The sequence below is a fragment of the Onychomys torridus genome, chromosome 1 (assembly GCF_903995425.1).
Source record: "Onychomys torridus chromosome 1, mOncTor1.1, whole genome shotgun sequence".
NCBI classification, from domain to species: Eukaryota; Metazoa; Chordata; class Mammalia; order Rodentia; family Cricetidae; genus Onychomys; species Onychomys torridus.
This window is the reverse complement of record NC_050443.1, coordinates 83,063,398-83,135,486: the sequence shown is the minus strand read 5'-3', so window position 1 is coordinate 83,135,486 and position 72,089 is coordinate 83,063,398. Positions and strand designations below refer to the sequence as shown.

At 40.0% G+C, this 72,089-nt stretch overlaps 2 protein-coding genes and 2 pseudogenes across 2 annotated transcripts; 3 read left to right on the top strand and 1 right to left on the bottom strand.

Annotated features, from left to right (window-relative positions):
• The first annotated feature begins 10,550 nt into the window (after positions 1-10,550).
• Positions 10,551-11,498, top strand: LOC118575093 (olfactory receptor 51I2-like). The gene has a single exon (XM_036175777.1). The coding sequence runs from the start codon at positions 10,551-10,553 to the stop codon at positions 11,496-11,498; it is 948 nt and encodes a 315-aa protein (XP_036031670.1).
• A 12,060-nt stretch (positions 11,499-23,558) lies between these two features.
• LOC118576759 lies at positions 23,559-24,508 on the top strand (annotated as a pseudogene).
• Positions 24,509-37,510: 13,002 nt separating this feature from the next.
• LOC118593801 lies at positions 37,511-38,542 on the top strand (annotated as a pseudogene).
• A 1,360-nt stretch (positions 38,543-39,902) lies between these two features.
• On the bottom strand, positions 39,903-71,605 carry LOC118576751 (interferon-induced very large GTPase 1-like). The gene is given in 4 exon segments (XM_036176970.1): positions 39,903-39,906; positions 43,395-44,256; positions 44,259-49,489; positions 71,541-71,605. Coding segments are annotated over 3 exon segments (6,093 nt in total). The 5' UTR covers positions 49,486-49,489; positions 71,541-71,605.
• Positions 71,606-72,089: the final 484 nt, after the last annotated feature.

Sequence of the window (72,089 nt, the reverse complement as noted above, 5' to 3'; positions counted from 1 at the left end):
TCTGGCAAATGCTTATACTGACAGCTTGCCTAATCTGCTGTTTTTCTCTTAAGCTCAAATAAAATTATCCTCAAACCTAAAAAAAAAAATTGAATGGTAGAAGTAGCATCTTCCAGCTCCTTGCTCAGAACAGTGACCAGAGTGGTGGAGTTTAAGCATTAATCTTACCTTGATTTCAGCAGGTCCAAGCTCACAGACATGAAGTGTTGAGATGCAGAGCCCAGCACTGTCAGAATTGCAATCAGCTCTCTGGATTCAAATTTTAGCATTTCACTTCATTTAACTGTTGATGGTCAGCACTCAGATACCAATGTTCTTCTCACATGGTACTCTGTATAATATCTGTATCTATTTCTGAAATCACTCACTGTTTTAAAGAGACAGATAAAAGGGGAGAGAAAGAGAGAGAGAGAGAGAGAGAGAGAGAGAGAGAGAGAGAGAGAGAGAAAGCGAGCGAGCTTATTTGTCAGAAGATTTTCTCTGATAACCACAATTCCTAGGGGAAAAACACTTGGACAGTGGAAACCAGAGGCCTGGTCTTTTGGCAATGTTTTCCTTTTAGCTTATTGTTGTCCCAAGAGAATACTTCACATGGTAATTGGAAGGAGGATGCTCTTCCATGAGTGAAAATGGATGGAGACTCAGGAATGGTGGAGTACAGATAAATCTATATTCCAGGGGAAATTTGGAAACAGATACTGAGTTGCAGTAGCAGTGTACTCTGAATGGGGGCATGCTTCTGAAGTGGTTCGATGCAGCCTTGCTATGAGTCACTATGAGTTTTGTCCCTTGATTCTTTTTAGATCTTAGCAACTGAACCCTGACTTCTTTCTTTGAACAACCATTTTTAGAGATGCTAATACTAAGGGCATACCTATCATAGACTGGCATGTGTAGGCTTTAGCTGTGGTGGGTGGTCATGTGATTTTGAGTCTTGTGAGGTATGAGCAGCAGAACAGCCATGTGTATAGGCAATGTGTAGGTTCACATGATGGTGTGTTTTTGGACATGAAAGGTGACTGTGTAATCTGGATATAACTGTCTATCCATTCTAGGTTTTGTAAGCTCAGGGACTGTGTTTGGTAAAGCTCTGAATTCCTTCCTTTTTTGTTCAAAGCATGGAGTTTCACATAGACTGGGATGCGCTCAAGTTTAAAATGAGCCCAGGTTAGCTGGTTCTGTGGGATTTCTTGTGGTGCCCTTGACACCACTAGGTTCTACAATTTTTCCTCCCCATCTTCTGCAGGCTTCCCAATATGTATGCTTATTTTCTCAACTCTTTCCCTCTCTTCTCTCCTTTTCTCTATAATGGTGTTGGTGTCACTGAATTTCCTATGTACTATATGCTATGGTTTCTATGGACACAGGTCATCTCTAAGGCCATGTGTCAAGGAATGATCATGGACATGTGCATGCTCCCTGACCATTAGCACAAAATATACCTTAAAATTACTAATATTTTCAGAAACATGGCAGTAGAGTATTGAACCAAGTTCAAGGCTCTTTTCAGTGCAGGACCCTTTGTAGTTTCAGGCATAGGTGTGAGCCATGTTGGTACTCTGGCCAGATCTTCTCATATTTCTGATATTGTATCAATAAAGGCAACACCTAATGTCTCACAAATGATTCCACAGATTTTTAAGGAGGAAATAGATTCCTTAGTATAGTTTCCCCTTCAGTTCAAATATAATCAGTGGTAATGAATCATGAAAGGGTTAGATTTAGTTTTTTCACTTTCTTCTTCTTTTTTATTTATTCTTTGTGTCTTTCACATCAATCCTACTAGTCCTATCCATCTCCCCCTGTGGGTATTGTGTTCCCTGAAATATTGTGTGTTCCCCGAAATAAACATATCTGGGGTCAGAGAACAGACAGCCACTAGAACAGAGCCAGAAATGGTGGCTAGAAAATGGGAAGAGTAAGCCATAACAGAAGTTGGGCAGTGGTGGTACACACCTTTAATCCCAGCACTTGGGAGGCAGAGCTAGCTAGATCTCTGAGTTCAAGGCCACTTTAGAAACAGCTAAGCATGGTGACCCATGCCTTTAATCCCAGGGAGTGGGGGCAGAAAGAAAAAGGTATATAAGGCGTGAGGACCAGGAACTAGAGAGGAAAAAGCATGTAGTTAGTTAAGCTTTGGAGCAACACAGTTCAGCTGAGATTCATGTGGAGGAGGACTCAGAAGCTTCCATCCTGAGGAAACAGGATCACCTGAGGAACTAGCAAGGTGAGATAGCTGTGGCTTGTTCTGTGTCTCTGATCTTCCAGCATTCACCCCAATACCTGGCCTCGGGTTTGAGTTTTATTAACAAGACTCTTTAAGATTCCTACTACATCTGGCGCTCAACGTTCGTGGTATGAATTCATGAAAAAGCCTCTTGCCTGTGGCCTTGTGAACCCTAGCTCAGGCCCCAGCTACACTCAGCCAGCTGTGGTGGCAAATGCTGGTAGGATTTACTGAAGAAGGCAGAGGCAGGAGGATCCCGAATTGAGGCCGACCTAGGAGAAGCTTCGGCCGGGGCCTAGACACAAACAGTGTCGGTGGGACCATGGAGGCAGTGACTGCTGCTTCGAGTTGCCGGCTGCTTCTCATCGTGTTGGTGACTTTGGTGATGCTGCTACCTGGAACAAAGAATTTACTGCTGCTTGTTCAGAGAAGAATTGCCAGGACCAGCATGTTAGAAGAAAGCATCGGCAAAGGTCAGTTTGGAAAAGGTTGGCAAGAGAAATGCTGGGGAGAAATTGCTGTGAAGATTTTCTCTTCTAGGGAAGAATGTTCATGGTTCCGAAAGACAGACAGACATGAGATTGTGATTGCTCCAAACCACAGAGAAAGCACCAAAAAAAAAAAAAAAAAAATCTAAAGGGAACCATGATCATGCCTAACAGTGACTTTGAAATCTTCAAAAGGATGATGGGACTCCACAATTATGATGCCACATGGACTATGGTAAAGCCATTAACACCATGGGAAGATCGACTCTGGACTACAAACTGCTCAGGACAATTTCGAGATGACTGGCTGAGATGATCCAGCCTGACAGACTACCTGAACAAGGACTTGAAACAAGCCCTGCACTTTCTCACTATGCAGCAGCTGCACAAATGATACAGGACTTGACAATTAACCCAAAAAATTTCTTTTCAGGATCCTCTAAAGATGGAAGTAATTTTAAGAAGACGACGCCCACATCCCCAAAAGGTGGGATGGGAGGTTTTCGGTCGTTTAATGAGTTTTGGATATTGTCATTGTTTATGATGATTGGTTACAAGTTGTTAATTGTTAATGGTCAGGAAAAAAGCTGAACATGAAGATTAGATTCAGAGGTTTTGTTAAAAAAAAAAAGAAAAGGAAAAAGAGAAAATAGATATGAGGTAGATCACTGAATCTACCCTGAGAAAAAAGACAAAGAAATAATAGGATAAATGGGTAGATCACTGAATCTACTCTAAAAAGAAAAGGAGAAGATATAAAAATGACAAAAGGTAGACTACTAAATCTATTATGAAAAGAAAAGATAGGATAAGTAATGAAAAATTTTTGTCTGAGTTTTATCAAATGTTACTGGACTGGACATTATTATAGATAATGGAGTTTTTCACCTGAATCTGTCAAATGTTGACGGACCAGACATCATTAATGTAATCTTGACTGTGTATATTGTATATACTTATTGGATATGATTTTTCTTGTATTAGTTATAACCTTTTAAAATTTTAGACAAAAACGGGAAATGTGGGTATTGTGTTCCCTGAAATATTGTGTGTTCCCCGAAATAAACGTATCTGGGGTCAGAGAACAGACAGCCACTAGAACAGAGCCAGAAATGGTGGCTAGAAAATGGGAAGAGTAAGCCATAACAGAAGTTGGGCAGTGGTGGTACACACCTTTAATCCCAGCACTTGGGAGGCAGAGCTAGCTAGATCTCTGAGTTCAAGGCCACTTTAGAAACAGCTAAGCATGGTGACCCATGCCTTTAATCCCAGGGAGTGGGGGCAGAAAGAAAAAGGTATATAAGGCGTGAGGACCAGGAACTAGAGAGGAAAAAGCATGTAGTTAGTTAAGCTTTGGAACAACACAGTTCAGCTGAGATTCATGTGGAGGAGGACTCAGAAGCTTCCATCCTGAGGAAACAGGATCACCTGAGGAACTAGCAAGGTGAGATAGCTGTGGCTTGTTCTGTGTCTCTGATCTTCCAGCATTCACCCCAATACCTGGCCTCGGGTTTGAGTTTTATTAACAAGAATCTTTAAGATTCCTACTATATCCCCCTCCCCCAGAATAAAGCAAAATAAAATTTAAGAGAAAAAAAGGAAGAAAAGAAAAAGAAAATCTCATCATGGAAGCTGTGGTGTGACACAGTGAGTCATGCAGTTAGCCCTTTATCTATACGTTTTTACATGCAGGCATTCATAACAAAGAATCATTGGTTTGGTTTAAGGCCCTTGGTCTCTGCTATACCATCAACCGTTGGTTCTCACTGTCACTCTTACTGGATATCCTGTTACTGCCCTATGTCATGGAGATCCTGCAGCCCTGGATCTGAAGGATTGACTCCTCCACCTTCCCATGCTTCAGCAGATCACAGATGGGGTGGATGTTGGAGTGGGCCAACATATAACCCTGGTTCTGGGACTGGGTAGTTGCAGGCTTGGTCAGCCTGCCAGCTCTTCCCTGTCCTCACCACCAGGGTGAACTCTCCAGCACTGCCCTGGCTAGTTCACCCCTTGCGTCTATGGCAGGCCCAGTTCTCCTGCTTTTGGTGTCCTTAGGATTGGTTCTCACATACCTACACCTTCTGGGCCAGCTCTACTGTGTGACCCAGGTGAGGTGTAAGGCCTGCTCTCCCAAGAGCTGCAGTGGATGAGGGGTAGGGGCGGCTCTCCCACTCTTACGACCTCAGGATCAGCTCTTCTACTTGCCTCTTCCCCTGCCCATGCCACCACAGGACAGATGAGTAATGAGGGCAGCTCGCCCATACTGACAACATTGGGCCTGGCTCACCCACACCTCTGCCAACAGGGTCAGCTCCACTGTGCTGCCCAGGCGAGGTGCAGGACCCACTTTTCTGAGTGCTGCAGCTGGTAAGGGGGAGAGTTAGCTTGTTATTCTTAATTTTTCAACAGTTACACTCTAAGAACTGCCTTTTAAATATAAACAACTTAGAGGAGAGTGGAGAATGTTTGCAATGTTGTCAACAATGCTGTAAGCATAGGGGGTGATTTCTGAGATCAGCTTCTGCTCTTAGCAAGATTAACTTGTTTTCACATGACTGGACGCTTGTAGCCAAGTTTAATTCTAATTCTAATAATAATTCTAATGAAACATCCTAAAGGCCGTTTGTTTTTATACCAGGGATCGTTTATCTGGAAGTTTAGGCTTTGTTTCTCTATCGAATTACCTTCTTCCAATCTTGTCTGGATAAATCTTCCCATCCAGCCTCCATTCATTATGGAGTCAGTAAAAAACAAGAAAGAGACAATGATTTTTATGTCTATTTCCTATCAGCATGCAATTGCTTTGGCCTTCCAATCTCTTCGTGGCCACCCAGGGTTAAGAGAAAGGAGCCTAAGCTCTATAAAAGTGTATTTATAAACTACCACAGCCTATTTCTCATGAACATCAAACTTTTGTTCTGACAGTGTAGCTCAGGTCAAACTTCAAGTCAGAAGAGAAGTAGAAACCATGCTTTATTTAAACCCTAGAGAGCCTCCAAATGAAAAACTCTCATTAGAAATACAGTGATTTTGGCCGGGTGGTGGGGGCACATGCCTGTAATCCCAGCACTCGGGAGGCAGAGGCAGGTGGATCTCTGTGAGTTCGAGGCCAGCCTGGTCTACAGAGCTAGTCCAGGACAGGCTCCAAAGCTACAGAGAAACCCTGTCACGAAAAACCAAAAAAAAAAAAAAAAAAAAAAAAAAACCCAAAAAAAAAAAATAAATAAATACAGTGGTTTTCTACAAGTATTCACCTACCATTTAATATGGCCTATTAATGTCTGCAGTGTTTTGGGGTAGTTGGGGGTCTCAGAATTCTTGATTGAGATCCACCCCCAAATGCACATTTTGAATTTCAGCTCACTGTGTTTAGAGAAGAGAAAATGTTACCCAGTAACATGTGTGGACTTTGTTGGATAGACAAAATAGACTCTTGCAAAATGACTGTTACTTAAAAATGTTATTATATAGTTGCTCCAAAACAAGCACCTGATAGGGCTGGAGAGATGGCTCAGCAGTTAAGAGTGTGTGCTGTTCTTGCTAAAGAGCTGGATTCAGTTCCTAGGCTCCATGTGCAGCTGCTCCCAACCGCCTGTAATCCTTATTCCAGGAAATCATACACCTTCTTCCATCCTCTGCAGGCACCACCTGGTGAACATAAACTCACTCAGGCATGCATATATTATATAAAAACAAACAATCTGAATACCTACAACCAAGGGGGAAATTAGCCTGTTTAAAATTTATATGTGATATATGTTTCATAGTCAGTGACTTATGTCTGAATAGGGCAGAAATACTATAGTGTAATAAAAACTATAAACAGTTTTTGATATGTGCTTTTTATTTTGTTCTGTTTTATAAGAATGATAAGCTCCAGAAAATATCTCTGACTCTATCTCTCTCCCTATCCTCCCAGCCTCTCTTTTACACACACACACACACACACACACACACACACACACACACACACTTAGCATATGGTTTATCTGGCTGGCTATTTGACTGACTGTTGTCTGTTTGTGGAAGCAGGGCACCAGTGAAGAGTCCAACAGCTGTCATTTAAAAAGAAATTTCCCCATATTGCTCCCAATATTTTTGCTTAGTTACAGAAAATTAAACATCAAAGGAACACTTACAATAAGACTTATTATTAAAATTAATGTTAATTTCATTAACACTTAATTTTTTTTAGCATTGCTTATACCTGCCCAGCACCGTGGAAAGATAGGGGCCCCCTTCATCTCTTTTATAATGACAGTATTAAGAAGTGAGAATGAGATAGCATCTTTTACCCCAATTAGGGTGATTGATTTTTTTGTTTTGTTTTTGGTTTTTCGAGACAGTGTTTCCCTGTGTAGCTTTGCGCCTTTCCTGGAACTCACTTGGTAGCCCAGGCTGGCCTTGAACTCACAGAGATCCGCCTGCCTCTGCTTCCCAAGTGCTGGGATTAAAGGTGTGTGCCGCCGCCGCCGCCGCCGCCGCCGCCGCCGCCGCCGCCACCATCATCACCCGGCTGATTTTTGTTCTTTAACAAAATAAATCCCCTGGCCTGATAAGACAAGCCCACAGTGATTTCTTGTCACAAACATCTTGAGAGTAAACAAACACTTTCTGGTTAAATTTAAACCCCATTCCAAAAGATGAAACCCATATCTGGCACCGTTATCAGGCTAAGAACTTGTGACTAGACATGTTATATGTCCTACAGGAGAAACTATTACTATTTTCCTGCTTAAATAAACATAGTATTGAATGTAGTTTTAAAGACATCATTATGTCCATAGATCAGTGCATTGCTCAATTTTCATCAGAAAAGTAGATGGTGATTAATACAGAGATCCACAACTAGCCAGAGTGCAGAGAATAAGAGATAGCAGAATGTTCTGCCCTGAAGAGAACATACATATGTATCTATCTATCTCCCAAGGCTCAGAGATCTACTGTAGAAAAGGGTGTGGAAAGAGTGCTAGAGACAGAGGTGGGAGATGACTTTCTAGACACAGCAGGGCAGCTGCAAATATAAACTCACAAAAGTTGGAACAGCATATAAAAATCTGTATAAGCCCAGACTGGACCAAGTCTCAGTATTTTGGAAGTTGGGCACAAAATCCTATGCCTAGCCATGGAGCTACTGGCAATTGTTAGCTGCTGGGGAAGAGAGACAGTTTTCTCTATGAGGGTAGCCTTAAGCTTTGGTGAAGCTCAGAGGAGACTGAACACACAAGGCATCACTGATAAAAGTTTGTTTCTATTGCCTATAAGATTATCTAGACCTACAGTAGAGCTTCTGCTCCTCACTTGGGAAGGGGTTTGAGAGTTGGAACTAGGCTTGGGGGAAGGGCTCTGTCTAGCTGGAGGTGAGGAAGAATACATTATATTTGTATATCATCATTTACTAGTGTTGGGCTCCTTGGTACTCAGACTCTGATCGGACACATTGTTTTTAGGACCCAGAAGTTGTGAGGAAATATAACAGGTGCATGTAAGCTCTGTTTTACCTGGAGAAGAAAAACTTTGGTCATGGTCTCTGAACAGAGCTCTCAAATACCTAAGGGAATAGATGGCAGGTGGTAAACAGCAGAGTCCTGTGGTGAAGAACCTATTCCCAACAGTGTTTGGCTGAAGAATATTAGGTCTTGCTGTAGGCCCTCAATTGCTCAGAGCTTGAGAGGTGGCTCCTGAGAAATTTGGCATGAATATGGGTTCTTGCATATCTTTTATCAGGCCTGAGGTGAGTATAGCACATGATACCAGGAGCATAAGGCAGGCTGAGGTCTCGCCTTGCAGCTGTTTGTGATTTAGTTAGTCTTTCTCTTAATCTTTATTTTCAGTGTTGCTCTTGCTGTTTTCCTAATCTTGCTTCTCCATCTTGCATCCTGTATCTTGCATTTCCTCACTTGACCTTTTCCCTTTTCATATTGTTTCCTCTTTAAACAAAAGCAAAAACGTTTTTGCTGGGTGGTGGCACACACCTTTAATCTCAGCACTTGGGAGTCAGATGCTGGCAGATCTCAGCGAGTTTGAGGCCAGGCTGGTCTTCAGAATGAGTTCCAGGACAGCCAGGGCTACACCTGTCTTGAAACCCTGTCTCGAAAAACCAAACACCACTACCAAACAAATAAACAAACAACAAACAAACCAAACCATTTGATTTCAGTCTTTCCTCTTCTTTTCCATTATTGTCTTTCTAACTTTTTATCACTTCTTTCTTCCCCTGTCCCTTTTTGTTCCTTGGTGTAAATACCCGGAAAATTACAAAGAAACGAAAAGACACTAGTGTCAGCAGGGCCGTGGGGGCTGCTTCATCTTCTCTGGTTGCAACAGGAACAGATGTGAGTGCTACTCTTGTGCAGAAATAGCTTTTTCTTTCTTTTCTTTCTTTCTTCCTTCCCTCCTTCCTTCCTTTCTTTCTTTCTTTCTTTTTTTTTGTTTTTTGTTTTTGTTTTTTGAGACAGGGGTTCTCTGTGTAGCTTTGCACCTTTCCTGGAACTCACTTTGGAGACCAAGCTGGCCTCAAACTCACAGAGATCCACCTGCTTCTGCCTCTTGAGTGCTGGGATTAAAGGCGTGTGCCACCACCCCAGCTAGCTTTTTCTTAAGACAATTTTAGATTTCCTTGAAGTGGAATGTATTCCATGGTGGAATGAGACTAGGGTGTATAAGAAGTCTGTTCACCTTTGGACAGTCTCCCCTAAAATCAGTAGTGCTCTTTCTTTGCATGGTGCAGTCAGGGGTTCATTATACTCTAAAGATTTCTCCAAGTATTTCTGTTCTGTCATTCCTACCTCTTCAAAACTAATGCTGTTTCCCAGCAAACTCATCCTTCCTTGGGATTCTTTCTCAAACTCTTGTCCCCCAACAGGTAATTTCCTCCTGATATCTAGGATTAGTATTACCTGTTATAATGCTTAACTTCTGCCACAGAGAACTATATTTCCTGAGGGTTGTATAAAGTAGTAAATATGGAAACAGTATGCTATTCAATGATGGATATGTGTGTTAGTGATTATTTGTGAGACACAGAAATTGATCTGGCCTCCAAACTCTGAAGTCACTTTTTACTAGGCATTAAAAGTTTGTAGGCTTGCCATAGAAATGTTATAAAGATTGTTAAATGCAGTTTCTTTCTCAAATGGATGATATTTTCTCCTAAAACACATATGGGAGAGAAAAGAAGAAAGATTTAAAGTAATGTCTCTCTTTTTCCACATCTTCTCACTGGGCTGGTGTAAGGTAGCATTTCTTATCTCTTACACCTGGGAAAATTTGACATTCTAATAAAGGAACAGCAATGGTATGTTATGAATATGAAAGCATGCGACTTTAAAAAATCAATTTATAGGAAAAAACCTGGAGATTGAAGTTGGGTTAGAATGGAAGTTCTAGCCATGTAGCTTCTTTATCAAGAAACCAGGGTAGTTTACTTCCTTTACTTGGATACATGTTCCTTATTTTTCAGAATGGATGTTTAATTTCCTATAGATCATCTTAGGTCACGGTTATGAAGTCTGAGGCATATGGAAGTGGTTGCCTGAATGACCATAAAGACCATATCCAGGAAGCTACTAAGAAACTGAATGAGATGGTCAACTCCCTTGAAAAGATTTCCAATTCAGTCTTCTGAAAGAGCCTGAGAAAGAAGCTTCTTCCCATAGGTAGAGTTTCACAACTCTGTAGCTCCATGGACTTCAGAGATCAAGTACATGTGCAGTCATTATGAAAACACTTGTGTGCTGCCTTTCCCTCCACAGGGATAGTAGCAGTACTGGACACATGGTGGTGTTTTACAAAATACACATTTGAGTGGTGACAGACAACCTTATTCTCTCATGGGCAACTTCAGGGTCAATGCCTCTGAGACTCCCAGCTTTATTCTGACAGGCTTTCCAGGAATGGAAGCCATGGAGCTCTGGCTGTCCTTCCCTTTCCTTTTATTCTATGCCATCTCCATTGTAGGCAATTCCTTGATCCTCCTCATCGTCAAGGAGGAGCAGAGCCTGCACCAGCCCATGTACTACTTCCTGTCCCTACTGTCTGTGAATGACTTGGGTGTGTCTTTTTCCACCTTGCCAACTGTCCTGGCTGCCCTTTGTTTCCATGCCCGAGTGATCCCCTTTAATGCATGCTTGGCCCAGATGTTTTTTATACATCTCTTTTCTTGGACAGAGTCTGGCATTCTCCTAGCCATGAGCTTTGATCGCTATGTAGCCATATGCAATCCACTGCGCTACGCCACGGTGCTCACCAATGCCCGAATTGTGGTGATGGGCTTGGCAACTGTGCTCCGCAGCTTTGTTCTCATTGTAGTCTTCCCAATACTTTTGCGTAGACTTCCCTTCTGCCACCCTCAGAACATCCTCTCCCATGCTTACTGCCTACATGTGGACATGATTAAGTTGGCATGTACTGATGTTTCCCTCAATAGCCACTATGGGTTGTCCATTGTGTTACTCACCTTTGGCCTGGACTCGGCACTTATCCTCATCTCTTATGTGCTTATCCTGCGATCAGTGCTGGCCATTGCATCCCGGGAGGAGCGCCTCAAGACACTCAACACATGTGTTTCCCACATCTTGGCTGTGCTCATCTTCTATGTGCCCATGGTCAGTGTGTCCATTGTGCATCGTTTTGGGGCTGGCTTACCTCATGCAGTCCATATCCTCATGTCTATTCTCTATCTCTTTGTGCCTCCCATGTTAAATCCTGTCATTTACTCTATTAAGACAAAGGAGATACGGAGGAGACTTCTCAAGATGCTTTTCAGGGTCAAGTTATGACTATGGCAAAGATTGAAATGGTATATTGGCCTAGTGTTGGAAGTGTGGAGAGCCAGGCAACAGAATTGGGTGAGATTAACTAAGGGATGTGAGGTGTGTGCTTAAGGTTCCAGGATCACTGATAAGAGGTTTAATCTACATTATTAAGTTAGTACCTGCTGACAACATTTGGAGTTGTACCCAGAATTTAACTTTGTTAATTTTTCTTTGGAGACAGAAAGTAATCTTGTTTTCAAGATAACCAACAGCACTTTTGCCATCACAGCAAGGAAATGTTATTTTCTAAGCCAAAGACTAATATCATTAAGAGACTTGCATGAAAAAGATCAAGACACTGATAGGGGTTACTGTGAATTGGGCTGTGTCATCCATACCATGAAAGTTAAAGCAGTAGTGACTTGATACCTGGACTCTGAGCAGTTATAGAGCTCTGGTGTTTATTAAGTCATAATTTGATTTTAGGATTCATTGGACATTTTTCCCATGCATGGGAGACCAGAGGTACATCAGCATTTAGTTTCACCTCACGGAAGTTAACAACCTTTTGCTTATAACTCTGGTGATGGTTCTGTCACTCTTCAAAGAGTTGAAACCCTTTGTGGCAAGAATTTTGTGCTGTCTGTCCATCGACATTAGACTTGCCATGATCTTTCCATTGAGATAGGATCTGCGAGACTAATAATGAAGGAATAGGTGAAATGTGGTTGAATAAGGAATAACAAATGAGTAACTACAAGAAGAAAGCAAGGTTTGAACAAATCAACACACCTCTAAACTATTGCTGCCTTTTTACAAATCAGAGTTTTATATTGGAAAATGTTTCCTATCCCTCTGAGTCTCACACTGCCCCACTTTTATAGGAGAAAGCATAAATGAAATTTGAGATTTTAGACTCTTGATTTTCTTCCACATGTAAAATGAGGTATTACTCTTTCATCTCTCTACCTCATTGGCTTGTCTTGAAGTATAAACAAAATAATTTGCTTTATCACTTATATAATAACAAAATACCTTATTTATGTAGATTAATTTTTATTTAATAGTAACAAATACAAGACTCTGTGTTGAGTTTTAAAATATGACATGCAGGCCAGTAACTTGGCCTAGTGGGTAAAGGAACTGGTCACTAAGTTTGACTCCCCATATTTGATCCTGGGTCTGTGAAAGGAGAGCACTGACTCCTGCATGTTGTTGCTCTCTGACCTTTATATGCACACCGTGACATGTATGCACCTGTCCCCAGTAAAAAAAAAATTAAAGTGTTAAAAAATCCCTTAAAATAGGATATGTGTGAGTCAATGTCTAAAGAAATGTTTTGTGTGAACTTTCCTGAATCTTAACCCAAGTGGAACCAACTGCTCATTACCTGCTTTGGATTCACACTATCCTCAGGGAATATATTTCAACCACCTCAGTACAGTCAGTTTGTCCTTTCCTCCTATGCTTTGTTCATCGTTTTTCTCTTTAGCCTCCATCATGGGGCCTGCAATGCATCAGACAGAAACAAAGTGAGGAGTGAGTTAATAAATAACTGCATTCTCATCTCTTTGTCAGTTACCTTCTATAGGTTGAATTACCACATCCAAACACCTTATTCTAAAATTTACCATACTTTTACTAAAAATTAATTTTGTATTGAGATTTTGTTATTGATCATAGTGTAAATACTATATGCATTACAACTGGAGAAAAGTAAACTATTTTCAAATATTTTATAAATGTATCTTATATATTTATGTAGCATGTACCCTATGGGCTATGGTTTATAATGATAGCAATTAATAGAGTCAAATGTGCTTAAATAAATCCTTTTTAACTTTCTTTTTATTTATTCTATGTGTCTTTCACATCATGCATCTCCATCCCTTTCATTTCCCCATTATTTGTATCCACCCTCTGCCCCTGCAACTCCCCCTCAAAATAAAATAAAAAAAATTTAAGAGAAAAAAGAAAAAAAAGGAAAAAGGAAAAAAAAAAACAATTTTGTCATGGAAGCTGTAATGTGACACAGTGAGTCACAAAGTAAAACCCTTTCATCCATATATCTTTACTTGTAAGTGTTCATTGCAAAGAGTCACTGGTCTGGTTCAAGGCCTCCGGTTTCTGCTACACTATGGATGCTGGGCCCTCATTGGGACTCTTCTTGAATATCTTGTTATTACCCTGTGTTGTGGAGACTCTGCAGCTCTGGGCCTGCAGGACAGGCCCCTTCATGTGCTCCAGAAGATCACAGAGGGGGTGGATGTTGGAGAGGGCAAAGTCATAACCTTGGTTCTGGGCCTGGGTAGTTGCAGGGTTGGTCACCCTGCTAACTCTCCCTTGTCCTCACCACCAGGGTGAGCTCTCCAGCATTGCCCTGGTTAGTTTACCCCTTGCAGCAATGAACAAGGGATGTGGCTAGTTCTCCTGCTTTCATGTTCTCAGGGTCAGTTCTCCCACACCTACACCAACTGGGTCAGCTCTACTATGTTGCCCAGGTAAGGTGCAGGGGCCACCCTCCCCAGAGGAGAGGAGAGGAGAGGAGAGGAGAGGAGAGGAGAGGAGAGGAGAGGAGAGAAGAAGAGCAGCTGATGAGGGGCAGGGACAGCTCTCTCATTCTTATGACCTCAGGGCCAGCTCTCCCAAGTGCCACAGGTGGTGAGGGTTTGCAATCTCTCCCCTGCCCACACTACCACATGGTAGATAAAGGATGGGGCCAGATCTCCCATGCTAACCTTCTGGGGCAGTTCACCTGTACCCCTATCAGTAGGGTCAGCTCTACAGTGCTGCCCAGGCAAGGTGAAGGCCCATTTTCAGGAGTGCTACAGTTGGTAAGGGGGAGGGTCAGTTCTCCCCCGCCCCACACCTCCACATGACAGACAAACAATGGGGAGAGCTCTCTCACTCTCACAACTTCAGGGCTGGCTCACCCTCACCACAGCCATCAGGGTTGGCTCTATTGTACTGCCTGGGCAAGGTGCAAGGCCTGTTCCCCAAGTACTGCAGTTGGTGAGGGGCAGGGGCAGTTCTCCTGCTCTTATGACCTCAGGGCCAGCTCTCCCACCCACCTCAGGCATAGAGGGGAGGGGGCATCTCTCCCCTACCCATGAGGCCATATGGTAGATGAGGGGTGGGACCAGATCTCCCATGCTCATGTTCTCAGGCAGGCTCCCCCCTGCCCCTTCAACAAGGTCAGCTCTGTTGTGGTGCCCAGATAAAGTGCAGGGCCCACTTCCCCAAGTGTTGTAACTAATGAAGAGGAGGGTCAGCTCCCTCACCAGCTGGAGATGGTAGGTAGGGGTGATGGGGGAGGGTTAAATAAATCGTTTTTAATGGATTTGACTGTTAAGTGATTTTTGACTCTATCATAAGTATAACGTAACTAATTAGTGCTGTTATAATGCAATCACATTGACTTGTTGCCACAATTCTAAAAGACTCTGATGCAAAGCATTGGGTCTTCAATGTGCTTGTGAAAAGCTTACAGAAACACTAAGAAAAGGCTACTTTTTCCACTGCATATTTGATAAGGACACTAAGAATTCAATTCTTAGTTTTCAAAGTCATTGTGAAAAGTCCCAGTTCCATATCACTCAAACTTATCAGATCACAAACTACAAGAAAGTCTAGAAAGCTGTTATAGCACAGAAGAGGGTGAGGAAGCACAGTAAAGAAGAGAAATGGGGGTCTCTTTTACTGACCACACCACCATTCTTATAGTCTGATATGTGTTAAGTCAGGTAAAGATTTGTAGCTCATTGTTTTAATATGATGTAAGACCTGCAAGCATGCAAGAAAGGAGCTGAGGGTTGGAGTGAACTGAAAAAAGGAAGGGGTTAGCAGGGGAAGGAGGGGACCAGAGAGGGCAACAGGGTAAATGAAAATGAAGTGAATGAAAACATCATGTATGTGTGACATCGTCAGAATAAGTAAAAACATTTTTATTTTTCCAAAATTCAATTGTTGATTAAAATGACTTTTGATTATTAAAAAAATAAAAGGAAAACTGAAGATTGTATTGGAATGAAACTCATGATATTTAATTTAAAAAGCCTGGAAGATATTATGATGCTCAAAAGAAGCCAGCTACAGAAAGACAACTTTATTTCATTCATGTGTGAAATTTCAGACTGAACACAGAGGAGAAAGAAGGATGGAGAATGTTTGGCCAGTGGGTACAATGTTATGGTTAGATAAAGGAAATATTCTAGTGTAACACAGTAAAAAGACCACAATTAACAATAGTTTATTGTGCATTTCAAAGTAGTTTAAAAAAGTTTCAATGTTCTCACCACAAGAAAATAATAATAATTAAAGGTGAATATATGCTAATTACTTAGATTTGATAATTGTACTATAGATCTATATATTTGCATAAACACATTGGATTTTATTTCACTTATTTTCAATAATACATGAAAAAGAAATGCCTTCAGCAACTAAGTATGAACACACATGAAAGGAACACATATAACCCAGGAAATAGGACTTCAGTGTTGGAAAGCCGTAAGGCAATCCCTTTGATGATAATTGTATATAGGCATGGGAGAGAAAGGGGGCTGCAGAGGGTGGTTGCTATGGAATATTTGTACACTGTGTGAAAATGTGTTGCTGTGATTGGTGTAATAAAAATCTGAATGGCCAATAGCTAGGCAGGAGGTATAGGTGGGACTTCAGGGCAGAGAGAGAGCTCTGGGAAGAAGAAGGAGGAGGAGGAGGAGGAGGAGGAGGAGGAGGAGGAGGAGGAGGAGGAGGAGGAGGAGGAGGAGGAAAAGGAGGAGGAGGAGGAAGAGGAGGACGACGACGAGGAGGAGGAGGAGGAGAGGATAAAGAAGACAGAGTCTCCAGTCAGATGTGGAGGAAGCAGCAAGAGCAGCACTGAGATGAGGTAATGAGCCACTTGACATAACATAGATTAAAATAATAGATTAAGTTATAAGAGGTAGTGGGACAAGCCTAAGCTTTATAAGAGGTAGTGGGACAAGCCTAAGCTAAGTCTGAACATTCATAATTTATAGTAAGTCTCTGTGTTGTCATTTGGGAGCTGACTGTTCAAAGAAAAACCTGACTATATGTGGTTGTCAAGAAATTAAACAAGGCTTTAAAGAGCAGCCTGATGAAGTGTGGAGACAGATTTAAGGAAGTGATAAACTTAATATTATAATGAGCCCAGATTTGGACATTTCCATACTTCCTCTTTTATAGCTTCTGGAGTGATTAATCAGGGACCTTCTCCAAGCTAGGCAAGTTTTCTGCCCCTTAGTTTTATCCCAGAACCTATTTCATTATGGGTTTGCCTTTTAAACCACCAAAACTGCTAATCTCAAACCCAGTTTTAGCTTATGGTTTTACATTTGTGTTAGAAGAATATTGTTGATAGAGAGATACTCTCAATTTCCTGATGTTGAGTTTGCATGTATCTTCCTTTCTCCACTTATAGCAGTGGTGGAAGTGTCCCCAGTCTCTAAATTGCTTGGCTCCACTTTTGCCACCATTCGTAGCCCTTATAAACGAATGTTGAATGAATTCCTTGCTCTTTAACCCTCATCCTCCCTTGTATCACCCTTTCCCCATGTCATTATTCTCTCTACTATGTTTATATTGTCAGGTCTTCTAGAAATGATCCTTCTTTATTCTTGGTCTGTCCTCTTCCTTTTGGCTAAAGTTCACTGTGTCAGTTTTCTGTTGCAGTCAGAAGAAATGTGTCTACACTCAGTAGCTTACAACAAGACTCTCTTACTAGTTTTATAGGTCACAACTCTGGGGAATAACCTACTTTACAGGTGGCTGGTATGTTTTATTTCTTTATGGCTTTGAGACTGAGGTGTCGATTCTCTGATTACTTGTTTAGGCGTCAGCCCTTCCCCCTTGAAGCTGCCTTCAGCAATGCCCATGCTTTTTCATTTGTATCCTGCAAGTAATGATGGACTGAGTGCCTCCCATCCTCAAGCCTCTACTTATCTACTATATCTCTTCTTCTTTATTCCAAAAATGTTTGATGAGTTTAAGAACTCATATACTCAGTTTTGTATCACTTGAACCATTAAAAAAAAAAACAGAAGGAAAATGTTATCTTAATATCCATAATCTCAACCACACACACAAAATTCTTTTTTGACATAAAACATCATACTCATGGGTTAAAAATCTTTTGAGAGACATTTTGCCTATCATATTGACATCAATAGTATGTTTTTTTTAATTCTTTGAGAGTCAAGTACACTACATATGTAACTAATTATCAGTCTTCTCTGTAGTTAGAGTTTTCCTGCCTGGCCCACAGTCAGGACAGATCTCTCTCACCCGCCAGGCCCATAGATGCTCAGAACCAACCAAGTAAACACACAGAAACTTACATTGTTTAGAAACTGTATGGCATGGCAGGCTTCTTGTTATCTACTTCTTCTATCTTAAATTAACCCATTTCTATTAATCTATACTTTGCCATGTGGCTCGTGGCTTACATCCTCTTAGTCATGGCCGTGGCTGGCAGCATCTCTCTCCTCTCAGCATTCCACTTCCCAGAATTCTCTTCTCTGCTTGTCCTGCATGTACTTCCTGCCTGGCTACTGGCCAATCAGCATTTTATTTACACAGAGCGATATCCACAGCACTTCTCAGGAATGGATTATGTGGATCTTGAAAGAAGTGTTAATACTGTATCAAAATTTACACAAGTAATACAATGTGAACCTTTTGTGATTCAACATTATTCCTTCAATATGTCCTGCAAGTGTGTTTGCAAAGGGGAGCTTTAAGCCATCCTGTACTCTTTAGTCAGAGTCTATTTCCTATTAGGGCTTAATGTTAGGAACAGATACACAATGACTGACCTCATTGAGTGCTACGTGGCAGCCAATAGGTTCAGTTCTTTCTCATATTCTTCTTTATCACCCCAGTAATCCTATGACATATGTCTATATCTATTTATAGGTGAAAAAATGTAGCTATGCAGGGCTAGGTTAGATATTTTCTTGAGCAAAGGGTAGAATAGAGACTAAAATTCAAGGCCATCTAATGTCTTCATCTTTATCTTCATCTATGAATGAATCCCTATTACCCTAATATTTGCCTAACAAGTATTCCAAAGTTATTTGTGAAGAGAACACCACAGTGAAATGTCTGAACACCTTACTAAGAGAACATTTTCTATGACGTAATCTGCATTCACATTCTGTACTTGACCAGCTATGTGAACTAGTGCTTCTCAGCACGGTTCAGAACAGCTTCCTTGATGATCAGGTGTGGTTTTCATGTGTCCTCATCAAGTTAAATGCTGAGGCTTATTTGGGATTTGAGTTCTGTTTATAGGATTCAGCATTTTTGGTAGATACTGACTACAAGTGTGCTTGTGTAATCGCGTACACATGCACACACACACACACACACACACACACACACACACACACACACACACACGAAAGGCCGTAAACTTAATTGGAATATTTAGATTAAAGCAATACATTGTTGTCAAGCTATAAAAAAATTGGGGAGTCTTTTTCACTCACGTGTGTGAATGAGGGGTAAGATACAGTCTTCTTCTTTATTTATTTATTGATTGATTGATTTAAGAAATTTCTATTCATTTTACATATCAATCACAGATCCTTATCTCTTCCTTACTCCTGCCCCCAACTCTCCTCCCCACCCTACCCCCATTCCTTCCTCCCAAAAGGTAAGACCTCCCATGGGGAGTCAGCAGAGCCTGGTACATTCAGTTGAGGCGGGTCCAAGCCCCTCTCCCTGCAATCAAGGCTGTGGGGGTCTCTTCTAGTTCTGATCGATTCTACTCTGGCATAACCCCATGAGAGATGAGATGCTGAGTCCTGGAAGCACGGATGCTGCTGATGTTTTATATTCTCAGAAGTCCATGAGCACCTGAGCTGATAATAACCCAAGGGACTTTCTGGATACAATCATATAGTTCTCAGTGCAGAGCTCAAAGAAACAACAGGGGACTGTGGAGAGGGGATGCAGGTCCCAGAACTGCTCTTTCTTTCTTTATACAGCCCATGCATGTGACTTTCAGATAGGAGAGCTGAAGTGCTTGAAGCTCCGAATTCAAGTCCGAAGACTCAGCCGGCAGCTTAGAAATCCCAACACTATAACATTACCTTCTAAAGAAGGAAATCTCTCCATACCCAAATCGTGTCTTTGCCTTTCCTACAACTCTCTCCTTCTCACCTTCCTGTTTCTACATTTTCTGTCTGTGGCTTTTGGCTGGAGACATGCCACCTGCTTTCTGCATACAATACTACATTCTTGGAAAGAATACTCCATCAGAATGTACTTTGAATATAAAAGCTTTGTGACTACTCCTCCTTCAATACTTTCTCAGAAAAATCTAGTATTTGGCATATTCATCAAAGACCTTGGCTCTTTTAGACCCATTCATTTGAATCCTACTTTATTTATTTATTTAATATATAAGTAGACATACACTTTATAAATTTTGTTTTAGTGGTTTGAGGGTCTGATGCAGATAAATATTTGCTATATTAAACATACATTCTCCATCTACTCAAAGAATTTGAGTTAATATTTGATACAAATACTGAGTTTATTACTTACTTGCCCTTTGTTTCTGACTAAAGAAAACATGAACCCCAAATAAAAGGTCCTCTGACCTCTATATGTATACTATAGCACACAGACAAAATAAATATATAATAAAATGCAATATATTTATCCATAAACACCAGAAGTAAATTTAGTAGGTACATGGTTTTCAAAAGCATAGCTAGGATGTAGTTATGTTTAATACTGCATTGGCTCCCGTCAGTATGTGTCCCCCAACCGTACCTCTAGTGGACCGAGCTGTTCATAAGAAAAGTCGCTTCATAGGACACAGAATTGAACAATGGATGCTGTGTCACTTGGCAGTTCTTACGTAGACTCAGAATCTGATGGATTCTGCAACTATAAAGTGTTTCATACTGAATCTTGTTACCGGCAGATTTTTAAAGCAGATGTTGGCCTCCCTTGTTTGCAGTAGGGGCTAGTGAATGAATCACTCCATATTGGGTCCCTGTGTGATAGCTGACACCAGTCCTCCGAGCCTTGGCACTGTATTCCCTTCTCCCTAATAATAGCCAGAGTACTTTATTCCTCTGCCAGGTAGCCATGCCTGCTAAGCTTTCTTTCCTCTCTATAAAGCCCTCTTTTCTCACAGCTTCACATATGCATCTCATTTGGTGTCTGCTCGATGTGACTGCTAGTGTGTAAAACCTGTTTGATCTTGATGGAACGATAGAAGTAGAGATGGGAGTTTAGCAGCGTCTCCCAGGCATTGCCCTTTTTCTCCTTCAATTGTATTGAGTGTCTTAGAGATAAAAATAAAGTGGCATTATTTTCAGAATGATTCCCATAGAAACCCTCTTGTTCTTCCTTATTCTTTAGTAATTCCCTGTCTTGGCCTCAGTACACTATGGGAACCATTTTTATATTTTGTTTATGCCTCATTTCATGATAAACACAGGCCACTGAAAATATCAGGAAATCTGGAATTGTAAAACTAAAATTCAGTAAAATATAGAACTTTTGTTTAATGGGAATGTTAATATATTTTCTCCATGGAACTTTTCATATTGCTGAGAATAGGTAGGTGGCATGTTATAAGGGTTACTTGATCAGGTAATATATTCTCTATGGCTGCCAGCAACTGTTTCTCTGGATACATTTGATTCATAGCATTTGTTAACCACATACATATAGTTCAAAGGCTTTGTGGTTCATTTTGAGTCTTTTATTAGTTGTGAATCCTACTTTAAAAGATTAAAAGATTACAGTTTATGGGTGACTCTTTTTAGTATGAAGGACGAAAAAATGAATATGAAAAGCTTGCATATAAGAAAAACAAAGGGGAGATTGCTAAAAGACACATGACTAAAAGCATCCTGAGGTGAAAGGAGAGGATTCCTGTGCCTAGACAGAGGAGTGAGGGTAGATGAGAGGGAGAGGGTGGGATATAGAGCAAGCTTTAGAATTCAGACCCACAAAACCTTGGGTATAAAAGAATTTACACAACTGTTCACTTTTGGCTTTCCACTACCCTATTAGATTAGTTTATTAACATTTCTATATTACAATGTGTGCCTTAATGAGTGCCTCTCTTGGTCAAGCCTTTGTGCTAAGAACAATGTAGCAGGAACTTAACTGTGAAGGAGTCAAGTTTGGGTTCTCGGTGCTGGCCAGAGAGCTCCATTCGGTAAGACTCACAATGCTGTAAGAAGGGCATGTAGAGAAGTGCTCACAAAAGGAGGTGCTAGCTCAGCATAATAAAGGTAAGAGGGGAATAACTACTGCTTACATTAATTATATGCCAGGGATGCATGGAGAAAAAGGCACCATGGGTTACAGCTCTGAAAAATGAGGTTTTTCTTAAGTTTCACTTTCATTAATTAATGTTGATTTATAGATTGGTGGTTTATCTATGTTGTTTCTTGACATACATGTATGATGTTTTCAGTCCACTTTTATTAAATCACCCCTTCCTCCTCCTTTTGCTCTCTTTTAGTTTTCTTAATAGTCTATACTACTTTCAGCTAGTTCTTGGTTTTTAAAAACCTACATTCCATGTACAGACACAACATGTAATCATTTCATGTTTAGTTCACTCTAAACCATGATTTGAGTGACTGTGGTTATAGTCATGGAAACCAATGGAAACTGGAAAGTTGCAAGCAAATATTGGGATGAAAACAAAGAGAGCATGTACCTGGAGGCCTGGGAAAGAAAGTTGTTTTTGAGGATTGATGCTAAAAGACTTAAAGACTGATCAGAGAGGCCTTTAGTTCAAGGCTAAGGAGTTGAATATTGTCACTTGATAAGGGATTATTTAAGTTATTTAGTGAGGAAAGTGCCTTTTTATACATGTCTTTTTAAAATATCTTGTTAGATTATTGATGAATCAGAGAGAGGTAAGTGATGGTTAGAAGGCTATTACAATGAATTACTGATGTGGTGTCTTGGGTCTGAAGCAAGGGCTACAGGTTGAATGAGGCAGAGAGAGGTGCTTGCAGAAGCGCTTTGGGTCAGTAGCTTCATCTAGAAGGTGACAGGAGAGAATGAACAGGGAAGCTGATGAGTGTCTGGAAGTCTATAGAATTTTGGGTCAGTAGCTTCATCTAGTGGCAGGAGAGAATGAGTAGGGAAGCTGATGAGTGTCTGGAAGTCTATTGCTATAGGATTTTTGCTTTTTAATTGAGACAGGTTCTGGTTTTCTATCCAAAGCTGACTGGAAGTCACAATCCTCCTGCCTCAGGCTCTCACAGGTATGATTCAGGCTTGGATGGCTATCTCTCTGGTTATTTACCAGCCAATTTCATTTTTAAACTAAAAAAATTTAAAAGATTAAAAAAACACTTTTTCTTTTAGTTTTTATTTTTTGAGATTATCATATAATTATACCATATTTCCATTACATTTTTACCTCCAAACTCTCCCATATACCCTTCTTTGTGCTCTTTCGAATTCATGGCCTCTCTTTTCATTAATCGTTACATGTGTATGTATGTACATATAAATATCCCTAACTACATAAATACAGCTTGCTAAGTCTGTATAGTGTTACTTGTGTGTATATTGAATTCAGGAAAGAACCAGTAGACTGTGTAGTGGTATGGAACTGGAAATCGTAACTGGACATTGGAGGATCAGTAGCATGGAAGTGTAGAGAGAAGGAAAAAAATGATTGTGATCTAATAAGTGTGTCTTGACTCAGATGAAAGCACAACTGAAGAATCAGAGAGCAATTGAGTTTTATCTCTGTTCTTGAAAAAAACCAATACTCATATATTGAAAGAGGAAAGAGTTTATCCCGTAGAGGAAAAAGTGATAGGCACAGGTAAAGAGGAGGGCAGAAACCCGTTGCTTCAGATGACTTCATGAAGGCAATTCAGAGATTTCAGAAATGTTGTTTCAGTGAGTGATAAGAATGAGCATGAAAGTGGATTAATGATCTAAAATGTGGGATTTGATGGAGTATGGGGGACAAAATTATATTTGCCATAGGCAAAGCATAATATTATGGTTTTTATTGTCTTTACAGGACAGAGGACCAAACATCTAAATAGTCTTAGGATGGGAGGTGAAGGCCACAACAGCTCTGGGTTGCGTCCCTTCATCTTGACAGGACTGCCAGGGATGGAGACCTCCCAGCATTGGTTGTTTCTGCTCCTTGGTGTCCTTTACACTGTCTCCATAGTGGGCAACACCCTGATACTTTTCATCATCAAGGAAGAACAGAGTCTGCACCAGCCCATGTACTACTTCCTGTCTCTGCTGTCAGGCAATGACCTGGGCGTGTCTTTCTCCACACTGCCCACAGTCCTGGCTGTGTTTTGCTTCCACTTAAGAGAAATCAGTTTTAATTCTTGCATGTCCCAAATGTTCTTTATCCACCTTTTCTCTTTCATGGAGTCTGGTATCCTGCTGGTCATGAGCTTTGATCGCTATGTAGCCATCTGTAACCCACTGCGCTATTCCACAGTGCTCACTGATGCCCGGGTGGTGTGGATGGGTGTGTGTGTGTTCCTTTGAAGTTTCTGTATGGTTTTCCCATTACCTTTCCTCCTGAAGAGGTTGCCCTTCTGCAAGGCTAATGTGCTCTCCCATGCCTACTGCCTTCATCTAGATCTGATTTGCCTGCCCTGTGGTGACACTTCTATTAATAACATATTTGGTCTATCCATTGTTATCTCTACCCTTGGACTTGATTCTGCACTCATTCTCCTCTCTTATGTGCTCATCCTTCACTCTGTACTGGCTATTGCTTCCCGGGAAGAAAGGCTGAAAACTCTGAACACATGTGTTTCACACCTGTGTGCTGTGCTAATCTTCTATGGGCCTAAGGTAGGCGTGTCCATGTTTGCCCTCAATGGGAGGCATGCTCCACATTACACACACTCCTGTCACTTATCTATCTCTTTGTTCCTCCAATGCTTAACCCTGTTATCTATTCCATCAAAACCAAGGAGATTCGTAGAAGGCTTTCCAAAATCCTGCTGGGAACCAAGAGTAGAATGTTGTAATGTCAATGTTCAGAGGATGTTTATTATGACTCCACCATCTTGTGTTTTGAAGACCTACATAGACAATGAATTTTAATACCACTTCATCCTAACTCACTACTGTGATTTCTGTTATCAGATGTTGGATGACAAAGTGATAGTACTTAGGATTTAAATCACATTTTTTCTGGTAAGATAGGTCATTCATTATTTAGCAAAAATAGAGGTGTTCCATTTCTTTCTTCTAAATTAAAAAACACATATTCCTGCGGGGTGTTTACCCACCAACCCCACCGTTCCCCAGAGTTTTCTTGAGTGCAAGCAGCAGGAAATATTAGATAGAAAAATTTATATTGTGGAGATAAACAGATAGAAAATAAAGGATAGCCTCAAGAGGACCTGGAAACTTTTCCAATGGGCCCTGACTGTCTCTGCCCCTGGGTATTTATAGAGATGCCAAGGGGGAACAAAAGACTTCCTCCCAGCACAGCCAAGTACAGACCATCTCAGACACCTGCACTCAGGCCCATGGTCCTAATCATCATATCTATGTGGACCTGCTGGGTAAAGTCACGAGGAACCTGAAAACGGGCTCCCACATATTCCCATAATCAGTTTGTCATTATGTCACAATATATCCTCATTTTCTTTTTTAGAAGTCATGTATCACCCTTGATTTATCACTAATATGGAAACATTATTATAATGGCAATTAGATTTTTCTCCCAAAGATTATAGCCAAGTGACGTTAGTTAAAAATCTCTCTATTTCACATACCCATCCACCTGCACAATAACTATGCACATAAATATTTCTTTTACATAGATAAATGAATTTGTATGTAAATTTTATTTAAAGATATTTTGGAAGTGTTGAAATTTATCTAAATTTCATGTTATAATTTAAGTTGAACATACATATACATAGTATCAATAATAATAAGATGTAGCAAAACACATGGAGTGTGTAAAATAAATTGTGCTTAAATTCATGCAATTGCAAGATTTTGGAGTAAGTTTGATGACAGAAAAAAGAAAGTTCACAATTTAAGGATTAAATTTATGATTTTATAGATAATAAGTTATTTTATATTGTTGTTTAAATAACAAAAAGATTTAGAGTGTGTGGAAAGACATCGAGTAGTGTAACATTGCCCCTTTAATAAGCTTGTAGATAAGACCATCCTCTAGAAAATCCAATCAAATGGCAAATAAAATTTAGACATTTGATACACTACCTAGGTGGAGATGCTTTCGAGGTTACAGTAGAATATTTCTCTCCCTCCCTCCTTTTCCTCACCTGTGTGTGTGTGTGTGTGTGTGTGTGTGTGTGTGTGTGTGTGCAGTGTTGTTCATATATGGGTGTATTTGCTTGTTTTCATGTGGAGTGACCAGAAGAGTATCCCTGCCTGGGGTCAGGCTCCAGCAGTGCAGGGCTCAATGGGAATCCACAGAGTAGGTACATACTGTGACTATTTCTATCTGAGGGGTAAGGGAAAAAACACTCACACTCTCTTGATGGTTTCCTTCAGACTTTTTCCTTATTTTTCTTTTGTATTCTGATTCTGTATTCTTATCTCTATCTACAAATGTCCTGTCTCTCTTAAAGTTTTCCTTCTAATTCTCTCATTCTTAATGTTTTCCTTCTAATTCCTTCTAACTCTATCTTTATTCTTCCTTATTTTCTCATTCTTGATGTTTTCCTTCTCCTCCTTCTAATTCCATCTTTATTATTTTCCTTACAGCTTATATGCTCCAGCAAAAACTTTCAAGCAATATAAAAATTACAATGTAGTTACATTCTATTTTTTAAGTGGATGATTACAATGAATACAAGTAAAAAACAGCATGTTTAACATATCCATTTTAAGATTAAGCATTTTACATATTACAGGTGAAAGACAAATTATCCCAAGATCCACACATATTCATACCCAAGCAACTCATCATAGATTAACAGTGTAAGCAAGCAAGGTATTCTTTTACTGGCAGGCTGCATTTTGCAGTTACAAAGAAAGGACCCATCACTTTATTACTTATCTTGAAAGGTAATCTTACAAGGAATCACAAATCTGAACTTTTGTATATGAAAAAGAATCAGTCAGCTCAACTTTAAATCTTCAGAGTGTATACCCACTCATCAATAGATTTTTGTGATTTATGTCTTTTTAAAATAAATATTTTCATTTTATAATTAATTTAATTTTATATATCAGCCATGGATTCCCCTGTCCTCCCTCCTCCCACCCCCAGCCCTACCCCCTAGTACACTCCCCATTCCCACCTCCTCCAAGGCAAGGTCTCCCTTGGGGATTCAACCCAGCCTTGTAGATTCAGTTGAGGCAGGTCCACTCCCCTCCTCCCTGTACCAAGGCTGAACAAAGTGTCTCAGCATAGGCCCTAGGTTCCAAAAAGTCAGCTCAATGGGGCAGGTCCCGGCCCCATTGCCTGGGGGCCTCCTAAACAGTTCAAGCTCATCAACTGTCTCACTTATCCAGAGGGCCTGATCTAGTTCCATGGGGGCTATCCAGCTATTGGTCCACAGTTCACATGTTTCCCCTAGTTTGGCTATTTGTCCCTGTCCTTATTCCAATCATGGTCTCGATGTCTGTTGCTCATATAATCCCTCCTCACTCTAGCAGGTTGGACTCCTGGAGCTCCACCTGGGGTTTGCCCGAGGATGTCTGCATCTACTTCCACCAGTCACTGGATGAGAGTTCTATCATGACAGTTAGGGTGTTTGGCCATCCTGATCACCAAAGTAGGTCAGTTCAGGCACCCTCTTGACCATTGCCAGCAGTCTATAGTGGAGGTATCTTTGTGGATTTCTGGGGACCTCTCTAGCATTCTGCTTCTTCCTATTCCCATGGGGTCTTCATTTATCATGGTGTCTCTTTCCTTGTTCTCCCACTCTGTTCCTGATCCAGCTGGGACCTCCCACTCCCCTAAGCTCTCTTTCTCCTGACCCTTGCCCTCCATTAACCCCCTACCCCCCCCCCCACCTCCAGTTTGCTCATGTAGATCTCATTCATTTCTCTGTCACTGGATGATCCCTGTGTCTTTCTTAGGGTTCTCTTTACTAGGTTGTGAGTTGCAGTCTGGTTATCCTTTGCTTTACATCTAGTATCCACTTATGAGTGAGTACATACCATGTTTGTCCTTCTGAGTCTGGGTTACCTCACTCAGGATGATTTTTTCTAGTTCCATCCATTTGCCTGCAAACCTCATGATGTCATTGTTTTTCTCCACTGAGTAGTACTCCATTGTGTATATGTACCACATTTTATTTATCTATTCTTCAGTTGAAGGGCATCTAGGTTGTTTCCAGGTTCTGGCTATTATAAATAATGCTGTTATGAATATAGCTGAGCATGTGTCATTGTGGTATGATTGAGCTTTCCTTGAGTATATGCCCAAGAGTGGTATAGCTGGGTCTTGAGTGAGGTTGATCCCCAATTTTCTAAGGAAGTGCCATATTGATTTTCGAAGTGGCTGTACAAGCTTGCATTCCCACCAACAGTGGAGGAGTGTCCCCCTTGCTCCACATCCTCTCCAACATAAACTGACTTCAGTGTTTTTGACCTTAGCCATTCTGATGGGTGTAAGATAGTATCTCAGAGTTGTTTTGATTTGCATTTCCTTGATGATTAAAAACGTTGAGCAATTCCTTAAATGTCTTTCAGCCATTTGAACTTCTTGTGTTGAGAATTCTCTGTTTAGCTCTATAGCCCATTTCTTAATTGGACCGTTGGGTATTTTGATGTCTAATTTCTTGAGTTCTTTATATATTCTGGATATCAGCCCTCTGCCAAATGTGGGGTTGGTGAAGATCTTTACCCATTCTGTAGGCTGTCATTTTGTCTAATTGACTGTGTCCTTTGCCATACACAAGCTTCTCAGTTTCAAGAGGTCCCAATTAATAATTGTTTCTCTCAGTGTCTGTGCTATTTAGGAAGTGGTCTCCAGTGCCAATGTGTTCAAGACTACTTCCTACTTTCTCTTCTATCAGGTTCAGAGTAACTAGATCTATGTTGAGGTCTTAGATCCACTTGGACTTAAGTTATGTGCACGGTGACAGATATGGATCTATTTGTAATCATTTACATGTTGACATCCAGTTATGCAAGCACAATTTGTTGAAGATACTTTCTTTTTTCCACTGTACAGTTTTGGCTTCTTTGTCAAAAATCATACGTTCATAGGTGTGCGGATTAATGTCAGGGTCTTCAGTTCTGTTCCATTGGTCCACATGTCGGTTTTTATGCCAGTACCAAGCTGTTTTTATTACTGTAGCTCTATAGTAGAGAGTTTGTTGTCAGGGATTGTGATGCCTCCAGAGGTTGTTTTATTGTACAGGATTCTTTTGGCTATCCTGGGTTTTTTGTTTTTCCTTATGAAATTGAGTATTGTTCTTTTCAGGTCTGTGAAGAATTGTGTTGGGATTTTGATGGGGAATGCATTGAATCTGTAGATTGCTTTTTGGCAAGATTGCCATTTTTACTATTTTTTTTTTTTGAGCTGAGGATGGAATCCAGGGCCTTGCACTTGCTAGGCAAGCGCTCTACCACTGAGCTAAATCCTCAACCCCACCATTTTTACTATATTAATCCTACCTATCCATGAGCATGGGAGATCTTTCCATTTTCTGACATCTTCTTCAATTTCTTTCTTCAGGGACTTAAAGTTCTTGTCCTATAGGTCCTTCGCTTGTTTAGTTAGAGTTACCCCAAGATATTTTATATCATTGGTGGCTATTATAAAGGGTGATGTATCTCTGATTTCATTCTCAGCCCATTTGTCATTTGGTATATAGGAGGGCTACTGATTTTTTTTTTTTTTGGTTTTTTGAGACAGGATTTATCTGTGTAGCTTTGGAACATGTCCTGGAACTCACTCTGTAGCCCAGGCTAGCCTCGAACTCACAGAGATCCACCTGCTTCTGCCTCCCGAGCGCTGGGATTAAGCAGCACCACCACTGCCTGGCCACTGCCAATTTTTTTGAGTTAATCTTGTATCCTGCTACATTGCTGAAGGTGTTTATAAGCTGTGTGAGCTCCTTGGTCAAATTTTTGGGGTCACTTATGTATACTATCATGTCATCTGCAAATAGTGAGAGCTTGACTTCTTCCTTTCCAATTTGTATCTCCTTGATCTCCTTATGTTGTCTTATTGCTCTGGCTAGAACTGCAAGTACTATATTGAGTAAGTATGGGGAGAGCGGACAGCCTTGTCTTGTTCCTGATTTTAGTGGAATTGCTTTGAGTTTCTCTCCATTTGCTTTGATGTTGGCTCTTGGCTTGTTGTAAATTGCCTTTATTGTGTTTAGGTATGTTCCCTATATTCCTGATCTCTCCAAGATCTTTATCATGAGGAATGTTGGATTTTGTCAAAGGCCTTTTCAGCATCTAGTGAAATGATCATGTGTTTTTTTCTTTCAGTTTGTTTATATGGTGTATTACATTGACTGACTTTTGTATGTTGAACCACCCTTGTATCCCTTGGATGAAGCCTACTTGATCATGGTGGGTAATTGTTTTGATGTGTTCTTGGAGTCTGTTTGCCAGTATTTTATCAAATATTTTTGCATCAGTGTTCATGAGGGAAATTGGTCTGTAGTTCTCTTTCTTTGTTGCATGTTTGTTTGGTTTGGGAATCAGGGTAATTGTAGCCTCATAGAAGGAGTTTGGCATGTTCCTTCTGTTTCTATTGTGTGGAACAATTTAAAGAGTATTGGTATTATCTCTTCTTTGAAGATCTGGTAGAATTCCGCATTGAAACCATCTAGTCCTGGGCTTTTTTTTGGTTGGGAGACTTTTAATGACTGATCTATTTCCTTAGAGGTTATTGGTCTATTTAAATAGTTTATCTGCTCTTGATTTAACTTAGCCATGTGGTACCTATCCAGAAAATTATCCATTTCTTTTAGATTTTCCACTTTTGTGGAGTACAAGTTTTTGAAGTATGACCTGATGGTTCTCTGGATTTGTTCAATGTTAGTTGTTATGTTTCCCTTTTCACTTCCAATTTTGTTGATTTGGATGCTCTCTCTGTCTGCCTTTTGGTTAGTTTGTATAAGGGCTTGTCTATCTTGTTGATTTTCTCAAAGAACCAACTCTTTGTTTCATTGATTCTTTGTATTGTTCTCTTTGTTTCTATTTTATTGATTTCAGCTCTCAATTTGATTATTTCCTGGGTGACTTTGCTTCTTCTTGTCCTAGGGCTTTCAGGTGTGCTGTTAAGTCACTAATGTGAGATTTCTCCAACTTTTTTATGTGGGCATTTAGTGCTATGAATTTTCCTCTTAGCACTGCTTTCATAGTGTCCCATAAGTTTGGGTATGTGGTATATTCATTTTCATTGATCTCTAGGAAGTCTTTAATTTCTTTCTTTATTTCTTCCTTGACCCATTGGTGATTCATTTGAGCATTATCCAGTTTCCATGAGATTGTAGACTTTCTGTAATTTTTATTGTTGTTGAAATATAACTTTAAATCATGGTGGTCTGATAGAATGCAGGAGGTTATTTCAATTGTTTTTGTATCTGTTGAGATTTGCTTTGTGGCCAAGTATGTGGTCTATTTTAGAGAAGGTTCCATGGGGTGCTGAGAAGAAGGTATATTCTTTTTTGTTAGGATGGAATGTTCTATAGCTACCAATTAAGTCCATTTGAGTCGTAACATAAGTTAAATCCCTTATTTCTGTTAAGTTTCAATTTTGCAGATCTGTCCATTGGTGAGAGTGGGATGTTGAAGTCTCCCACTGTTAATGTGTGGCATGTTATGTGTGATTTAAGCTGTAGTAATGTTTCTTTTACATATGTGGGTGCCCTTGTGTTTGGGGCATAAATGTTCAGACTTGAAACTTCATCTTGGTGGATCTTTCCTGTGATGAGTATGTAATGTCCTTCTCCATCTCTTTTGATTGATTTTAGTTTGAAGTCTATTTTGTTGGATATTAGGATGGCTACACCAGCTTGCTTCTTACGACCATTTGATTGGAAAGACTTTTCCCAGCCTTTTATTCTGAGGTAGTGTCTATCTATCTTTGAAACTGAGGTGTGTTTCTTGTATGCAGCAGAAAAATGGGTCCTGCTTTTGTATCTATTGTGTTAGCCTGTGTCTTTTTATAGGTGAGTTAAGTCCATTGATATTGAGGAATATTAATGACCAGTGATTGTTAGTTCCTGTTATCCTTTGGTGTTAGTGTGTGTATGTACTTTTCTTCTTTGGGGTTTACTGCTGTGGAGTTATTTATTGCCTGTGTTTTTGTAGGTATATCTGTCTGCTTTAGGTTGGAATTTTCCTTCAAGTGCTTTCTGTAGGGCTGGATTTGTAGATAGGCATTGTTGAAGTCTGGTTTTGTCTTGGAATGTCTTGTTCACTCCATCTATGATGATTGAAAGTTTTGCTGGATATATTAATCTAGGCTGGCATCCATGTTCTCTTAGTGTGTGCATTACATCTGTCCAGGTCCTTCTGGATTTCAAAGTCTCCATTGAGAAATTGGGTGTTATTCTGATGGGTTTGCCTTTATAAGTCACTTGGCCTTTTTCCTTTGCTGCTCTTAATATTCTTTCTTTATTCTGTAGTTTTAGTTGTTTAATTATTATGTGGTGAGGGAACTTTTTTGGGGGGTTCTAGTCTGTTTGGTGTTCTATAGGCTTCTTGTATCTTCATAGGCATTTCCTTCTTTAAGTTGGGAAACTTTTCTTCTATGAAATTGTTGAATATATTTCCTGTGCATTTGAGTTGGTATTCTTCTCCTTCCTCTATCCCTATTATTCTTATATTTGGTCTTTTCATGGTGTCCCAGATTTCTTGGACATTTTGTATTATGACTTTTTTGGCTTTGTCATTTTCTTTGACTGATGAATCCATTTCCTCTATTGTATCCTCTATACCAGAGATCCTCTCTTCCACCTCTTGTATTCTGTTGGTTTACTGTTTCCTGTTTGTTTACTCAGATTTTCTCTTTCTAGTGTTCCCTCTGTTTGCATCTTGTTCATTGTTCCTATTTCCCTTTTCAGGTCTTGAGCTGTTTCCCTCACTTGTTTAATTGCTTTTTCATGGTTTTCTTTAAGGGATTTATTGCTTTCTTCCAATTTATTTGTCTTTTCCTATATTTCTTCCAATTTTTTGTTTGTTTCTCTTTTTTTTCAATTTCTTCGTTGATTTCTTCTACTTTTTTTGTTTTTCTTTTCCTTCATTTAATTTTTTAATTTTTCTTGAAAGGCCTCTAGCATCTTCATGATGCTATTCTTAAGGTTGCTTCCTTCCGCTTCTACTACCGTATGATGTTCAGGCCTTGCTTTTGGAGGAGGGCTAGGTTCTCGTGATGCTGTATTGCTCTTTATGTTGTTGTATGTATTTCTGCCTTAACGTCTGTCCATTTCCTCTTCCTCCTCCTCCTCCTCCTCCTCCTCCTCCTTCTTCTTCTTCTTCTTCTCTCTCTCTCTCTCTCTCTCTCTCTCTCTCTCTCTCTCTCTCTGTTTGGATAGAGCTGGGGGTTGGTTTCCAAGCCTTATGAAGTGGCTGGGTTCTAGGACCAATGGGAATGGGGGCAGGGCATGCAGATTTCAGGGTCTGCTGCTTAGGGGTCTTTGTGAACAGGGAGCCTTTCTGCAGGAGCCCTGAAACTGGGGCCAAGTTGGGTAGGTGTTCCCAGGCAAGGGATGGGGCTCGGGAATGAGTCCTAGGGGTGAGCCTCACTGGGTATGAAAACAGTTACTCACCTCTAGGTCCAGATAGAGCTGGGGTTCCGTTTCCAAGCCTCAGGAAGTGGCTGGGGTCTTGGGTGGATCAGAATGGGAGCAGGGCATTCCAGCCTCCTTTTTTCAAAGGGGATGAATGAAGGAGTAGATCTGGTGGAGAGGGGATGTAGGGTGAGGGATTGGGAGGGGTGAGGGGATGGGAAACAGTGGTCAAGATGTATTGGGGAAGAATAAAAAAAGACTTATAGTGACTTTTCCTGGGAAGTTTTGTTTCCTCTCTTTGTCATGGAGTCAGATGAGCTTCTGACCTAGGACAAAGGAGGAAATTTTTACTTAAGCATGCTAGATTTGGGAGAGAGAGGCCATAACCCAAATCCATACCAGTTTTTTAATAAAGTAGAACAGCATAAAACAATACTATTTATACCCCAAATACACCTGAATCCCTGCTAAACCAAATCCAGTGATCAGAGGGATAGACCAGAGCAAGCAGAGAACAAAGAAGGCTTGGAAATAAGAAATTCTGGGTGTTGCTCAGCTTCAGCAGCACAGTGAGCAGCAGGAAGAGAAAGAGGGGGTTTATGGTACCCAAAAGGGTCATGCACAGGGCTCTTGCATCATCCCAGCCTGGTGGCAAGGCAGGGTTGGAGAGGTGGCAGCCAGAGCTCCATGGCCAGAGACAGGAGCCAGCTGGAAGATAGGGCAAGCAGGAAAACAGACTTTCTTGAGAAGCAGAGGGAGAGAAAAGAATTGGAAACAGAAGGGTGTACATAGAAAAGTGCCTGATGTGGAGTCAGTCAGGAGAAGTCTGACTCTCAGAAATCCTGAAAATGTAGCCTGCAGCTTAGGGGCAATGTAGCTGTGCTTAGTCTGACTTCTATCTCTGCAACAAACTTGAAAATTCAAACAGACAAAAACCAATGCAAGTGTTACAACTCTTGAGGGAAAGATATCCTGACTGTCAGGAAGTCAGGTTATACCTACAGCTGTGAAGGGAAGGTATTCTGGAAAGCTACAGCTGTGAAGAGAAAAGTATCTGGGCTGTGGGGAAGTCAGGCTATACCTATAGCTGTATTCCAGTGGAGGATGGTCTCTCTGCAGGAGTGGAAGTCCTGCTCCTCTCCTAGAGAGCCACTGTAGCTCAGCTCTGGTCAACTTTGGTAAGAGAGTTTCCCAGCATAGATGTCCATTGCTCTTCTCTGGCTAAAGCTGTTACTTCTCTGTTCCACTCCACTAAGGGAGTTTCCAAGCAGAGATGCCCATTCCTTCTCTGCTCTGCTCTGGCAAAAGAATGTTTTCACCAAAAACTCATTCAAGAGATTTATTGGGAGGGAGGAATACAGGAGAGTGGCTGCCTCTGCCAGGGTAGAAAAGGGAAGCCCTTAACTAAACAGGAATAGGGCTTATGTAGGGCTTCTAGGAGTAAAGCTTTTCCAGGGTGAAGATTTTCAGGGTGGAAATTGGTTGAATTTTTAATCCCTGAGCTTGGACAAGCTCAGAGATTGGCTGGATTTTGTGCTTAGGTATTGGTTCGTTTTTTTGTGTGGGGGGATTGGTTGGTTTCATGCTTAGTTGGTCAGGGACAGAGTGTGTCTTCTTAGGCTCTGGTTTCAGGGCTAAAGTGTGTTTCTTTCACTGGCTCTGGTTTCAGGCTCAAGGTGTGTTTCTTTCAGTTGCTTTGGTTTCAGGGTCAGAGTGTGTTTTTTGGGCTGGTTCTGGTTTCAGGGACAGGGTATATTTCTGACTGACCCCTTTCTCCTACAATAACAATGTAGAAAGCCAATACAAGAACACAATCAGGGAAGACCAGATGAACTCAAACATATAGTGGCCACCTTCATTCATACATCAAAACCACAAGGGCAGTAGGGCATTTACTCTGACCTGGAGAATGGGTCTATGATCTCCTCTGATCTCCCTTTATCTCTTTAAATGTCTAGACTCCAAAACAGAAGTGAACAAGTCACTGATCAGCCTGAACTTCAGCATGTTTGTTGGCAATTCTTAATTTTGTTTTTGCTTTCCATTTTCAAAATTGGGCAAGTTGCAATATGGGCTCCCTGGGGCCTAACAAGGTAGACTTGATCCCTCTGGGGTCTATCACCTACTAGCAACCTTAATTTGTGGAGCCATGGTCTTGGGTTCCCTGGACTTCAAAGTATATGGGGCTCATCCCAGATCCCTGGAGCTTAGTCTAGGGACTCCCAGGGATTTTGCAGGGGCATCCAAATGTTATTTGTGAGAGACAGTAGACTTACAAAAGGCCATAGACTCAATCCAGTTATAATTGTTTTGTTGATTAGCTGATATCAGGACAACAATCTCTGAGCCAAACTTGAGACTGTCATGAGAAGAGGGGTGAGGAAAGGATTCTTACGATGAAGACCTTCAGTATCTAGTCAAGCAAGCAAAAACTGGTCTATTATGCTAAGTTAAATTGTGAAGGTGATCCAAAATAATCCATAGCTATGTGTATAAGCAAATTACAGAAGCCAACTAAAGTCATTAGTCATATAACAAGTAGATGGTCACTGCTACACATTTTTGGGTGTGTGTGCATGGGTCACTGAGTTGGAGATTACTGAGAATTTATAATCCAGAGACTGGAGTCTGAGACAAATGGCTAACGGAGTTTCAAGATGGGTGACCAGCATTAAATGGAGTTTTTAGAGCAATCACACTGCCTTCTCTTCTATATAGCTCCTTGAGTCTCCCTGAGAAGAAGAATTTGTGATGAAGCACTCCAAAGTCTCTCACTTTCTGTACATTGTCTAGTTGTGGGTTTCTGTGTTAATTCTCATCTATGTTAAGGAAATGCCTCTTTGATTGAGCAAGGCACTGATCATTTTATTATCATGTTATTTAGCCAAATAATGGTGGTAGGCTCTCCCCTAAGCCTGAGACCTATTTTACCTTAGATTTTTGGCCATATTAGCAGTGTCAGTATGCATTCTATATTATGGAGTGGGTCTTAAATCCTATCAGAAACTGTTTGGTTAATCTGCCAAAATTTGTGCCATTTTTGCACTAATATATCTTGCAGACAGGTCACTGTTGTATGTTTCAGGGTTTGTAGCTGGGTAACACTATGTTTTGAATACCAATCTTGGTGATTTGTTATTTCTTTTTTATAATGATGGAAAAATGCCAAGATAAAGGAGGTGAAAAGAGTAGTAATAAAGTCAGGAAAGTAGATTTTAATTTATCTTTCCTTTTTTTACTTGATGATGTTTCTTGAAGTCATGGCTTTGCCCTGATCAAATCTGGTTTATTCTTTTCCAGAACAAAGGCTTTTTACATTGCTCTGGTTTGGGATCCTTATTCTCCATGAAGGTTGTTACATTGAGATCAGCCATTATCTTAGGAATTCTTTTGCTGTAGCATGAATTTTAAATGTTCTTATTAATAAAAAAATCCAGAGCCAGATATTGGGGTGAATGCTGAATGATAAGAGAAAGAGAATAAGCCACAGCTACCTCACCTTGCCAATTTCTCAGCTGATTCTGTTTCCTCAGACTGGAAGTTTCTGAGTCCTCATCTAGAATGAATTTCAGCTGAACTCTGTTGCTCAAAGCCTAAAAGCTTAACCAGCTCTAGTTCCTGGTCCTCATGCCTTATATACCTTTCTGCTTTCTGCCATCACTTCCTGGGATTAAAGGCTCATGTTGCCATGCCTGGCTGTTTTCAGTATGGCTTTAAACTCAGAGATACAGGTGGATCTCTGCCTCTGGAATGCTAGGATTAAAGGCATGTGTGCCACCATTTTCTGGCCTCTATGTCTAGTGGCTGTTCTGTTCTCTGACCCCAGATAAGTTTATTAGGGTGCACAATATTTTGAGGAACATAATATCACCACAATGACCACTGCAACTCTTATAAGAAAACATTTAATTTGGGTGACTCACTTATATATAAGAGGTTTAGTCCATTATCATCATGACAGGGAGCATGGAAGCATGCAGGCAAATGTGGTTCTAGAGTAGCAGACATTGCTACATCTTGCAGTGGGATGTTCTGTATGCTGTGAATGTGTTGGTATGATTGGTTAATAAATAAAGTGCTAATTGGACAGTAGCCAGGTGGGAATTATAGGGGGGACAAAGAGAGAGGATAATTCTGGGACCAGGAAGGCTGAGTGAGGAGATGCTGCCAGCCACCATAATGAGAAGCATGATGTGAAGTACTGGTAAGCTACAAGCCAGGTGGCAAAATATAGATTTATAGAAATGGGTTAATTTAAGATATAAGAACTAGCTTTCTGCCTGTTGACGCGCCCTAGGAAGCATCGCTGAAGGCTCTCATTTCCCTGCCATCATGTCTAAGTCAGGGTCTCCCAAAGAGCCAGAACAGCTGCGGAAGCTCTTCATTGGAGGGCTGAGCTTCGAAACAACCAACGAGAGCCTGAGGAGCCATTTTGAGCAATGGGGAACACTCACGGACTGCGTGATAATGAGGGATCCAAACACCAAGCGATCCAGGGGCCTTGGGTTTGTCACATACGCCACTGTGGAGGAAGTGGATGCTGCTATGAATGCAAGGCCACACAAGGTGGATGGAAGAGTTGTGGAACCTAAGAGAGCCGTGTCGCGAGAAGATTCTCAGAGACCGGGTGCACACTTAATTGTGAAAAAGATCTTTGTTGGCAGAATTAAAGAAGACACTGAAGAACATCACCTGCGAGATTATTTTGAGCAGTATGGAAAAACTGAGTGATTGAAATCATGACTGACAGAGGCAGTGGGAAAAAGAGAGGGTTTGCTTTTGTCACTTTTGATGACCACGATTCTGTGGACAAGATTGTTATTCAGAAATACCATACTGTGAATGGCCACAACTGTGAAGTCAGAAAAGCCCTGTCAAAGCAGGAGATGGCTAGTGCTTCCTCCAGCCAAAGAGGTTGAAGTGGTTCCGGAAACTTTGGTGGTGGTCATGGAGGCAGTTTTGGTGGCAATGACAATTTTGGTCGAGGGGGGAACTTCAGTGGTCATGGTGGCTTTGGTGGCAGCCGCGGTGGTGGTGGATATGGTGGCAGTGGGGATGGCTATAATGGATTTGGTAATGATGGAAGCAATTTTGGAGGTGGTGGAAGCTACAATGATTTTGGCAATTATAACAATCAGTCTTCAAATTTTGGACCAATGAAGGGAGGAAACTTTGGAGGCAGAAGATCTGGCCCTTATGGTGGTGGTGGACAGTACTTTGCTAAACCACAAAACCAAGGTGGCTACGGTGGTTCCAGCAGCAGCAGCAGCAGCGATGGCAGTGGCAGGAGGTTCTAATTACAGCCAGGAAACAAAGCTTAGCAGGAGAGGAGAGCCAGAGAAGTGACAGAGAAGCTACAGGTTACAACAGATTTGTGAACTCAGCCAAGCACAGTGGTGGCAGGGCCTAGCTGCTCAAAGAAGACATGTTTTAGACAATACTCATGTGTATGGGCAAACAAACTCCAGGACTGTATTTGTGACTAATTGTATAACAGGTTATTTTAGTTTCTGTTCTGAGGAAAGCGTAAAGCATTCCAACAAAGGGTTTTACTATAGACCTTTTTTTCACCCATGCTGTTGATTGCTAAATGTAATAGTCTGATCATGACGCTGAATGAATGTGTCTTTTTTTTCTTTTTCTTTTCTTTTTTTCTTTCTTTTTTTAAAAATGTGCTGTGTAAAGTTAGTCTACTCTGAAGCCATCTTGGTAAACTTCCCCAGCAGTGTGAAGTTAGAATTCCTTCAGGGTGGTACCAAGTTCCATTTGGAATTTATTTATAATTGCTTGGGTGGAGAAGCCATTGTCTTCAAAAACCTTTGTGTAGTTAAACTGCCAGTTACTGTTGTGACTTTAATGAGTTTTATCATTAAAAGGGTCATCCAAGCAAAGTCACAGTTTGGTTACAATAAAATGGTTGTTGGCACACCCTATGCAATATCAAAATTGAATAATGGTATCAGATAAAATAACAGATGGGAATGAAGTTTGTGTATCATCCATTATCATATGTAATCAATAAATGATTTAATTCTCTTGAAAAAAAAAGATATAAGAACTAGATAGCAAGAAGCCTGCCATGGCCATACAGTTTATGAGTAATATAAGTCTTGGCGCACACCTTTAATCCCAGCACTCGGGAGGCAGAGGCAGGTGGATCTTTGTGAGTTTGAGGCCAGCCTGGTCTACATACAGCGTGAGATCCAGGAAAGGCACAAAGCTACACAGAGAAACCCTGTTTTGAAAAACCAAAAAAAAAAAAAAAAAAGTAATATAAGTCTCTGTGTGTTTACTTGGGTGCAAGTGGCTGTGGGACTGGTGGTTGAGAGAGATTAGTCCTGACTGTGGGCCAGGCAGGACCAAGAAAACTTCAGCTACAACATCTTGCAGATAACAGAAAGTCTACTGAAACACTGGGTGGTATCCTGAGCACAGGAAAATTAAAAGCCAGCCCCCACAGTGACACAATTCCTTTAACAAGGCTATACTACTCCAACAGAGCCACACCACCTAATAGTGCCACTCCCTATGAGGTCATGGGGGACAATTACATTCAAACTACCATATTCCATTCCCTGGTCTCCATAAGCTACTAAAAATATCCATAACGCAAAATGCATTTGTCCAACTTCAAAAGTCCCCATAGTCTATCACAGTCTCAATAACGTTTTGAAGTCCAGAGTTTAAAGTCTCTTCTCAGATTTATGCAATCTCTTAACTGTAACTACCTGTAAATTCAAAATCTAAAAGCAGATGTCACACTTCCAATATATAGTGGCACAGAATATACATTATCATTCCAAATCACAGGGAAGGGAGCACAGTGAGGAAATAATGGACCAAAGCAAGACCAGAAACAGCTGGGAAAACTCCAAATTCTGTATCTTCATGTCTAATGTCAAAATGCTCTCCAGAACTCCAATGCCATTCAACTTTGTTGATTGCAACATATGTCTTTCTCTTCTTCTGGCTCCACTCCTGTTAGCAGCTCTCTTTGGCAAGTATCCCACAACTCTGGCATCTCTATCATCTTGGGTCTTCAAGGCAATCCAGGCTACAATTTCACAGCTTTATAAAATGGCCTCTCTACTAGGCCTCCATTCAGGGACACCCTGACACATGCCTGGACTCAGAAGCTTTCCTTAATCTTGAGGCCAAATTCCATAACCTATTTCTTTTAGCCTTAATTCTAAAATCAGGACCAGATGGTTGAATCTGCCAAGTTCTGCTGCTTACTGGGACTGGAATATGCCTCCCGTTGTTCAAATTACATTTTAACCGGCTTTCTTTACTGCCTAAGCTTGGCTGTCCTGAAACTGGATCTCTAGACTAGGCTGGTCTCAAACTCAGAGACCTTCCAGGCTTTGCCTTCCCAGTGCTGGGGTTAAAGGTATACTCAATCACTCAGGGCTTTAAACTTTTCTTTAGGTTTTTTTTTTTTTTTTTTTCCAGAAGTTGGAAACCTAGCTGGGTGGGATCTTGCCCTGACATCACCACTCCCTTTATTTCATTTCTTAATCCATTTATCTTTTTAAATACAGGATTTAGCTCCATTCCACTTCCTGGTGCTCATTTTCTCCTTAAAATTTTTATTTTGTAACTTACCCTGCTTAACTGGCCCCTTTTCAATATAAATCTTTATAAACATGAACACAAGTAACCACATGACAGAGTCTATACTAGGCTGCCTTATGATTTCTTCTGCCAAAGGAGTTTATCCAAATCCACTTAAATCATGCCACTGCTTTCATAACACAAACACCCAAAGTCCATATTATGACAAACAAAAACATGGTCAGGGCTATCACAGCAATATCCCAGTCCCTGGCACAGAGGTTCATTCAGTCCATTATCATCATGGTGGGGAGCATGGCAGCATTCAGGCAGATGTGGTGCTGGAGCTGAAAGCTCTATATATCTTGCAGGCAACAGGAAGTTGACTGAAACTTTGGGCACAGGAAACCTCAAACATAACTCCCACAGTGACACACTACCTCCAACAAGGCCATATCCTCTCCAACAAAGCCACAGCTCCTAATAGTGCCACTTCCTATGAGATTATGGAGGCCAATTGCACTCAAAATACAACAGCCATGTTTTCTCATGACTTGAGAAGGTAAAAATATCCACTTAAAGAACTTTGAGGCAAAGTATATATCTTCCCCAGACATATATGTTGGTTGAATTTGCCACTTAGTTGTTCTAACTGGATATGTGGCAGCTGAAATGCTAGCATTCTCTTCTGATAAGACAACTTCTTATGAGCCACTATACATCTAAACAATGATTCAGAATAATAAAGTATAAAATAGGCTTTTGAATGGATATTAATTTTTATCATATATTTTCATATTTAGTACATTACATTCAAAGCAGGAGAAATCAAAACAGAAAAATATGTCTTCAGTAGAAAATCTTCAGGTCTTGAAATAGTGATTTGTCTTTATGCATTGCATTTATCAGCTACTATCATGAAGGCTCCTCCAAAATTGACTGTAGAAACCTTGTATAATGTGTGGCAGTGCCAGTGTTCTATTTTGACAATTATTTTTCAAGTCATCAATTACTATTTTCTTTGTGATTAAGCACCAAACAAATGGAATAGTACATAACTTTGTAAATTTTTTTCCACGTCTTGCTTCGAGCTCTGATCTGAAGTGACAGATAAACCATTTCTAATATGGCTGGGTAGATGAATCTGGGGTGATACTCCATGTGGCAAAATCACCTCCTGCTTCTCTACATTTCTTGTATGGGAATTTCTTGTCACCACCTAAAATAAATGAACAACCCTTGCTACTGAACTAGTACAGCAGTCAATAACAAAGTGGTCTGTTTTATACCAATACCATCCACTGACAGCCTGAGGATGGTGGAACAGCACACTGTGGTCTCTTTCATGTTGGGGAATGGTGTTGGTACAAATTGCTTTATACAAAGGACACTGTTTCCAGCAGCCACAGAGATGTTCAGAGAGAATTTTCTCAATGTCAGGAACCATTTCATCTATGTTTTTACTTGTGCAGTCTTCTTCTACTTTCTTCATTGCAGAATCCAAAGCTGCACTCATGGCTTCTTTGAGAAAGGTTGCTCCCTAGGTGATCACAGAACAAATCCAACCAAGCAGAAGCAGTGCTGCCTTTATTTTTAGCTTTTTTTTTTTTTTGTGTGGGTTCATGAATGGCAGTGAGGATGGAATTCTTGATGTCACCTAAACTTATTTTTTAAAAAGTCTTTTTTTTTTAAATCTTCCTTTTCAAAACAGTATCTTCTAATGTGGTCACTAATGTAATCCCTGAAGAAGGATTCTGGATGATGAATGTATTGCCAATACTTATCAAAGTTTTCTTCTTCTGCCAGAGAAATGAGAATATGTTTCTCTAGGTTAGCCCCATTTCCATTGAATACAGGGCATTTGGCTCTAGTGGCTCCAACAATTATAATGACCATTTCCCCCCTTATGGTGGCAGAGATAGCAGTGCTGAGCTTGTGCCAAAAAAAAAAATCAACAAAGGATGTGATGGAGGTGGTGCTTCAGCCAGCAAGATCTTCAACAGGGACCTGAAGGGAGGGCCAGCGAATGAGAGGGACAAGAGACAGAAAGAATGAGAGCAAGACAAGATGTCTGATCAAGCTCCAAAATTTTATTTTCCTCTTAAGGTATATATAGGCAGGGGCAGTGCAAACAGGGAGGGGACTTTCTTAATAATGGGTTGTTCAGCCAACAGGGTATGTTGCTATGGGGATTATCTATTCTTGCCTAACTGCCTAACTGCAATGTGGTCACCTGATTTCTGAGAAGAGGTTCTGGTGCTATGGAGACTTAAGCAAGGCCTAAATCTAGAAAAAAAGGAGAGGAGCCCAAATATGGTGGCATGTGTGTCAAGGGTCACTTAGGCTTATGGCTCCCATCAAGGTGGTACCTTGGCAGGAGATCTTAAAACTCATGAGGAAATCATCTTTCTTGCTCTGCAGATAATTCACAGGATCATTTGCTCTCTTGAATGCCTTGTTTATTTCTTTGAAACTCTTAGATGCTCTTTCAAATAAGAACAAGGATAAGTCAATGGTGTAGTCTCTGGTAAATATGTAGTTTTCTTCATAAGATACACATTTCAGTTCTTTTTTTTTTTTTTTTTTCCGAGACAGGGTTTCTCTGTGTAGCTTTGCACCTTTCCTGGATCTCACTCTGTAGACCAGGCTGGCCTCTGCCTCCTGAGTGCTGGGATTAAAGGCGTGCTCCACCACCGCCCGGCTCAGTTCTTTTTCTATTATCTGCAGGATGTTATAAAAATCATTTGGACTGTAATCATGCTTATCCTTCCAAATATTTTCAATTGTTTCACTAAATCTTAAGTAAATGTTATTAGTAGTTTTATTAATGGACTCTCTATGACAGGATTCTAAATTTCTTGAAAATCCAACAATTTTTTTTCTCATTTGGACATACTTGTCATAATCGATGTCAAACATTTCTCCATTCTGTTTTTTAAGCCTCTCAGCAATATTTTTGGTCTTTTTGAAATACCCTAGAAAAATGCTTTTAGAATCTAAATCAACGTCAGGCTCTGTGATATGAGGTATAGTAGAAGACACATTGTAGATCCAATTTGTCCAAACTTGATTGACTTTCTCACATAACTCTTCATCACTTAAATCTTTACCCTTCACACTTAAAGCCAACTTTTGGTTCCTCTCTAACAATTCATTTTCATATTGTGACTTTTGGTTATCTAGTCTTTCTTGGCTCTTTTTAAGACTCATAAGGTGATTGGCCTTCTTTCTGGTATCTGAAATAAGTGCATCTTTAAGGATTAGTAGCTTGTGTTCAAAATTTGCTTTCCATTGAACCAATGTCTTATTATCTGGGGCTTCTTCAAAATATTTGTCAAATTCTTGCTTGATGCTTTCATATTTCTTGTTAACAAATGCCCTCCAGTGCATTTGTTGGAGTGTCAGGATTTTTCCATTGTGAATCTGATTGTTCAGCTGATTCTGTAATTCCAGCACATGACTCCTCAGCTCCCAGGTCCAGTTGTTATACTTGGTTTCCAGTTTACTCATGGCTATGACCTCTGGGTGTTCCTGACACTGAAAATGAAGTTCTCACTGACCAGGGCTTTCCACAAATTTTGAATTTGGAATTTTACATCTGAGACCTTCATGATCCTTCCCCTGGATTCCTGCTGGGCAATCCTAAGAATCTCAGTCTTCAGTTCCTGGACATTATGGCTATATCGAGGATTGGGAGGGGCCATTGGAGGATTGCCATCCCAGAGGTGAGCAAAGTAGAAGACATGACTACTGGCATCAAATTTAATTACATTACTGAAGCAGGTTATGTTGGAGCACTCTTCCTGTTCAGCTGCTAATGCTGTCATTTCATCCAGTCTCTGTTCCAGTCTCCTTCCTCCTTCCATAGTTTCATCTTTTGCTGTAACTTCTCCCACATTCTGATGGACAAAGATGCAACGGGGGGAGACTTTCACTTGTTTGATTCTAAGAAAGGCTCGGACAACATTTTGTAGGATACCCTGCATCTCTGATGGATTATCCCCAAAAATATTGATTATAGTCAAGTTTCCAAGGCCAGTGAAGAAGGTTGCCAACTTATTCTCCCAATTCAGGGACGCCTTGTTGAGTTCTGGAGCCCGAAGTCCTTCTGTGTCTACAATAAGTACAAAATCAAAGCCAAGTTCTTCTATGAATTTCTCATCCACCTCCAGGAGCTGCATGTAGGCCCCCTTGGTACACCTGCCTGCACTGACTGTGAAGGCTAACCCAAAGAGTGCATTTAGTAGGGTAGACTTCCCTGAGCTTTGTAGGCCAAGGACAGAGAGAACAAACAGCCTTTTGTCTCCAATTTTCTCTGAGATCTTATCAAAAACAGCTGCCACCCACTTTAGAGGCACATATGAAGTATCCCCATCCATCAGCTCAACAGCAATACCAGCTATCATCAGGTCTGCAGCTATTTGTGGGAGGGAGAGAAAAAGGCTATTTCTAGAGGAAGACGTGTCTTCCAGAGCTTCATAGATCTGGGCAACTTCTCGGAGAAGGTGCTCAATTCCAAAAGTGCAGTCAAGAATTTCAAGAGAGATGGCTTCTATCTGATTCTTCCAGAATCTCACATGACTGCTTTTCTGTGTCTTTTGCTTTTCTGCCTGTGCAAATGACCATAAAAATAGTTGCCTTTCATGTAAAGTCTTCAAATGTTTTATGGTTAGATTTTCCAAAACCACACTTAACCAGTATAAGAAGTAGAGTTTAAGGGCAGTTTTTGAGTCTTCTAGAGTTTGTAGGACAGATTTCATCAAATCATTGAGAGGGAAGGCCTTTTCAAACTGCTGCCTTCGTATTTTTTCTTTTTCTATTTCAATTTCACTCTTGTGTTGTTCAATGCTCCGTTGCCCTTTTTGTTGTAGATGATAGAGTTCTTTGTCCTTCTCACACCAATGGTGCCAAAGTTGTCCCTGAAGGGGCAGCAAGTTTTCTTTTATCTTAGATAACTTGTATTGCTCCAGCAGTTCCCTATATGCCTGCGCTTTTTCTTTGGTTTCCTTCAATTCTCTTTGGTCTTCATCAATTATGAATCCTTGCTTTCGAGCGATCTCTGAACAATCTTCTATGCTGAGAGCATCACCAAAGATTTCTAGTAAATGTTGGATGGTAGTCATGAGTTCTTCTGCTAATTCTGCCTTATTTCTATTCCTAATGTTAATTCTCACCTTTCTGCCAGAATTATTAGTTGTGAATTTTTCTTTGTCATCAGTCAAACAGATCAGAGGTTTTGATGACTGCCACAGGTGTCTGACAAGATTCTGGTTTTCTCTGTTGTCATCAGAAGCTGACATGAGGATCACCAAGAGAGAAGACACATCCTGCAGGAAGCTGAGTTGTTGCCTGTGTTCCTTGGCATCTCCATGAAGATTGGTGAAGGCCACACAGTTGTCAAATATGTCCTCACCTTGGTCCCCAGGACAGAACCAGCAGATCTCCACCACTCCCTCCATCAGGAGACAGTGTTTGCTGCTTCCTCTGCAGTGTCTGTGAAAAAATACATCATGTTTCCGTTTACTGAGGAGAGAGTTCATGATCTGAGATTTGGAAGCAGAGAGGCCATTTCCAACTCTAATGAAGGACACAATGGGGGTAGAAACACAGCACATCTGCTGATTCCTGTGACTGTAGCTCATGTCCTGTGGTGATTGACTTGCCTCTTGCCAGCTTTTCCTAACTTGTCTGAGAGACCAGAGAGAAAATTCAATCTGAGAAGTAATGGGATTTGGTACCACAAGGGGGAGTGCAAATTGACAAATGGAAAGTTTGGACAGAATATATTGCCTGGCAAGATCATCTGCACAGTGAAAAATGGCCATCTGGATGTCCATTGGGTGAATGTGGGACCAGGGCTCAGTGGCTATAGAATCAGTAGGTTCATCTCTATCATCAAACAACTCTTCATATGCATCAGTAGTATCATATTTCTCATAGTACAGACCTACAGAATCTTTAGTTTCTGCATTTCTAGAATTTTTAAAGACAAGATGTCTGAACCCACAATCTAGCATCAGTAGCTTTTGTAGGAAATAGAAGGGAAGTTCCTGTTCAGATCTTGGCTGTGTATTGTATACAGAAGTCTTATAGATCAGATGGAAGTCAGCTCTGCTCATCCTTTTTGGGTAGTGGTGTTCCAGGCCTAGACGCTGGAGTAAGTCTAGGAAATGTTCTTTTTCTATCACCTCCTTATCATTGTTATCATCATTTTGTTGTCCATAAGTTTCTTTTTTTTTATTGAGGAGACTTTGCAACTGTTTTTTCACCTCATCCATCTGCAAAGAAGAGCTGGTGTCTCCATAGTTCTCATCAATGAGTAATCTCAAATTATTCTCTAGATTCTCCCAATCATGATCTGTTCTAAATTTTGTGAGGACATGTGCAACTTTAGTAGACAATAAGTGCTCCATGTGCTGTCTTATTAATGTCAAGCGCTGTGCTTTTTCTTTTGGAGAAATGGCTGAAACCCCAACTGTGCTTGTCAAAGCTTTGAGCACCAGGAATGCCTGTGCCTTGTCAACGCAGATAGTTTTGAGCTCCTGATATCTATATTGCACAGTTTGTATTTCATCCAGGAGGATGTTTAACTCAGCGCACCCCAGGAGAGGCTGGAAAACATTGCTTTCCAGCTGATAGCCTGTGCCAACGGCAATGGAGAGCAGCAGCAGCTGCATGTCTGGCTGCTCTGCTTCTCTGAGATAGTGCAAGAAGGAGCCAAGAGCTGTGGTGACGTCACGTGTAGCCTTTCTTTGAGCCTCTTCCACTGTTTCTGGGGACTCAGATTTGCCATTTACTTCTATGAGAGATTTATGGATTTCTTTTAAATTTTTAAAGAATTTAGACAATTCAGTTTTGACTTGCTGTTCTTCTGACTCTGTCTGGTAGATCCACTCCATGATTGAACTTGCCTGAGGAAAGTTTTTCACTTTGTAAACATGAGGTTCTAGAAGGCTGCGGAACTGAGATTTAATAAACTGATTTTTTTTAATGGAAGAGATTTTGTAAAAGTTGACAGTTTTTATGAGAAAATTCTGTAGATCCAAATTTGTGAGGCATGTATTAATCCAAACATCATAACCTTTTGTTTTGTGAGCCAATGTTTGCATGAAACCTATCAGGTTCTTAAGCTGTTCTTCAGGGTCAGAGACCTCCCAGGATTTCACATCATCCAGGAAATGTTTTGCTTCCTTTATGGAGCTCAGCAACTTCTCTCCAGCCTGGATGTAGGCAGCAAGGCCAGTCAGAGCAGAGTAATTGTCTGCCAGGCATTTTGCCACCAGAAAGGGGTCCTTAAAATTGCTTCTGTGGTTAGATAGGATGATGTCCCAAATGGGCACCAGCTGAAGTTCTCGGTCAATGACAGACCAGGTTTTGTTGCTGGTGAGAAGGCCAGGCATCCACTGAACAATTCCATTTGCTTCTGGTGGTCCACCTATCTGGGCCATAGAAAACTGAACTTTGATTTGGAGCTGTTGATTAGTTGAACTTTTGTAGGATCTTACTGAATATGAGTCTGATGCTGTCATCTCTCCCCCAACTTCAACTCCAATGCCACTGTAGCTCTCCTTTATGTAACTCTCCAAGGCCTCTGCTGTCTGCTGTTTCACATGATCCAGCTGGTCACTTTTGAAACCCTCTGAAATTGCCTTCCAGCAGTAGATTCCCCCAAGGTGCAGAGGGCCTTGATTAGCATGAGAGCCAAATCTGTTGAAGAAGTTTTTGGTCCTGTTCCTCAGTATAAGGGATCTTTCTGATCCACCAGTGTTTTTCAGTAGTTCTTCAATGATTTGCAGTTCCTTGAGAGCAGCAGTGGAGAGCTGCAGCTGATCAGTTCGAAAGTGGAAGGAGGCTAGTGGATTATAGTTGAAGACTGATGAGCAGAAATAAGAATGATTAGCATGTGATTGGTGGGCATCTTTGGATTTTGAATGCTTGACTTTATTCATTCCACCTTCTAAATTAAATCCCCAGCATCCACCCTTGGCTGACAGTGTAAATCTGAAACCAAACTTCTCCATGGTTTCAGTGAACAGGGATTCTTCTTCAGAAGATGTAAATTCTTTTGTTTCCTTCCGTTTTCCTTGCTCAGATCCAAAGAGAAAGAATTCCTTAGGCACCCTGAGTAGTTCTTCTCTCCTTTTGACCAGGTCTTTTTGATGGCAGGTGTTATAAATTCCCTGCAGGGCCAGCCCACCAGATGTGAATCTTAGCACGTCTCTATCTGAGAAGTTTTGACGATTTGCCACTGTCTGTTCTATGAGTTTGAGATGTCTCTCCATTGTTTCAGTGACATCTTTCAGGGGCACCTCGGGCATTGGCCAGCACTCTTCAGGGATCTCCATTGCTTGTCTCAGCTCTGCTTCTTTCCTCCTCACTGCCTCTTCCTGTCTGCTCTTCCCTTCTGACTGCAAGGCCCTCAGTTCCTGCAGTGCCCATCCTGCCTGCCTCTGCCTGCTCTTTATCATTTCCCTTAGAGTCTCCTGGAACACTGCAACACTTTTTGGCTGTGAGAGATCAAGCAGCTTCTCCAGAGCCCTTTTTTCCCATGCATGTTGTGTCTGGGACTTCAGCTTCTGGAGGTCTCTTTCTTCTAAGTGTTGTAAGGCCTGGGCACAGGTCACACCCAGGTCTTCCTGCAGCTTAGGCAGCCAGTAGTCAACAGGCAACCCCACTTCTTTTAGCATCTCCTGGAGATCTTGCCTTCTGCTTCTTAGCTGAGGCTTGTCAGTGGTGCACTTTGCTGTTGCCATGGCTCTGTGAAGAACAGATACTTATTTAGTCTGTGTCCCAATTGTTAGAATTCTTAGCCATATGATCCAATGCATGAGTGTTCTTTGGAGGCTAGTCTCCAAAGTTTTCCATGCCTTCATCTAATTGTCTAATTTACACTTGTTTAAAATCTTTGTCATATCATTTTTTTGTTTACTGAATATAATTTATGTGTCTAGCTGTTATTAAGAGCTTCAATGTAATAGACTGATTTTAGGCATTTCCTCCTACATTGATTCAACATCAGAATCTTTAAGTTAGTGCTTAAATTGGAATTCATAATTAGGTGACAACCAACTTTTTAATCTTAAAATAATAGTGACTTCCATATGCTGATTAGCTTTTATGTATTTGTTTCTATGAAACCTTGGTTGATTGTTTCCAATGAAATCTCCCTGAATACATCTTAAGTGATGTAATATTGGTTTGATCTGCTATCATAAATAAATTTCTATTTTGTTTATGCCTGCCACTCACATATAACTTTTTCATTTTGTCCTTTCTATTGTGATAAAACATTGTAACTAAGTCAACTTATAAAAGAATTTGTTTAATTTGGGGCTTATGATGTCATATAGTTAGAGTCTATGACCATCATCTCATGGGGGTATGGCAGCAGTCAGATAGGCATGGTACTGGAGCAGTAACTGAGAGCTCACATTCTGAGACACAAAAACCATATAGAAAAAAATTGAGTTGTGTGTGTGTGTGTGTGAGAGAGAGAGAGAGAGAGAGAGAGAGAGAGAGAGAGAGAGAGAGAGATTGTGATTATCTTGAATCTTTTGAAACCTCATAGTCCACCTCTCATCACATACCCCCTTCAAAATGGCCAAATCTCCTGATACTTCACAAGTAGTTCCACCAACTGAGGACCAAGCATTCAAATATATGAGCCTATGGTCATTCTTATTCACACCACCACATACTACTCCCAGCCCCCTCCTAAACGCATGGCTATATCATAGTGCAAAATGCATTTTGTCCAATTTCAAAAGTCAAAATATTCTTTCAGTCTTAATACTGTTTAAAATTCAAAGTCTCTCCTGAGACCAAAGATAATTTCTGATGTGTAAACTTTCCATAAAATAAAAAATAAAATTACATATTTCCAACATACAATGGCACAGAATATAAATTAACATTCCAGAGGGAATGAACAGGGGCAATACAGCAGTACAAACTCTAAATCCCATAATGGCTCTCTTTCTTATATCAAATGCCTTAGATGGCTTCAACCTTCCAGCTTTGCTGACTACAACAGACATCTCTACCTTTGGCTGGTTACTCCCTACATTCCAATTTTTTTTGGGGCAGATATCTTATAATTCTTGCATTTCAAGTATCTTGAGGTCTCCTTAAGAATCTAGGATTCTCTTTCAGAGAGTTGAGAAATCGCCTTTCTAGGCCTCCATTCAGGGACTCTAATGCCTTATTCCTTGGCTTTAGTGGTTCTCCTGAACCATGGAGAATTATTCTACAATCCCTTCATTCTTGTATCCTTGCTATGGGATGGTCTGTATGTCAAATGTGTTGCTCTGATTGGTTAAAATAAAACACTGATTGGCCAGTAGCCAGGCAGTAAGTATAGGTGGGACAAGCAGAGAAGAGAATTCTGGGAAGTGGAAGGTGGAGGCAGAGAGCTGCCAGTCACCTCCATGACAAGCAAGATGTAAGGTACTGGTAAGCCACGAGCCACGTGGTAAGTTATAGATTAATAGAAATGGGTTAATTTAAGATAGAAGAAGTAGATAACAAGAAGCCTGCCATGGCCATATAGTTTATAAGTAATATAAGCATATGAGTGATTATTTTATACGTGGGTTGTGGGACTACAGGGTCTTGGTGGCACCTGGAGAGAAGCTCTCCAGCTACATGTCCTCATGACTGTAAAGCCTCAACTATGTAGACAATATTGCCAAGTTTGACTACCACCTTGGAATGAAACTTGGCACCCTTGAATCACATTTGTAGAAGCTTTGAATTGTTGCTCCTTTTTATGTGTGGGACATTTCCTTATCTTTTTCTTGCCACAATTTGGAAGCTTAGGTGAATGTTGTTTTGCCCTGATTCCTCTCTTTGTTCTATTTCAGATCATGTGGTTTTTAAATTTCTCATCTCTTTTAGCGCAAGCCTAGGTGCCAATGTTAAATTTCTTGATGTCCTTTTTCAATTCAAACTGCACATTTTGTATTTCTTACCCCCTTGCTCTTTTTAATTGTAGATTTGCACAAAGGTGATTACTAGTAATCATACAACATTAGGTCATCTTGAACTTTCCCCTGTTAGGAAAATTACTCTAATATTTTGCTGTTTTTGCCTCAGGTAGATTCTTAGAATCAGAGCAGAACACAGCCATATTTTATTAAAAAAAACTCACAAGAATTTTCTAAAGCCCATTTACTAACATTTCCCTCTGAAATTTATTGAGTTAAGCCATTTTGACATATATGGAATAGATCTCAGTTGACCATGTTATATATTTTTTTCATATGTTGCTGGATTTGACTTCCACTATTTTGTTACACACACACACACACATACACACACACACACACACACATGTGTGTGTGTGTGTGTGTGTATGTATATATAAATAGATACATAGATATAGATATAGATATAGATATAGATAGATAGATAGATAGATAGATAGATGGATAGATAGATAGTAGGAGACTTCAGTTCCCCGCTCCCACCAATGGACAGATCATCCAGACAAAAACTAGATGGAAAAACACTGGTTCTAACAGAAGTGATGAACCAAATGGACCTACCAGATATCTACAGAACATTTCACCAAACACAAAAGAATTATCAGCACCTCATAGAACTTTCCCTAAAATTGAGTCATACTCTCTCATAAAGCAAGTCTTGACAGATAAAAGAAAATTATAATACCCCTATGGTCCTATTAGACCATCATACATTAAAGCAGAATTTAAACAACAGAAACAACAGAAAGCCCACAAACTCCTGGGAACTGAACAACTCTCTACTGAAAGACTATTGGGTTAAGGCAGGAATAAAGAAAGAAATCAATGACTTTCTAGAACTCAATGAAAATGAATGCACAATGTACCCAAACATATGGGACACGATGAAAGCAGTTCTAAGAGGAAATTCATAGCACAAAGTGACTACATAAGAAATTGGAGAGATCTGATACTAGTAACATACCAGCACAACTGAAAGCTTAGGTTAAAAAAAGAAGCAAGCACACCCAAGAGGAGCAGATGGAAGGAAATAATCAAACTGAAGACTAAAATCAATAGAATAGAAACAAAGAGAACAATACTTGCCACCCAATTGATAAAACAGAGAGTTGGTTCTTTGGGAAAATCAACAAGATAGACAAACACTTATCCAAACTAATTTAAAAAAGGACAGATAATATGCAAATTAACAAAATCAGAAAAGAAAAGGGGGACATAACAACAGACACTGAGGAAATCCAAAGAATCATTAAGTTGTACTTCAAAAATCTGTACTCCACAAAATTGGAAAATCTCAAAGAAATTGATAAATTTCTTGATTGATACCACTTACCAAAGTTAAATTAAGATCTGATTTTAACAATTTAAATAGATCTATAATCCCTAAGGGAATAGAAGCAGTCATTAAAAGTCTCTGAAGCAAATAAAGCTCAGGGCCAAATGGTTTTAGGGCAGAATACTATTAGACCTTCAAAGAAGAGTCAATGCATACATACACTCCTCAAATTATTTCATAAAATAGAAGCAGAAGAAACATGGCCAAATTCATTTTATGAGGCCACAGTCACCATGAGACACATGATACACAAACCATACAAACCATACAAATTTCAACAGAGAAAGAAAATTATAGAACAGTTTACCTTATAAACAGAGATGCAAAAATGCTCAATAAAATACTCACAAACCTAATCCAAGACTACATCAAAGATCATGCATATCAGGTATGTACAAACAAGAGATGAAGGGATGGTTCAACATATGAAAATCAGTAAATGTAATCCACCATCTAAACAAGCTGAAAGAAAAAAAAAAAACACATGATCATCTTATTAGGCGCTGAAAAAGTCTTTGACAAAATCCAACACCCCTTCATTATAAAAGTCTTGAAGAGATCAGGGATACAAGGGTCATAACTAAACATAATAAAGGCAATTTATAGCAAGCTGATAACCTGCATTAAATTAAATGGAGAGAAACTCAAAGCAACTCTATCAAAATCAGGAATAAAACAAAGCTGCCCACTCTCTCCATATTTATTCAATATAGTACTTGAAGTGTAAACTAGAGCAATAAGAGAACTGAAGGAGATCATTGGAATATGAATTGGAAAGGAAGAAGTCAAAGTATGGCTAATTGTAGATGCTATGATAGTATACAAAAGAGACTCAAAAATTTCTACCAGGAAATCCCTACAGTTGATAAACACTTTCAGCAAAGTGGCTGGATAAAGACTAACTAAAAACAAAATCAGTAGCCCTCCTATATACAAATAACAAACTGACTGTGAAAGAAATCAGGAAAACAACACCTTTTCCAATAGCCATGAATTATATAAAATATCTTGGGGTAACTCTAACTAACCAAGTGAAAAGTTTGTACAATAAAACTTCAAGTTTTGAATAAAGAAATTGAAGATATCATAAGATGAAAAGATCTTCCATGCTCATGGATTAGTAGGATTAACATAATAAAAATGTTAACATAGTAAAAACATCTTCCAAAAGCAATCTGCAGATTCAACTCACTTCTCATAAAAATTCTAATACAATTTATTACATGCCTTGAAACAACTATATCAACCCCATGGAAAAACAAACCCAACACAGCTAAAACAATCCTGTACAATGAAAGAATTTCTGGAGGTATCACCATCCATGATTGCTCTACTACAGAGCTATAATAATAAAAACTGCCTGTTATTGGTATAAAAACAGACACATTGACTAATGAAATTGAATTGAAGATGCAGCCATAAACCTGCACACCTATGGACATCTGATTTTTGATAATGAACCCAGAAATACACAACGAAAAAAGAAATGGTGTTGGTTTAGCTGGATTTCTGCATGTAAAGAATGCAAATAGATACATGTCTATCACTCTGCACAAAACTCAAGTCCAAATAGATCAAAGACTTCAACATAATAAAACCAGATTCACTGAATGCAATAGAAAAGAAAGTGGGGATAACCTTGAACTTATTGTCATAGGATTCAACTTTGAGAAAACAATACTGATAGTGCAGGCACTAAGATAAACAATCAATAAATGAGACCTAAAGCTTCTGTAAGGCAGAGGACACTGTCAATAGGATAAAAGAGCAGCCAGCAGAAAGGGAAAAGATAATCACCAGATCTACATCGTACAGAGGGCTAGTATCCAAAGTATGTAAAGAACTCAAGAAACATGATATAAAACAATCAAATTAAAAATTGGGTACAAAACCCCCACCCAACTTGGCCCCAGTTGCCGGCCAGCAGGCAGGGCTCCTGTGGGAAGGCTTCCCTTTCACCCAGACCCGTCAGTGGACCCTGCAATCTACATGCCCTGTCCCCATACCCATCTGCCTGTGACTACAGCCACTTCCTGAGGCTTGGAAACCAACGCCCAGCTCTATTTGGACCTAGAGGTGAGTGACTCTGTTTATACCCAGTAAGGCCTGCCCCTAGGACCCATCCCTGGGGTCCCTTTCCCTGGGACCATCCGCCCAACTTGGCCCCAGTTGCCAGCCAGCAGGCAGGGCTCCTGCAGGAAGGCTCCCCTATTGGTGAAATTATTAAGGGTACTCCACGTAGTTAAAAGGGAGGTTTATTTTGTGGGGTAACTTACAAATGAAGGGATAGGCTGTAGGGTCTGACAAAGGTATGGCGCAGTCCGGTGGTGTTCTCTGGAGAACTCTGCTCCGTCTACCTCCAGCGTCCAGGGTCCCAGAACCAAGAGAGACCTCTCTTCTCAATCCTGGGTCCTCCCTCAGCCCTGCCTTATGGGTGTGACCATTACTGAAGCCTCAATGTGGGTTGGAACTTTCAGGCCAATGCTGGGATGGCTACCCACTACATCTCCCCCTTTTGTCTAAATAAGAAGGTTCTAACCTAATATAAGACTATATACAAAGAAACGGTTATCAAATATTGTCCAGGAGTAATGAGGGATAATGACCTAGATAAGTTGGAATTACAATAAATGCAAACAATATCAAGCAAAAAACACATACTAAAATCCAGGGAAGTCTAGAGCATGGGTAGGTGGCATGTTACAAAGATCATTCCAAAAGGTGTCCTATCCTAAAGAACCTGAGTCTAATACTTAATATATTCTATCTAAGATATTATATATGTATATATACTAAGTTGTAACTATAACTGCTAATCTTCAACCTCATCAAAGACCTGAGAAGAAATATAATAATACCTGAGAAATGGGAGAAGGACGCAAGCAATTTTTGGGAATCTTGCAAGAGTAGACAGAGACAGCTGGCAGCCTGGACAGTCACCTAATGTTTCTCAGTATCGTTGGTGCATTCAAATTGGCTATAGGCCTAGAGTATCTGACAGACCATTTTCAGAAGCAGGAATTCTGAAAGACCATCTTACCCTGTCTTGGCAAAGTATAGTAGTCGCTTTCCTTGTGTCCCGCTTGTCCAGAAAGGACAGCATTTGTACTGTCAGCAGTTGAGGCAAGGGCAGTTCTTTGCTACCCACTACACTCCCCCTTCACCAATCCCCAGCTCTCATTGGGCCTAGTCAGAGAGCTCTCATTGGCAAAGAACTGTCATTGGACTAAGAGTAACTTCAGGAGACAGGGAATCTGCCAGCCCTCATTAGACCAAGAGTGGATTTCTGAGAAGTAGAATCTGCCACCTCTCATTGGACCAAGAGAGACTTCCTGAAACACAGAATCTGTCAGCTTTGACTGGACCAAGAGCCCTGATAAGACTGAGAAAGGATCCATGAGTCACGGAATCAACTAGCTTGAGTTGACCCAAGAGCAGCTCCCTGAGACACAGAATCTGCCTGCTCCAATTAGACCAAGAGCTAAGATTAGACCCAGAAGGGCCCCTGAGACACAGACACAATAAGCACAGAGTGGACCAACAACAACTACCTCAGACACAGGCACCTCTTATACCTATTAGATGAGGAGATGGGCAGACGTCAAGGCAGAAGTACAAACAACAACAAGAAGGGCAATACAGCATCACCAGAACCTAGCCCTCCTCCAACAGCAAGGCCTGAACATCACAAGGTGGAAGAAGTAGAAGAAAGCCACCTTAAGAATAGCATCATGAAGATGCTAGAGGCCTTTCAAGAAAAAATGAAATTGAGCAAAAGGCAAACAAAAAAGTGGAAGAAATCAATAAGGAAATAGAGGAAAAGACAAATAAAAAAATTGGAGGAAAGCAATAAATCCCTTAAAGAAAACGATAAAAAAGCAATTAAACAAGTGAGGGAAACAGTTCAAGACCTGAAAAGGGAAATAGGAACAATGAAGAAGACACAAGCAGAGGGAATTCTGGAAAAAGAAAATCTGAGTAAATGAACAGGGAACACAGATGCAAGCATAACCAACAGAGTACAAGAGATGGAAAAGAGATCTCTGGTGCAGAGTATACAATAGAGGAAATGGATTCATCAGTCAAAGAAAATGACAAAGCCAAAAAAGTCATAACACAAAATGTCCAAGAAATCTGGGACACCATGAAAAGACCAAACCTACGAATAATAGGGATAGAGGAAGGAGAAGAATACCAACTCAAAGGCACAGGAAATATATTCAACAAAATCATGGAAGAAAACTTACCCAACTTGAAGAAGGAAATGCCTATGAAGATACAAGAAGCCTATAGAACACAAAACAGACTAGATCCCCCCAAAGTCCCCTTGCCACATAATAATTAAACAACAAAACATACAGAATAAAAAAATGAATATTAAGAGCAGCAAAGGAAAAAGGCCAAGTGACTTATAAAGGCAAATCCATCAGAATAACACCCAATTTCTCAATGGAGACTTTGAAATCCAGAAGGACCTGGACAGATGTAATGCACACACTAAGAGAATATGGATGCCAGCCTAGATTAATATATTCAGCAAAACTTTCAATCATCGTAGATGGAGTGAACAAGACATTCCAAGACAAAACCAGACTTAATCAATACCTATCCACAAATCCAGCCCTACAGAAAGCACTAGAAGGAAAATTCCAACCTAAGGAATTCAGATATACCTACAAAAACACAGGCAATAGATAACCCCACAGCAGTAAACCCCAAAGAAGAGAAGTACACACACACTACCACCAAAAGATAACAGGAACTAACAATCATTGGTCACTAATATCCCTCAATATCAATGGACTTAATTCACCTATAAACAGACACAGGCTAACAGAATGGATACAAAAGCAGGACCCATTTTTCTGCTGCATACAAGAAACACACCTCAAATTCAAAGACAGACACCTCCTAAGAATAAAAGGCTGGGAAAAGTCTTTCCTATTAAATGGTCCATCCACCCGCTGATGGTAGCATATGCAGAAATACTAGGTGGGGCTCTGGGAACCCAGTCGAGGAAGGGGAGCAGGGATTGTAGGAGCCAGAAGGTGGAGGACACCATGAGAACTTGGCCCACAAAAACAACTAAGTAGGGCTCATAGTGGCTCACAGAAACTGAAGCAATAATCACACAGCCTGCATGTGTCTGAGCTAGGTCTGCTGCATATATGTTATGGTTGTTTAGCTTGGTGTTCTTGTAGAATTCCTAACAGTGGGAGTGGGAGGTGTCTATGATTCTGTTGCCTGCTCTTGGGACCCATTTTCTCCTACTGACTTGGCTCCAACAGCCTTGATATGAGTATTTGTGCTTAGTACTATTGTAACTTGGTATGTTTTCTTTGCTTGATTTCCCCAAGAGGACTGCTTTTAAAGAAGGGAAATAGCGGAGGAGTAGATCTGAGGGTAAGAGGAGAAGGGGACAGTGAGGACTGATAGTAGGGTAAACTGTTGGGATGTAATGTATTAGAGAAGAATAAATTTAAAAATATGAATAATCCTTTTATATTAGTAAAAAATAAGTGGGAGATGAAATTACAAACACATTAATATCTATATAAGTTTATAATGCAAATATAACAAGATACATATGAAATTTTCTTGAATAAAACCACAAATTTTTGATGGAGTAGGTTAAATATAAACTAATGGAGCCATTCTTTCTGTTTCACATTGTTAAAATTGCATTTGTACTAGACAGGATTCTATCTCTAGAGAGAAGCTATCCATACAGTGTATGCACATGCATATTATAAAAAGGAACTTGTTAAATTTGCTGATGTGACTGTATCTGGGTAGTTCAACCATAGTCATCTCCATACTGGAGAGGCGGAGACCCTGGTCTCTGATCTAGGAAGATGGATGCTGTGGTGATATTGTGTTCCCCAATATATTGTGCATCCTAATAAACTTATCTGGGGTCAGAGAACAGAACAGCCACTAGATATAGAGGCCAGAAAATGGTGGCACACACACCTTTAATCTTAGCATTCCAAAGGCAGAGATCCATCTGGATCTCTGTGAGTTCAAGATTACACTGGAAACAGTCAGGCATGGTAACTCACACCTTTTTTTTTTTTTTTCTCCCTCCAAGACAGGGTTTCTCTGTGTAGCTTTGGGCCTTTCCTGGAACTCACTCTGTAGCCCAGGCTGGCCTCGAACTCACAGAGATCCACAGGCCTCTGCCTCCCAAGTGCTGGGATTAAAGGTGTGTGCCACTACCACCTGGCAGTGACTCACACCTTTAATCCCAGGAAGGATGGCTGGAAGCAGAAAGGTATATAAGGTGTGAGGACCAGGAACTAGGCCTGGTTAAGCTTTTAGGCTTTTGAGCAGCACAGTTCAGCTGAGATTCATTTGGATGAGGACTCAAAGGCATCCAGTCTTAGGAAACAGGATCAGCTGAGGAATTGGCGATGGCTTGTTCTGCTTCTCTGATCTTCCAGCATTCACCCCAATACCTGGCTCCAGGTTTTATTTTTATTAATAAGAACTTTTTTTTGTTTGTTTGTTTGTTTGTTTTTCGAGACAAGGTTTCTCTGTGTAGCTTTGTGCCTTTCCTGGAACTTGCTTTGGAGACCAGACTGGCCTCAAACTCACAGAGATCCACCTACCTCTGCCTCCTGAGTGCTGGGATTAAAGGCGTGTGCCACCACCGCCCGGCTTTTAATAAGAACTTTTAAGATGGCAGCAGCAGTGGGTGATAAGAAGGTGGTTATAGTCTCGGCTCTTAGCTACTGGTCTGACCTACCTCTTGGGCTTTTAACTCTGCATTTGGCTCTGTGTTTCTCATTTAATAAGACTGTTACATCTATAGGATGCTTTAGCAGCCAAATTAATGCTGAAACCCTGCAAGTCCTCTGGACTGTTTCTAGCATTGAGCACATTCTGAAAGTCTGAATAAACTGGGATCTGATATCTACTGATAGATATAGAAGTAGTCACTCATAAAAGAAAAGGATTTGCCAACTTATCTGCTGCCTTCATTCCACTTCGTCTACCTACTTGTCAAGTTTACCATACTGAGAAGTCCAACCCTGTTCAGAACCATCTCTTTGTAGTCACCATTCAGCATGTCAGTGCTGTCTGAAACATCTTTAACAGACTGTATGCATACCACCAAGCTAGGCATCTTTTAATCAGTTGAGTTGACAGATTAGAATAGGACACCAAGTGTCCCTAACTTGATCCATATAGAATCAATGAATTTTAAACAACCACCTCTCAACTGGCTCTGATGTTCACTTGAAAGAAGAAAATACACAGAAGTACCATTATAAGACTTGAGGAGAAACAGAGGATTAATGCTTCAAGACTTAATACAAAGATATAGCCAGTATTGATATTTATTATTGATGGAAGAATTCTAAGGGATGAATGGCAAACAACAGGGTCCAGAAGATAATTACAGAAATAGAATCAGTGAATCATTGACAAAAGATCAAAGGCAATATCATTGAGAAATGATAGAAAATCTTTTTCAGTGCAGGATAGTGGAAACACACATCTACAGCTACATACAGTAAAACAATTAACATAGAACTTATCTTTAAAATTTTAACTTAAAATGGAACATACTTTTGGTCTGATGGCAAATAACACCCAGTCATGTAATGCTAGAATCTGTAGGAACAAACTGGAGATGGATAATTGGAGAGCAGTTATCTTATGATATGAGTGAGGAGAGGAAACACTGATTTCAGTAGCGAAGATAGAATGAAAACACCTTACAATTCAATTTAAAGGATAGGGCCCAGTGTCCTTTCCAGAAGTTTCAGCCTCAAGCAGAGCATTTTCCACTCCAAGTACAGAGTAGTGTATGTGCACAGATTGGAAGCAAGGGTGAAGACAGAGATGACAGAGAATTAGAACACAGTATATTCAAACTATACGGAAAATATAGTGAAGCCTTTTACTTTGTATGGTAATTTTAACATTTATAATAATAAAAAAGACAGAATCTGTACAGTCTTCATTATAATTTCAGTGTCAGATAAAGAGAAGCAGAGAGGGGAGGGAGGGAGGAAGAGAGAGATTCAACACTAGACTCATTGTGTTTCCTTGTTTATTGTGTTTTGTTACTGCAATACAAATGAACTAAGCTGGAAATCAAGATATATAGGCAAAGAGACAAAAGCAAAACAGCTTACAGACATGCTCCATACCTGTGCCCGCATAAGTTATGGTAAAGAGACAGATTCTACACTTCCTGTCTGGGCAAGAGACCTCCTAAAGACAACCTGTGTATTTGTGTCCAGATGAGTGACCACATAGAGTCAACCTCTGCACACATGCTCAATGTCTTTGACTCTCATATTTCCCTTATTTAGTAACTAGTTTTAGTATTTTTTTGGATTAGCTTTGTCCTTGCCTTTTCTCTCTCCTCTTGATCACTCCGCAACCCTGCTTTTTTGACAATAGGCTATTGTTTGAAATTATAATGTTTTAATATTTAGGTTGTCGGTTGCATTTCCTTACCACTTTATCTTTCCATTCTGAATTTAGCTGGAACTTGTGTTATTTCTACTCTTTCGGTTTATTTCTATTAATTTTCCTCCCCCAGTGTTTTCCTCCAATGTTGCTCTAATACTAACTGCTACTCTTTTCTGCCCATATCCTTCACAACTAATATCTTAGTATATACAATGATGTCTGATTTCCTCTTTTTAATCATCAAAGAGATTTTAACTTTAGTATAGTGATGGGTAAAGTGATCTTTTTAGTCAGTTACTGAGCATTATTTTGAAATGAAAACTGAAAAATTTTATTAATGAAATAGAATGCACACACATTGAGACAGTCCCATTCCAGTTTCACAAAATGTTAACTAATATCCTAAGCACAAACACACAATATCTCTTAATTTCAAGCTCCCCATATGCATCTTGTTTTGGTGTAAATGACCATTATTCAACCTATGCTAAAAAAGTGAGTCTCAGACTAGGGGCTACTCTTATGGTGCCTCATTGTGGAACTTCGTGCCAGCTATTTCTTTGGTTCCAAGTCTCGCTGCCTTATTTCTCTGGACACTTCTCTGTCCTCATTTCTTCATCTGGAATTACTGGTTTCTTTTTTAGCAACCATATTTATGCACATTTGTTCATTAAACATTCAAGATACAATGCAATCTTGTTTCTTTATTCTCTAGAAGTTATTGGAACTGAAGGGATTACTTTTTTAATACTTGGTATTTTCTTACTGGTCATAAATATCAATTGTGGTTGTTTATGCCACTAGCATATTATTATCAGAGTAGTGCTGTATATCATACCACCCATTGACGTGAACATACAGACTGCCGTTTGAGCTAGTGGGCTACACCTCCATTTCAGTGGAGAGAAATAATACTGCAACTCTGTATTCTAGTCATTCTTGAGTATTGTAAATACTCCAACTAAAAGCATATAGGTAATTTTTAAAAACAAGGAACTAACTTCAGAAATTTAAGTCCAATGCAGAAATACACACACACACACACACACACACACACACACACACAATGAAAATTCAAGATAGCAAAAACAAAAACAAAAACAAAAAAAAACAACCAACTATACACATGCTTAAAAATGACCAATTCAACAGTAATAGATGGCAATGAGAGTTGATTGGATGAAAATTTAGAGAGTTCAAAAGACTGAGTATAAGAATATGTGATTAAATCAAAGAAGACATGAATTGATTGAATTACAAAGAAACAGAATCAGATAATAGAAAGAAGGATATCAATACAGGATACGAAGCAAGATTTTAGTGAGGAAATAGGAAGAATAAAAGATTAAAATATTGGTGATGAAAAGACCAATAATTTATTTAAAAATTTAATGGGGGGCTGGAGAGATGGTTCAGTGGTTAAGAGCACCGACTGCTCTTCCAGAGGTCCTGAGTTCAATTCCCAGCAACCACATGGTGGCTAACAACTGCTTGCAATTAGATCTGGTGCCCTCTTCTGGCCTACAAGGACACATGCATGCAGAACACTGTATACATAGTAAATAAATAAACCTTAAAAAATTCATTAAAAAAATTTAATGGGAAAACAAAAGAATTGATGAATGACAAAATAGTAAAACAAGGCTTGCAGACATGATAGAAGGTGAGAAGTTTGGAACATACATGAACTTATAAAAGGTCACTTCTGAAAAAAACATATAGCCAACAGTATAGTAAATGAGGACAAAGTAATAGTATTTGCTTTAAAATCAGGACCGAGACAAAGATATCCAGTTTTCTACCTGTTTATCCATACAGGATACTGAAAGTATCAATTGAACTCATCAACAGAAATATGATGATACTGTACCCTTTACTTACAATGGGGAATTTGTCCTGATAAGCCCATCATAAATTTTAAAACATGCACTTAATTCACTATGATGACTAGCTCTTGTCAACTCTACACAAGCTAAGGTCTTTTGGAAAGAGGGATCCTCAACAGAGAAAATGCCCCCACCATATTGGCCTGTGTGGCATTTTCTTGATTGATGATTGATGTGGGAGGGCCCAACACTGTAGGCAGTGTCCATCTCACTGTAGGCAGTGCCACAACTGGGCTGATGGTCCTGGGTTGTATAGGAAAGCAAACTGAGCAAGCCAGTAAGCAGGATTATGCTGTGGCCTCTGCTTCAGTTCCTACCTTGAGTTCCTGCCCTGACTTTCCTCAGTGGTGGAGTGTGACCTCAGAGTTGTAAGATGAACTAAATTCTTTCCTCCCCATGTTGTTTTTGGTCATGGTGCTTTACCATAGCAACCTAAACCTTAACTAAGACATAAACCTAATCAACTGAACACCACAGATTAGCCTAGCCTGTCCTTGAAGTCTTAGCCAGAGTAATAAGGCAAGAGAAATTAATAAGGTGTACAAAAAAGAAAGGAAGGAATCCATGCTTTATTATCTACAGATGATATGATCCTATACATCAGACACTCTAAAACCTCCACTATAAAACTTTTCTAATTGACAAACACTTTCATCAGAGTATTAGGGTGCTATATGAACATGAAAAATGCCAGTAACTTTCTAAATATTAATAATGAATTTGAAGAGAGTGAAACCAAGAAAAAAATCTTATTCATAAAAAAGAATGGATAATAAAATATGACATATACACACAATATGTTTTATTCAGTCATAAAAAATAAAATTATGTTGTTTTCTGGAAAATGGATAAAGAAGGAAATCATCATATTCAATAAAATAAGCTCAGCAAATATAAAAATCTATTTTATTTCTTTTATGGGGTCAAGATTTTACATAGATAAATGAAATAATTTATATATAAATATAAATTTATATGGTGTTAAAGTAGAAATAAAACCATGTGTAGGGGCTCAGAGGCTAAGAGCATTTGTTATTCTTGCAGAGAACCTGTATGATGATATTCTATCTGTACTGAAATGTGATTTTATTTGTATGCTAGTAAGTAAAGTTGCCTAGGGGTCAGAGCTAATAGCAAGCCACAGAAGAAGCCAGGTAATGGTGGCACATACCTTTAATCCAGATCACATGACAGATAGATCTCTGTGTGTTCAAGGATACAACCAGCATGGAGACACACGACTTTAATCTCAATACCAACCATAGAAGACCTGGAGGTCTGTATAGACAGGCAGTGATGAGGAGGTCTTGTGATTGGGTTTACAATCAATGAGAAGGCAGAATAGAAAGTCAATAAAAAGACAGATACACAGGAGGTAGCTTTCTTTCTGAGGGGAAGGACGACATTGGCAGTGAAGGGTAAGAAAGGGTTTTTAGTATCAGCTCTTAGCTACTGCTCTGACCTCTTGGGCTTTTAACTCTGCATTTGGCTCTGTATTTCTCATTTAATAAGACTGTACATCTACAGACCTGGGTTCAGTTCACAGCACCCACAGGTAGCATACAATCATCTGTAACTCCAATTGTACAAGATCCTGTGTGGAATTCCAGAATCAAACAAGTCTGTGGAGTATGCCTAGATCCACATCATAGGGACAAAAGGTCATGTCATTTTAAAAGTCAGCAAGTCTTATCCTCTCCTGCCTGTCCTCCAGAAAGCTGGTGCCAACATGCTATTTTACTGACAGCCTGTCAGCTGAAAAACTAGGTGATGTACCCCCTCTGCTGCTGTGATGTCTGTTCCCTTCCTAAACTCCCTCTGCCTCCAGAATTCTTTCGTATTTGATAATGCCTGCTTGCCCTCAATCTGACCCATGTATGCAAATTACATGTATTTTCCCTGATTCTTTGTCTTCAAGCTATATATAAACTACCCTGTTACCCCAATAAATAAGCTGCCCTGGATAGAGGCAGACTTCTAAGCTTTACTTTGCTCCTGTGTACTCACAGTCACTCACACCCTAGTTTCTGTTCTCTCCTGGGTCCTAGGACCACAGGCTGGCCAGGTAGTCTGGGGGCCAGGGAAGGAGAACAACAATTCTACTCCTGCTTCAGGCCTCCACAAGCACTAGGTATGCATGCAATGTCCATACACATATGCAGCAAAACACTCATACACATAACTAAAAATAAATAAATCATAACAAAATTTTGTGGAGAACAATGGGGACAAGGTAATGGGAGGTGAATATATTTAGATAAGGCTGCACCATTTTGCAAAGCTTTTTCATTAACTTGTTTTTCTAAATTTTTGCTTTTCCCACCCTCATAGAAGATTTTGCATACAGGCTGACCAACTGACTTCTTTCTCTGCAACCAGGGATCAGAGATAGCCTCACTGCAAGCATACACTATGGACTAACAATCAGTCATTTATAAAACCTAAATCTTCCTATAAAATGTATGAGAAAGGACCTTTACTTTGCCTTGTATGCCTGATATTTCTTTGGAGTTCTTGCCATGCTGCTGTCTGCTTGTCTGCCTATGGCATTAATAACTTTTCTAATACATAGTATATGAAAAGGACAGACCCTTTGGGCCCATAACATGAAACCTTTCAAAATATTACTAAATTAAATGATATACTTGAATAGAAATATCTTTATGAGATTTATTTTCATCTATAATATATATTGTGAATTTTAAGGAATAAATAAGAGGCCACATGATGTTTAAAGGGAGGGGCGATACAATACATTGATTTAAAATCGTTCAAAGATAGTAATGGAGTGCTGTGGGATGTTCTGTATGTTAAATGTGTTGCTCTGATTGGTTAATAAATAAAACACTGATTGGCCAGTAGCTAGGCAGGAAGTATAGGCAGGACAAGGAGAGAGGAGAATTTTGGGAAGTGGAAGGCTTAGGCAGAGAGACGCTGCCAGCCGCCGCCATGAAAAGCAAGATGTAAGGTACTGGTAAGCCATGAGCCACATGACAACTTATAGACTAATAGATATGGGTTAATTTAAGATATAAGAACTAGATAACAAGAAGCCTGTTATGGCCATACAGTTTGTAAGCAATATAATTCTCTGCATGTTTACTTGGTTGGGTCTAAGCGGCTGAGGGACTGACAGGTGAGAGAGATTTGTCCTGACCATGGGCCAGGAAGGACAGGAGAAAACTCCAGCTACAATGGAGTTTAAGTGTGTGAAATAAGCATGGTGGGAAACGAGAGGGCAGGATAGAGAAGGAATTATGGAAGGATAACTAACACTGATGAAGCTTCAAAAATGTCATTAGAAAACCTGCTACTGTAGGTGCTTTCTAAAATGTGTATGTGCACATATTTAAAAAGAGTTAAAATGGAGTTACTCTATAAATGGGCAATCATTCTCCTACTAGACACCACAGGATGATGAAAAAAAATGAACAGTGCAAAGCCAGCATTATCCATTTTGGAGGTGTTGGCTAAGATAGTCTTATAGATGCCCCCCTCCAAAAACATTACACATATTCACTCAGGACTTCATCTGTTCCTTCAGCATCCAGTTAGTGCTTTCTCTGTTACACATAATCAAAAATCAGTCTTACCTATCTGAGAACATTGTAACCCACATTAACCTGTCTGTCATCCTAGCAAGTAATGTCTTGTGTTGCATTAGTGACATGAATATATCAGGAGTAATCAATTACTTTCAGTTCATATTTAAGGCCATTTCAAGATGATACCCACACCTCTTACCATTTCTAGAACCAGTGGTTAGACAGTTCATATGTTTTAGAAGAAATACTACACCTACCATTCTGCTAAATGGATGTAGCATTAAACTGACTCATGAGACTTATCATTACATCCATAGGTTATATCACTCAAGTCTCATCAGAGAAGCTTCTTTTGTAGTAGGCAACAAATTAAAAAGAGACTCACAACTAGTCAAGGCTCAGAAATCAAGAGACTGTAGAGTCCTCAGCCCTAATTGGGACATGTATCTCATACTTTCACCTTCCATGGCTCTAAGATTCTTGCAGGAGATTTGGCAAAAAGATTATAAGAGCCAGACATGCTGAATAATTACAGTGAAACAGTGTTTTCTTGACAGACAGGGAAGGTGACTATGTGAACTAACACAGTTGTGACAGCATGCACTAAATTTGCCCAAACCCAGGCCTGATAGAATCCCAGCATGGAGAACAGAAGCAGGCACAAAGTCCTACTCCTAGCTGATGTGCTGGTGGTATTTGATAGCTGCTGGGAGAGTGAGAGTCAGTTTTCTTTAAAGATATTTCCCTTGGCAGGTTGTCCAGGCAGCAGTAGATGGCTACACATGCTAGAATATATTAGCTGCACAGACCTGATGGGTTTGGACAAAATAAAAATAAAGCTTAAAAAAGATGACAAAGTTTGGTCATTAGGGTTGGGAAGTGTGACAGGAGGAGCTGGCTGAAGTAGATAAATAGGATCAAAATATATGGTGTGAATTTCTCAAAATCATCTAATATATATATATATATATATATATATATATATATATATATATATATATATATAAAATGAAACAAAAGTTTAAATGGAATATGGACTTAAATGTAAAGCATAAAACTCCAGTCTCTTCAAAAGTAAAATAGAAGAAATCATAGATGAAATCCTGGTATAGATTATAACATTTTAGATACAGACCAAATGGGATAAAGCACTGTTTGTTTTGAAACTGCCACCCAAAGTGACATGCTAAAGTGCTTATGACCCATTTGGTGTTCCTAGCAGGAGATGATGTAAGTCTTAGGATGTAGGGCCAAGTTGGAAGACAGTGGTCATTAATAAGCAGGCCTCTGAACAGTGTGTTCTGTTTCTTGTTGTTCTTATTGTTCTAGTTCTTGTTCTTGTTCTTCTTGTTCTACTTCTAGTTCTTGTTGTTGTTGTTGTTGTTCTTCTCCTTCTCCTTCTCCTTCTCGTTCTCCTTCTCCTTCTCGTTCTCCTTCTCCTTCTCGTTCTCCTTCTCCTTCTCCTCCTCCTCCTCCTCCTTCTTCTTCTTCTTCCTCTTCTTCATCTTCATCATCATCATTTTCTTCTTCTTCTTCTTCTTCTTCTTCTTCTTCTTCTTCTTCTTCTTCTTCTTCTTCTTCTTCTTCTTCTTCTTCTCCTTTTACTTTGGTCTATTTGTCTGCCTCTCTGTATTTTTTTTAAATAAGGAGGTGATTATCTTTGTTCTGTCCCACATTCATACTGTGGTGATATGCCTTATCACAGAACCATAGCAATGGAACCAGCTGATCATGGACTGAATTCTCAGATAGTATAAGCAACGTCAAGTTTTCCTCCTTTAAGTTTATTTTCTCAATATTTAGTCACAGTGATAGAAAACTGACTAATACCATTCACTCAATGTAAAAAACTCTGCACAATAAAAGGCCAAATGAATGGAACTGCAAGCTGATTCATAGGCTTAGAGATAATATAAAATATTTAATAAAGTAGTGTCATTCAAAACACAACCTTTACAAATCAATAACATGAAACTGAACAGCACAGTTAAAGATTGAGTCAAAGACTCTAGCAAGCTTTTCACACACACACACACACACACACACACACACACACACACAAGATTTACAGATTGCTTATAGGCTTAGGAAACATTTTTTCATACTTTCACTTTGGAAATGCAAGATAAAGCAATCATGAAATATTACTATTATTAAACTGAACATCTGTGTTCCTGTCAATACTCAATGCTTGTGAGGAAGTGGAGCAAGTCATGTGAATTCAAATAGGATAATAGCATTTATGAAGAGTGAGATTTTTTTTAAAACTAAACATTCATCATAGAATAAGGCAATCATATCTCTTGGTATTTTCTCAAAGAATTTGAAAATATGTGTTTATAGAAACATCTGCATACAGATGGCATTGAAGCTTTATTCATATTTGCTAACTAAGTTGGAGGTAACCAAGATGCCTATCATGTGCTTGAATGGACTCATGTGTTTGAACACTTGTATCTCATTTGGTGGTGCTGGTGGAGGGAGAAACAGCTCTTGTTAAGAATACATTGACTATTTAGTTTTGCCCACAGAAACTGAAGCAGGATGAAAGCCTGACATCTCTGCCTTCATTGTGTGTCTGTACTTGGGCTGAAAATACAGAAATAAGTTATTGTCCTTAATATTTCCGCTTGAGGGACATTGGCTCCCAGAAGAGAAAAACTCAGAGGGATAAACTAATTACTTCTTAGATGAAAAGAATTTTTCATGAGGGCGAGGCTCCATTCTCTGTGATGGGTGAATAGATAAAAAATTTAACAATTATGGGACAACCTTGCAGGAGTGACCACCTTCGAGATACTGGGACATTGATAGATTCCTGATGTGCAGAATCACAACCAGAGCAGGATTGCTCAATTATGCATATATTTCTCTCTCTCTCTCTTTGAATCTAAAACTCCCCTGCCAATACTCTAATGACAGAGTTAGGGACCACTGGTTCCCTATATGTGTTCATCCCAACATGGCCAAGTAGAGTAAATATTCTGTATCTTTTTTTTACCACTATATATTTCTTTAACTGGATGCCAAGCGAAGATATTTGGGATGGTTATATCCCTGGCTTTCATACTAAAAGCTTTGGTAAGATTCTTAGTGTTAAGTTTTACTCTTGACAGAATGACCTTCCCTACTAAATGAATTAAAAATATAAAATACTCAACAAAGAATTAAGTAACAGTTCGATGAGATCCATGTCTGTTCTGCCCTTTTTTAACTGAAGCCAGGCCAGACATAGCCCATTAAAATTCCAGTTCATTACCTTATAAAAGATTAGTGTAATTATTTACTCATGATGATTTGTTAAAAGCCAAATAGTAAATGAAAACTTTGTTTTTCCTCCATCACAGGTCCTGAACTCTGTCTGACATTCTACCAGAGACAGCCTATAACTAACTCTTCCTTTCCCTCTCCTAGGTCAGTTCATGGAAAACAATCTCTAAGTAGTTGATTGGCCCATATTGGCCTCTTCCTAGTCATGTCCATCCTCCAATATAAGAAAGATCCTGTTCTGGGCCAGCAATATGGTTCAGTGAGTATTTGCCATATTAACTGGACAACCTGATTTAATCCCTGAAACTCACATAAGTGTCAAAGGAGTGAAGATAGTCGACAGAGGTGTCCTCTGACTTCCACTTGTGTGCTGTGCCAAGGGCTTTCCCCATCATGCAAAAACCACACAATAGCAACAAAACATTAAAAATACAAGAAAAGATCAATTTCTCCATGGTTTTTGAGATGTTTATAGTATAGACCTTACTATTGAATTAGTTTTACTGTTGCAAATGTCCCTTTCCATTGTCTGCAATAAATTTTCAAACAGGCCCCTCTTCTTACATGTGGTCTTGATTTTATTTGGTCATACAAATAATCAGGTTATTTTTGTTTATCATGTGTCTCCACTATCCTCCCATAACTGTAGATTTATTATTAGTTTAATAGTTTCAAGAGTATTCAGAAATTTGGTCTTACATTTTCTCAATGTTTATAAGCTTTCTGAAAATGAGGAAGTCATGGGGATAGTCCTCCCCGTCCCCTTCCTCCAAATGGCTAGGTTTCACTGTATGTCTGCTTTTCCGTGCTGTGACAGAAGGGGCAGAATCTATTTTTCTCCCTTCCAATTCAAGTTATTCCTCTCAAATTTTATTGACCCATCTCTCTTGCATGGTGTGCCAAGGTCTAAAGAGAGACACATGTGTCATTCCCCTTCACTCCAGCTTGCCTCATCACTTGCAGAAATGCAATGTTTCTGTCTGAAAAGAAAATGCAACTTCAAGAGGTAAATGTCTTAGGTTCAACTAAACCTTGTAAGAAAACAAGAAACTGCTTAAAGAAGAAGACTGCCTGAGCTTACATGAAAGTCTTCCACATCACTAACTCTTGAAGACAGAAGTCAGTTAAGTGTGTTTTCATCAGGGTTAGCTTCATTTCGTGTTTTCAGTGGAGCAGCTGGCAATGTGAACTTTAGAGTCAGTACCAAATTATGTTTGTGGCATCAGCATGTCACAATTACTGTGTCTCCAACAGCTCCCGTAAAATTTCCATCAATTTCTATTTATCATTGTCTGTTCTGTTTATTCTGTTTTGTACTTATCTGTCCACTCCACTTCCCACCTATCTTCCACTTACTTGTCTCCACTTGAGGACAGGTGGCTGCTCCAGAGAGAAGTGCAGAGATTGTGTGATCCTTCCTGGAAGAGGCAAGGCTGCAGACTGTCAGCTACAGTGCAGACAGGGTGCTTTATCTGAGGGCAGTAGCTAAATTTACTCTCAGCAGGGCAAGCCTCCAAGTCCTCCTACTTCCTGGGAATAGTGTCATGTTATTGCTCTTTATATAATTAGTTTTGTCACTAAGGAGTGCAGGGTCCAGTTTGTAAGTAACTAATTTCACATACAGAAATTAAGAATCCAGGTTTATTGAGCTCTGAGTGAAAAAGCAACAAGGGCAGGCAAGCTAGAGATCTCAGTAGCTTTAAGGAAGAGGGAGTTAGATGAGAGAAGAAAGTCGTGCTTTTTGAATCAGCGGTCAGAAAATCAGGCAGGTGCTGGGGGCATGACTCAGACGATAAAGTGCTGATTATGCAAGGATTAGGACCAATGCACACATCTCCAGAACCAACATAAATGCCTTGCAGGCATAATGGGTGTCTCTGATACCAGCACCCAGGAAACAGAGAT

Excerpts from the sequence above, each read along its gene's own strand:
- LOC118575093 (XM_036175777.1), top strand. The coding sequence starts at position 10,551 with ATGGGCAACTTCAGGGTCAATGCCTCTGAGACTCCCAGCTTTATTCTG.